Source organism: Aquila chrysaetos, chromosome 21 (assembly GCF_900496995.4).
Source record: "Aquila chrysaetos chrysaetos chromosome 21, bAquChr1.4, whole genome shotgun sequence".
NCBI classification, from domain to species: domain Eukaryota; kingdom Metazoa; phylum Chordata; class Aves; order Accipitriformes; family Accipitridae; genus Aquila; species Aquila chrysaetos.
In genome coordinates, this window is record NC_044024.1 from 4,276,194 (window position 1) to 4,348,282 (window position 72,089).

At 34.9% G+C, this 72,089-nt stretch overlaps 1 long non-coding RNA gene across 1 annotated transcript; it reads right to left on the reverse strand.

Annotated features, from left to right (window-relative positions):
• Positions 1 to 16,301: 16,301 nt before the first annotated feature.
• LOC115333704 lies at positions 16,302 to 19,636 on the reverse strand. Its single transcript, XR_003920901.1, has 2 exons — positions 19,574 to 19,636; positions 16,302 to 18,790 (listed from the first exon to the last, which is right to left on the reverse strand). It is a non-coding gene; the product is annotated as an uncharacterized LOC115333704 (long non-coding RNA).
• Positions 19,637 to 72,089: the final 52,453 nt, after the last annotated feature.

The following is a 72,089-nucleotide window of genomic DNA, read 5'->3' on the forward strand; positions in this document are numbered from 1 at the left end:
ATCTATTTTTGAAGGTATTGTGAACTGTTGAGAACTCAGCCTTTTTGAAAACTTAACCACTTTCTTCAAGTTCCCAAACAGAAAAGAAGCACTGTTTCAGGAATTAGTCAGATACTTAAAAGAATTGAACATCTGTGAAAACCTAAACGGAAGTTTTGCCGCAATGCAGTCTGTAACATTGGGAGAGCTTGTTCAAGACTGTTTGCTATTACTGACGTATGACTTGATGATAAAGTAGACCTGTCTAATGGTTATCTACCACCGAAAGAGGAGGTTTGGCCTTGTTCTTCAATTCTCTTCCATTGCGTTGGAACTGAAAATTGACTGACTCTGTAGTTAACTAGTTAAAGATGGTAAACTGCAAGAAACTGTTGTTTGTGCCACTAAGGACTTCTGATCCCATGGCTTTATCACAGCACGTCCTGATACAGCCTGCAAAATCTGCATCCAATACCTTGCATATGCAACTGATACCGTTAAGATCCAAGAAGGATTGTTTAGACAGAGGAGCAAAGACACCGGGTACTTCTGGACTCCTTATTAGTTTTCTGAGGTTATACACAAGCTGGAGTGACTAAATTAAGTTTCCAGGAAAATAAACTTTAGGAACTCCCTACAGCTGGTCAAGTAAATTGACATTGTTGTGAGTTCAAATGCTACTAATAGAAACTTGTTTACATTTCTTCCCTACCTTTTGAAAACAATATAGTTTAAAAAAAAAAACCACAAACAAAACCAGAGATTTCTAACCACATGCCAAGCTTTTTATCTATTCACTTTCTGCCCATGGAGACAAAGACAATCTTGTAAATAACTAGGCTACAATCCAAAGCCAGAAATCAAGACTTATTTTAGGAAATATCTTTCCCTCAAAAAATTTGAAAGAATGTTTGTGTCAGTGTGCATCACAGATGAGCATTTCTCAAAAGTGGTTTTTTTTCCCCCTATGGAAAGGGTTTTGCTTTTTCAAACAAGCTCATACCATTAGCCCTGTCTTTAGAAACCTTACATTTTCTTCCACAAGCTTCCACATGCTCTAGCTGGAACTGCTTTTGTGTGTATAATCTTATAAAAACAATGATGGTAACTGTGTATATAATTCAAACAATTAAGCTACTGCAATGGGGGGAGTATAATGTCTCTGTGTGTTAAATCATATTTGCAGTTTGGGTACCGTCCTGCATAATATATTTGAATGGCGCAATGTTTTGTCTGCCATAAATAGCAGCTTTTACTTTCTTTGCGATTCTACTATATCAGCCATGCACTAGGATAAACAACACACCATAAAAGAGCAGAAGGCACAGTTAAGATAGAATCATTATGCAAATAGGTTATGGCATGCTTTATATGAGAACAGCTTCCCTAAAGAGACCTAATGGGATGACTGACCTATAAAGCATTTAATTTGTTGTTAGCATTTCGTTTAATTGTCTTTCAGTTCCTCTAGGAATAAAACTTTTAATTGTAAAAACTTCTAAATGACATAATGGTTGATTTCTCTTTCTGTAACTAACAGGTTCCTCTCATAGTAAAAATAGCTTGCTGTAATTTCCAAGTGTACTTTTAAAATTTTGGTATAATTCTGGTAAAAAAGTGAGGATGTTAGACTTCAGCTGACAAAACTCTATTAAAAGAATGTTATTCTAGAAATGTTAATGAAAGGCACGTTGAAGGAAGACTATATATCTTGATATACAGGTATACAACAGATGATCAATTTTTCTCACTTTTGACCTTTGAGTGGTAGACTCAGGATCCATAGTCCTAGCAGAATTGATTATTATGTGAAGGTTATATACAATAGGGGGTAAATAGAGTATATATATAAATCTTCATTTTCTTGGACCAACTACTAAAGGAGATTTAAAATCACTACAAAAAATCCAATGGCATCTAGTATTAATTATCAAGTCTAAGTAAAGGGACTATATAAATAATGTATTATGAAATGTATTGGTTATTTCAATAAAAGCCTTCAGATGTGTTTACAAAGATAAATTTTTTTTTTTTTTCATAATGAGGCAAATTTTATGTCTCCAAAGGCAGGCCTGAAAGCACCTCTTACAATACAATAAAGTAAGAGGTCATTACTGTTAGGAATCTGGTTTTAAAGTTTGGGCACTTATTTTATTGAACAATGGGATGGCTGACATAATTTGTGTTTAAATTGCTATACTTTTCTGACTGAGTGAAAAATACCAGGACTTCTTTCAGAGAAATGAGGAAGAAACATTTTTTAAGCAACACATCAGTATTTGAGGTATCTAAGTGAAATGGAACCAGCTGCAGTGCCTCCCTGTGCTTCCCAAAGACAATGTGGTTCATTTTTCTGCATGAAGCTCCTCAACATCTCTAGAGGGCTTTCTTTCACATTATGCATTTATCTAAATGTGTTCTGGCACCTGGATATACTATATTCCATGTGATGACCTAACCCTGTATCTTTGAGTATTATTTTTAGGCCAGATGAATATCCATACAAAGTAGAACTGCGTAAGCAGAGGAGACACATCCATCACAGTCAACCAATCCTGGCATGGCTAGGCTTTCTGCTTCTAGCCTATTTAAATATGGCCAAATAATATCAGCTGGCAGATCTGAGAGAACCTCATTGCCCCTATCTGTCTAGAGTTGAAAACTTCTGTGTAAATCTTTATGTCAATAGAGAGACACATATCTCACTGGGAAAAGGTTCTTACAAATCTTGGATAAGTGTTGCAACAAGTGAGATGTAGGTTATACTATTTCTTCCGAGTTTATTGTGAATACTTGGACTAACTTGTATTATTGTAAATCTAAATAGAATCTGAATTTATTTATAGTCTTCATTGTGCTGTTGCCACATCAGAAAACCAACTTTTTTCACACCCAAACCTTCTCCTTTTAGTCCTATGTGTTGGTTATGCACATCCATGTTCCACATGAGGAGGGATGCTGACAGGAGATTCAACTTGAAAAGGAGTTAGCATAGTCTGCATTCACACTTAGATCTAAGACGTATTTATATGTCCAAGAAGAAAGTCCTAGCCAGTGGAATTCCCCAGGCATCAATACTAGATACAATTAGTAGTCAATGTCCTTATGAACGAGCTGTATGATGGGAGCAAATACAATCTCACCAAGGTTGCAGACGATACTACACTGGCAGACAAAAACCTCAACAGACTGGAAGATCAGGCCAGCAAGAATTGCATGAGATTCAATAAAGATAAAAGTAAAGTCCTACACCTGGGATGGAATAATCCCAAATAACAGTACAGGCTGAGGAGTCGCCCTGCTGAAAATGACCTGGGAGTCCTGGTGAACAGCAAGCTGAGCGTGAGCCAGAAATATGTCCTGGCAGCCAAGACCGTCAACAGCATCTTGGGCTACATCAGCAAGAGAACAGCCACAAAGATCAGGGGATGTGATCATCCCACCCCATTTAACACTTGTCAGGCCACACCTGGAATACTTCATCCAGTTTTGATCCATCAGTTTCAAAGAGACAATAAAAATTGGAAAAGGTACAGCAGAGAGCCACCAAGATAATCAGATAGTGGGAGAGCTTGGCATGTGAAGGAAGGATGGAAGAATTTGTTTTGTTCATCCAAGAGAAGAGAAGACCAGGGAAAAACCAATCACAAACTTCCAGTACCCAAAAGGTAATTATTGAAATGATGAAGGTACTCTCTACACAAGGATGCATTCTAAGAGGACAAGAAGCAAGGGGTTTAAGTTGCTTCAGGGGAAATACTGGTCTGGAAATAAGAAAACAACTCATTGCAAGAAAAAAACAACGTTGGAATAAGTTACGGAGAAGTGGTGGAATCTGTCTTGCTGAAAATATTCTAGCCTTAGCTTGACAGGGTTAACCTTTCAGCAGAAGGTTGGACCAGATGGTCTCCAGAGATGCTTCCCAACCTAAATTTTTCTATGATTCTAAAAAAGTCTGGTATGGAGCTATGACATTTCTTCTTACCTAGCCTTTTTTAAAACTGAAAATCTGAAATTTATACTTCATTTCAATACCATTTATTATGTTAATACTTTTGTTATGAAAAGAAACCTCCTTTCTACAAATTGAACAAATGAAAATACTTCAGTCATTAGTAAAACACGTTTATAGGCTAAGTCTGCTGATAAGATATGACAAAGACAAGAACTGCTAAACAGCTATGGATTTGTGATGGATATGTTGTAGTCCTTGCTCCAGAGAATATTAAACCTAAACATAAACATAAACAGAGAACAACATACTTTAAAAGGTCAGAGCAAAAGATTCCAATTCTAATCTGAAGCAAGAAAAGAAAAAAAAAAAAAATCAAGATTTTTGTAAAGGCTCTTCCTAATTCTAAAGTATTGAAATAAAATTGAAAGACATATTTTTAGTGGGGATAGAAATACACATGATCCTTCCAGAAAGAAAGCTTATAGTATTCTATTGGCATTCTTCTCCAGGAAGCCACAGAACTCATGCATTTTCATTTAGATTCTCCCATCTTAACCTTTCTTCATGTCATTGCACCCTTAAGCAAAAGTGTATAATTTATATTATTTTATCCATCAATCTCCCATTTCTAATGTTACTATACCTCAAACTTATTCACTGTGGATAATTCTGAAATATTTTGTCCAGTGTAATACCATGTTCAACAAGCAATTCAAAGCAATCAAACAAAAAATGAAAAAGTCTAAGCCCCAGAAATATCTCAGCTTTATCATCCCACTATTTTCTAAATACATGCATAATTTAAAAAAACAAAACAAAACACTACACGTTTTTTAATTCTACAAACCCTATCCACATTCTGGAATTAATATACATTTCGAAAGCAAGATAAAAACACACACATTGCAATTTATATACTAATTTACCAGACTAGTTTAAGAAAGATAGGCTAACTTCAATTAAAAGGAAGAGACATTGAACTGATGATGCTGAGAAATTTAGAGTTCCCAACAATGGGTGAAAAGGACAGTAAAATTGCTTGGAAATTTTACCAAAAGCAGTAACAGGCCTCAAAGTATAACAGATGCAACTGCAAATTCTTGTAACACTCCTGGATTCTAAGTGTTGAGGACAGAGTGATTCCTGTAGTTGTTTGGCTGGAAGTAATTAATTGGAAAAGGAATCAGAGTGAAAAAGGCAACAGGTAGGATTTCTAAACGTGGCTGAAGAGCGAGAGAATAAAAATGCATTGTTTCTTTTTTTTACAACACTTCCCAAAAGCAACACTTGAGATAGTTTTACCTACAATTTTATGAAACGTGGTGTTTAGGACAGTTAATGTCTAATTGCAAACCTGCCAAATTTCACTTGTGGCACTGTGACCACAATGGCTTAGTAAGCATTGAAATGTAATCATTACTGATGTCAATCGTCACATTAAAATGATCTATTTCTGTTTTTACATTCACAGAAAGGGAAAAGATTAGCTGACTAAGCAAATAATGGAGAAAGTGGAAGAGATGTTTACAAAAATGCACTTGTATCCAGTAGGAATGCGCTAAATCAATGCTATCCACACACAGATTTAATGTTACCAAAGATAGCTTGCTCCCTAAACTGTTTATATTATAAAACCTTATGCAATTCACAGTGGGATGAGTGGAAAATCACACTTGTTTAACTCCTCTAATTCAGAAGTTTTTCTTCAGAAAAAACTAAACTCAGCTCTGCACAGATTAATGCTCCTAACCTGATTTATATTCAAGTCCCTTAGTAAAGCATCTGTTAAGCTTCTCCATATGATATGCGTGTTAGGCAGAGAGCCTTAGGGTTTTTAACTATAATAAATCCAAAGTTGATTTTCCAAACCTATTGCTACTAAGGCAGTTTTCCATTTCACAACAACTTCCCCTTAGATTTATGTCCTTTAAAATGTATTTGCCCTCTACTAATCAAGGATGTTTGGAAATCTCTCTGATTGCTTTCCCCATGATCATAATCTCTACTATCCCCTCAGATAACACTGTTTATTTCAACTATCTCAGATTTCTATAATGTTGCAGAAAAAAATATGGCCCAGTTTTGCCAGAAAAATTTAGCGCAATTGTAATTTCACTTTCACAGCTTTATATAAGTGATAGTTTTCAAGTTAGTATCACTTTTGTTTGAGCAAAGGAAAGGACAGGGAGACTGAGAACTAAGCCTCTTTCCAGGTCACTGTCTGAATTAGCTTAATTTATTTCTTGCTACTCAGGATTATCCACTGAATTATTTCCATAGCTTGATATTTTATTCTGTGTATTATTTGTTAAAAGTTAACCAGAATGAATATTTTATAACACAACAGGACCTTGCTCTGTGTTTGTCAACAAATAGCATCCAAACTACATGGCATTTGTTTTCATTTGTGAAGAAACAGATCCCTTGTGTAGTAACTGTAAAAGCTCCTTCATCAAGGCATCTGTCTTAAAGGCTGATTTAAGACAGTGTAATGAACTCATGAGGAACTCCAGATCATATAAAATCAAACCCAGCCTACAAATGTAAACCACATTTCTTTGGGATTTGTACTCCAAGATCAACACACAACTTTCCTGTTGAAAAGAAGAAAATACACTAAGTGACGAAACTCACTCACTATTCCTAACAGATAACTAGACTAGACTACTAAATATTAGGATGAACAGTGTGGAACAAAAACAAAATAAAAATTATGTCATGTTTGAATTTCCAAGAATAAATTTCAAATTTTTTTTCTTATGAATGTTCTACAAATATTCAGTCACTGCTAATTGTTTCAAAAAATGTAAGTGAAGTAACACTACAGTCAAAACACAGATGGGTCATGTTTCACCATACTACATTGGGTTTAAAATTTCAGCTCTTAAAAGTTTATACATAAACTGCATGCAACCATCAGTCCATTGGATAATTTTTTACATCTTCCTCTAGGTGGTGCTCTCTCATAAACAACTTGGCAACCTGCCATACATCCACAGTATTTTTTACATAATTACAGGAGCACAGTTTCGGTCATAATCTAGAAACATGTGGAAAGTAAGAATTTGCAAAGGGAAAGAATTGCAGCACCAGTCCTGCAGGTCTTAAATTTGCAGGCTTCAGCAGATGTTTAGGCTGCAGCCTTTCAGAAATATATAGTTAGTGTCTTATGAAAGAATTATTCTGTGATCAAGCAAAGACTTCTTGAGACATGAATATGAGAAGAGCTATCAATATCACAAAAATCTATAAATTACTTACCATGAAGTGCTGTCGTTATTGCAATAGATTCTTCCTTCTTTGTTACTGTTATTACTGATTATTCTATTTTGAAGTGAATGGACAGATGTTCTCCATAGTCTGAGTATTCCACTTGCAAGAGAATGCAGACACTTTGTGAAAACATATCTGTGTCTTATTTAAACCATGCAGGGGATGGATAGAGACAACATTAATGGCAAACAAAAAGTTTAGACTAACATGGTCAGAATAACTGGTTAAAATAAAAAAGTCAAATGACTTGGCAGGAATTTGCATTTAATTTTGCTGGCAAGGCATTGTATGAAATTAAGATGAAAACTCAGGCTTTAGAATGAATATTGTTAGAATCTGCTCATAATGGGTTAAATTCTAAGGTTAAAGTTCTGTGATTCTAAAGAAAATTCGGCTCTGACTCTGAGCTGTAGCCAACATGCGTAGCACTATTAAGGGCCCATAAAATGAATCACAAAATTTATTTTCTTTATTAAAAGAATGTAAAATGAAATGTTAACTTTCAGCCTTTTTCATATTAACTCAGTGTATGGAAGAATAATCAAAAAGCACATAAGAACTGGAACTTCCTTGCCATATTTTGCTTTAAGAAAGGAGAAATAATAATAAAGGGGAAAATGTTAAAAAACAAATACTACTATAATAGGCTGAAGATGAAAGGTTTAATAGATTTCCCTGTTTTTCCAAGTGTGGTTTAGCATTTAGAGGAGAGTAACAAATTTTTTATAACTCAGGCTGAAATTTTGTACCCTATGGATGCAGTTAACAATATAAATTAATAACCTGAAATACAAGCCAAACATTTTGAAATCCAGTCATGTCTGAGCTGCAAATGAATTCACAAGACTAACTTTTGGGTATCATTTTTAAGTATTCCCACATTTCAATGAACAAAAAAAGAGCACACCCCTTTTAGCATGTTTTGCAAAGGCTGTATTTCTAAATATGGTGGGGTTTTCATACATGTTCACTGTACAGATTGATCATATTTCATCACTGCAGTACCATAAATTTCTATTACATCTGACTTTTGACATCTTCATACTTGGCAAGACAATACAGGAAAAGCTGTACAGACAGTCAGCTCCCTCTCCCCTCATTCAGTGTGAGATCTAAACCTGAATGCAGAGTAAAGCTCTTTTAAATCGTTGCCACCGATGGCAACTCTGCAGTAGGAGGTGAACTGTGATTGTACTTATGTCGTTTAACCAGAAGTCACCAACCAACTGCAGTAACCTGTAAGACACACTGTGATGGACGATATACCAATTTTGCATGAAGGGCTGTGCTCCATCTCCAGGAATTAGCACTTCTTGTCCCACTCTTAGTAACATGGAGTTTAATGTGGTAAAGCTACGCAGAAAAGCAGAAGGGTACTTGACAGATAGAAGAAAAACAAGGAAGAATGCTAGAAGTTAAAGCACACTTCTAGATGTGACCTCTTCTGCCCTTTCTGTGGGATTGGATGTTCTGATTACTTACATGCCACTACCTAAAAATGTAAAAGCTATATTGGGATGAGGCTAGAAGGGTGAAATATTAGCTGAGAAAATGACAATGTTCTTTGTTGGTGATTTATTCTAGCTTCAGTTAATGTGTTTTCTTAAGCTTTTGGATAGTGTCATCTTCATTCTAAATTGTTAAGTTTCAGACATGCAGCTATATTATTAAAAATTCCTTTTGATAGAATTAGACTATCATTACCAGGTAATGAGAAGAACATTACTGACTTTGTGAGGAATTATGTCTTCCAGGATTTTCATCTAAATTAAACTTTGGTCTGACTTAAAAGAATAAATTGTCTCTGAAGCCTACCGTTTCCTTGGTGATATTTTTTATTCTTGTGTCATAATGCAAGTGGAAGAAACATTTGAAACTTTTGTAAGATTACTTTCCAATACTGCAAAATACGAAGAGCACACAAAAATTGAATGATGCCAAATGAATGGAGTAGTGAGCATGCAATTATGACTAAAGTGGGATTAAATAAGTAAAGGTTAAGTGCAAGCATGACATGATAGAGCAGGGAAAAAAGGAAAGGAAAAATTTCACTGTGCTTCTTTTCATAACTCATACATACAAGTTCTGTAAGTCTTAGATAATTTATACAGATCATATATAAGTGTTGTGCAATACAGAATGCTATGAAGTTGCACAGGGAATCAATTGACTGTGTTTTAAATGACGGAATTTACTAGTAAATAAACACACTTGGAAGGAAGGTAGAAATATTTTTTAAAATTAGATGTTAAAGTTATTTCTGCTTACCAGTCCAGCTTCCTTGGAGTCCATATACCTTCTCAGAGATTCATATTCTCTTTCTCTCTCTTTCCATACTGTGTACAATATTTTAAAATCTATATATATGTATACACACACGAGCAGAACGGCAAATGGAAACATATAGTATGAGTTTGGGGAGTCCAACACAGATATGTACTAATTTGACTTTTTTCTTCAAAGAAAACTACTTTCGTTACTTGGAATTTGTAATAAATAAAACAACTACAGAATCACTACCTTGTAGAAAAGCCATACACCAAAGGACTACATGAAGAACAGAATAAATTATTTCACAGTAAGAAATCCAATCCAAAGAACTTCTTCAAGTACCTAGTGCCCGTTCAAAGTGGATAAAAATTATATGAAAATCTAATAATTTTCCAGAGAGACATGAGGGAAAAATGAAATCAAGCATTTTGTCCAAAACATATTTTGTTATATAAAAAACCTGATGTGAGTAGAGCAGTGGGGACCTTTCAAAGCAGTTCAATCTGAAAAGCACCAATATCTTTAAAGAAAGACCTTCATTTCAATATTCATATTGACTAATATCAATGACAACAGAATCAATCACTTTGAAAAGAAGCTCCTGGTTTACCTTTGAGAATGCTCATCACTGTGCGTGCTTGCCTCCTTTGTATCTCAAGAAATTTCCAGAAGCAGAACTCTTGAAAGCACATATTTATTCTAGGGCAGTGTATTGCAGTTTTTTCAAGACACTTTGTCAGGTTTGTCACCCTTTTGTAACTAAAGAGTCATTATGATCAGAGCCAGCTAACTCTTTAAGGATCCATCTGTAGAATCACTCTTCATGGGGCAGATGATTTTCTATCACATTGACATTATTTTATGATGATGTGTTACAATTTCAATCAGAAAAGGTCAGAGCTGGCACTAAAAAGAACAGTGATTTATTATTCAGAGGAAGATTGCATTGCAACCCATAAAGCATTCAGTACTACCATTAAGACAAAAACTACAGTCAGAATAGTAGCAATACTACAGTCCAAGGGTATTTAACTGCTGCCCCAGCAGGAAGTATAAGAATAATCCCATTTATTTAGCAATTTAAAAACTAAAGTTCTGTGCCTTTTTATTCTCTCCTAGTTCAAGTCATAAGTAACAATTTGATTAATAATGGCCAAAGCCACTGTCCAATCTTGATTTTTTTTTTCCTACAGACCAGTACTCTTTCAAATAGTAATGAAATATTAACTAAAGTTTTTTTGTTAGAACAGGACAGGAGATAGAAAATTAGCTAAACATATGTGACTGTTATACTGCAAACATGATCAAGAACATCTTATTTTCTAAATTTTATGTGGACATTTTAAGAAATCTGAAACAACAGATAAGCCTTGATAAACCAATCTTTTACAGAAGAATAGCTCAATTAATATTCTAAGATATGTATTCACTGGTCTGGAAACATATACACTTAATTAGGAATCTAATTTTGGATCAAATCCTGTGAAACTCTGTGGACATCCACAGTAGTGGAATAGCCAAGAACCAAGGTGTAGTCACAGTGACTAAAATAGCAGTAGGAGATGATGTACCTCATCACTCCCTGTTAACGAGGAAAGTCCATTTGGAGACAGTGGGCTGTTGGCTTGTGTGAGGACTCAAGGTCATTATCCAGACAGAACATTAATTTCTTTTGGAAGAATTCTTACATTACAAGTTGAACTGAGAAAAATAAAAAACTCGTAATTGTTAGGATCTATGCCTAATTTGTCCACAGTTGAATGTTTACTTGGGTTTTGCATTCATCACAGCAGGGAAAATGGTTGCAGCTGGACTAAAACGTGCACATTGCCTTGCTTCTTGAATGGATCTACAGAACATTCTTTTCAAATGTAGCTTGAAGAATAATAGGAAATAGTAGTGAAAAAGACTACTGCTAATATAGATGGAAGTTCTTTGGTTGTCTTTACGTCATCACCCCAAAGCACCTCCCAAAATTTCAGGGACTGTTTACTAATTTTCAGCTTATTTTGACCAATGCAATTAATACTTCATTTAAATGGTATTGATTTTGCTGAATACTTTGCTGAGTTCTAACCAGTGGTTTCCCACTCAGAAACAGTACATTAATACTTTTTATTCCTGTGTATAAACTACTTTAAAACACTTTTACAGTAGAAATGGAATTTTCCTTCTAATCTCTTGAAAGTCTTCAGTTAATGTAACCTATTATTTCATAGCATGCATTAAAATACTAACTTCTAATTCTTATCAGCATCATTAGGGAATTTCTTAAATTCACATGTCCATCTTCAGTAACAGTATTATCATAAGTGGCTAGCAGAAATATCTTTAAAAAAAGAAGCCAATCCTAAATGAGAAAATCAAGCATGAGAATATTTAAATTTCTTCAAAATTGCATTTGGGGACCAAAAAGCCAGAGTTATTTTATTTTATTTATTCTTGAGGAGTGGAAAAGCAAACAAGCAAGGCAGGATTTCTCTGCAGTTATCTGGAGCCTGGAAAACTTGAGACCATGGAAGAAGTCAAGATACAGTCTCAGGCTTTAAAGGACTAGGAGATTTCTGTGGAGCACAGAGATCTGAATATAGATGAGGCAGCTTGAAGTAAACCAAGCCTCTATGGAGTTAATACATTGTTACAAGGTTTCAGTATCAGAAACTAATTTAATCATCATTTCCACTGAGGAAAACTGAGTTACTGGTGCCACTTGTACTTCAGAATTATTATTTTTTTAAACGATAAATAATAGCTTCTGAATAGTTTGGACCATATTAATCTTGTGGAAAATCATCACAGGTTAAGGCACAAGAAGATAATAAGTACTGCCTGAACATGCTAATAAGCACCTTTGTTAAGTAAGGTCAGAAAGTACTTCTGTGCCAGAATCAGGAATGGAATAGTTATGTGCCAATCTAAATTGTAAGATCATGGTCTTCTTTTCTCATGCTGGAGACTTCTTTTTTTTATTTAACCAAATTACAGTTTCTGCAATCAATCACTGTTTTTTTTCTGTTTTTAAATGGAAATTTTGAAGTTTCTTTGAAAGCAATAAAGGCTTTTGGTGAGCTCTGAACGCTGAGGTGAAGCAGCCAAGTTCAGGATGTTGTAGAGCAAGAAGGGGTTTGCTCTGTTGAATACAGTTTGCAAGCAGAAGCTATACTATTTGGGAACTCGATAGCAGTGAAAGAAAATGCATGAATGTAATAAATTTGAGTGCTTTAAATAATGTGTGACCTAATATACTGCTTTAAAATATTAACATTTCAAATTATGAAAGATTCCTCTTATACCTGATATATGAGGATGTTTCAGCAATTTCCCTTATATCTATAATGATAGCTGTTTCGGAACTGCTGATCCTGACAATTTTACTGAATTGATTGTAAATCTGAGAAAATGTACCCCAAAAAACAGCTGGCTACATAAGGGAAAAGCCACAAAATTATTGAAAGATACTAAAATAGATGCTGAAAGCTTACTTTTATGATTAAGATATGTATGCCAAAATATATATTACTCATTACATGTTGTAAAGACAAGGTAAGTAGGTTCTGAATTCACATCTTACATTACAATACAGTATTTATGGTTAAGCTGCCGTATTTCTAGCATGGTAACTTCAAAATCCATCAAGCTTTATATTTATGCCCAAAGCATAGAGATCAGAGAAAAAAAAAACCCAAACTGTGTTCCATATTTAAGAAATAAGACCCTCTAAAAGCAATACTTGTTAAACTATGTGTATTTAAATCAAAAAAATATAAATGTTAGAGTGGTAAAGACAACTTATTCATCTAATCATCAGAATGTATGAAGCACATCACAAATCTCTCCAACAGCTGTTCTTTTACTGTAAAAATAATCTGTAAAAATGTCTGAATTTGTTTTGACTGCTTTGACTACCAAGGAGTTTATTTTTGTGACTGTTACAGCTATAAATTTATGGGAGAGTAGAAAGACAGACTTAACAGGCTGTTCTGAGACTAAAAAGGCATGGATCACTCAGACCTGCTATTAACCTGCCTGTCCTTGGATAACCTCATTACTCTCATTGAAATTAGGCTCAAAACATAACTGATCTGAAGGATGTATTTGGAAAGTCTTGGTTATGAATACGTAAGTCTGCTTCGTCAAACTAAGTACTAATTTCTTTTCTTGTGCTTTTTATTTTTATGGCTAATATCCACTAGCCAAAATGTTCTTTGTAAGGCGTAATTTGGCCTGATTTGAGGGCAGCACTATTATCCCTATACCATTCTACCTGCAAGAAAGAGCGCTCTGAAAATTAATTCTATCTTACCTTTTTGATGTCAGGTAACTTCTAGATAATTTGGTTTTTAAACAAATATTGAAGAGACGTTTCCATTTTCCGTAAATTGCTGCCTCCTTGTTTGTATTGCAGTTCAGATAGATTTTGAAGCTTGACTTCAGATTCCAAAGCTCCTTCACATTAAGTCCCTTGGCATTCAATCTTGTTGACTTCACTAATTAGTTTCTGTAATTTCTCAGTCTGCTCTTTTGGAATTAGAAACCTTAGTAACCAACCTGTTTTTGTTTATCCTTCTATTTAATTGAAAATATATCAATTCATGCTCATTTATTCCAAGGTTATTCTCTTTGACCAGCTAATATACCCTCTTGTTGGTTCACTGACTATCCAGAGTGAAGGAATCTAACGACTAATGCATCTGACAGTACAAAGTTTCTATCATTATTGGCAGCACTTGCTCCAGTCAATGTGTGCAAATGTAATGTCTACCGTAATGACACAGATCTTGGTAGAATTCCTCTCTCCATAACATTAACAATCTCTGCATCTATTTAAATCTGTCTGTGGAAACTGGAGCAGAACAAAACACTGACTTAGAGAATGTTTTTTCACCATCTTTCCCAAAGTGATTTTCTGATTCTTATCTCTGTTGTACTGTTTCTTCTAAACCATGCTACACCAGTGTGCCATTGCCTCTTTTTCTTTGTTTCAGACCCAACTTTTTGAAAAGCAAGTCCTCTTAAATTTCTCTGTTCTAGTCATGATGGCTCTTAAACCCTATTTCTATTATTTCCCAATTTATTTTTTTAAACCAAGATGACTTGACATTAAAAAAAAAAAAAAAAAAACAACCAACACCTACCCAGACCTGTTTGATTCAAATATTTCTGCACAGGAATATGAACACATACTCTGGAATCTTATTCAGTGAAACTGAAATCTGAACTGGCTGTATCTATAGCATTTAGTATAACATTCATACTGTGTTATTGCATGAGTGTTTGATATCAGTAAAAATATTGCCAAAAAATGTTTAAATTGGAACCCACATTCAAAGCACTTGTACAAGTGTCCTGTCATGATTCAAACAGGGCAAATGCTTTACGGAGTAGGGGATGTCTCTGCACATTCTACCACATCATTTTCAGGTGCTCCATAGATATATTTGAGGTACTTTCTTTATATATGTATATGTATGAGAAACTTGAAAAAGTATAATTTCAATGCATTTATCTCTGTTTTGTATGGTTCATTAACAAAAAGCAAAACCAACCCTCCAAACTGCCAAACCACTGAGTGTATTTTTTAAAGCCTCATTTTAACTGTAATATTGATTATCTATGTTTCAAAACTCCATCCTCTGCTCCACCTATTTTATTTCTTTAAAGTTTCTGCTTTGAAAAGTAAAAATCAACTTGTTTATTCAATCTGGTGTTCTGCTTTAATATGTAACAGAATAAGTCTTTGTTACTTCTCACATCATTTTCTTATCATTTGTATTCAATATACATTTGTCCTACTTTTCTAGTCTTTTATTTGATTGAAAAACACATTAATTCTTCCTTCTAATTAAAACCTCATCTTTAATTTTATACATAGATGGCCTGTAAGAAAGTTGTTTTGTTGATGTTATTTAAAACACATTAATGGGGTAATATATTACCATAATCTGTTACATTTGTTTCCTGTTGGAGTTTTGAATCTAGATAGCAACTGACAAAATATTGAAAAAACATTTTGCAAAGAATTATTTACTGGCATTCTGTTTTAGTTCTGTACCAAGATTTTTCTATCTTGGATCTCAGTGTTGGGTCCAGGATAGGTTACTGTACATACGAGATAAACTGTTTGCATCAATAGATTTCAGTATGCATATCGCAGTTTAAAATATATGTTTTAGCCTATTTTATCCTTTTGCATGTACTTCATGTAATTGATCTATATGTATCTTAGAATGAAACAGTCAATTCAACTGGAATCAGTTTAAGATTTTCATTTTAACAAATTAAAAAAAAAACAACAAAACCACACCGCACAACCTCTTTAACCTATAAATCTTTCCCATATTCTTAATTTGAGTAGCTGTTTCTTTTTTTTTAATCCGAAATAAAGCCTTTTGTAAATCCACAGTTTGGCAGCAGAACCTGGTAGTGAAACTGCCTTCATTAATTCTAGTATACAACTACATTGATTCTGAAACAGGGTAAAGGACTGAGTGCAGAGCACCAAGGGGGCATTTCTGAGGAGCTGAAGAAAACCATAAAGATATAAAGAATGGACTCTTCAGGGTGATCATTATGGGAAGATAGGAGTAGTTGTTGAGAAGAATTAGAACCAAATATAATGTAAGAATTGTTGTCGCAGCCTTGGAAGAAGACAGAGTTGGAAACCATAGAAAAAGAGTTATTGTTGTAATGAGCTTTGGTCAAAATGGGTAAGTACTTACTAGGGATTATGACTGCACAAAGACACTGGGGAGCTGGACTTGACATTGATTGCTCAGTTTCTTTTCAGCTTGAAATGAATTCTCAAACACTTGCTGAGATTCAGTTCCTATCCAGTGGCAAGCATGTCACTGCAATTAATTTCATTTTAATGGCTGTTTCAAACAAACAAACCAAAAAAAATATCACTTTTTCAAAATCAAACACAGCCCTTTTAAGCAGCACTCCAGAAGATCAGCTGGTTGTTAATTTACTGTATCAGAAGATCTATTCAGCCCTTCACAAAACTGAAAACATATCTTCCATTATCAAAGCCATTTCATTTTCAATCCTCAACTTCAAGGACATGTCATCCCACATGACAGCAGCAGAAATTTTCATTAATCTCTCCATGTTTTGAATTGTGGATTCTACTTAATTACAGTCTACAGCACATAACAAATAAGTAAATTAATGTTTAAAACATGCCATGAGCAGCAAAAGTAGTCAGAGAAATAGAATTTAATAACTCTAAGTTAACTTTTTATCTTCAGCTAAGTTAACTTCAGTGGCTTTATCACAGACAAAATCTGTTACAGTCCAATCAATCACATGTTTGAACTCAATAAGCAAGCGGTAAACATATAAAGTTCACTCTACCTGGGTAAATTCACGGCAGTACACATCCAAAATCTGCCTTGTATTATGCTGAAAACACACATATTTGCACAATGAAAATAAAAATTTTTGGAAGCCAAGTATTTGTCACTGTGACAGAACTGTGTTCAAATCCTAAAGATATCAGATGGCTTACAGAGAAGTTTTTTAAAGACTTTTTTTTTTTTTTTTAGTATGAAAAATGACACAGAAGAGATGAGGAACAAGGTTATTAAAATTTTTCTAGTTTACTTCCACAAGTTGCTTGATTTATAGATCGGCAGAATAATCACCCATAGCTACCTTCAACTTCAAAAATACAGGAGCCCAGATCTTACCTGAAAAGCTGATGAAACCAATCATTTCAAAGTAGAATGTTAATTTGCCATTAAGTTATGCAACAGCAGTGTGTTGTCTATTACTACTTTTATTTAAATCTTCCAGAGTTTCAGCACCTTAAGACCAGAGCTTTGCAGAAGACTGCTGTCTCCGCAACTTTTCACCCCAAAATATCACTGTCCAGAAACAAAGCATGATGTGTCCCCATAGTCATTCCAAATATCACATGGAAAAACAAAGCCTGTTCCATACGTCTGATAAACTATCTGTATGCTGGGACTGCCCTTCCTGTTTTCAATCATGTTCTCCAGCTTCCAGTCTGCTACTTCTGCCTTCTATTTTCTCCTTTTTCCCCTTTTAACTTAACAACTTTAGCAGTGTTTCAACTCAGTTGTTCACACTAATTCAGTCCCAGCTTATTATTATATTAAAAAAAAATAAAAAATTTATATGTGAAGGAAAAAGAGCGATAAAAGAGTTGCAGGGAATTTGAGAAAACTACATCATTGATACATTTGATTTTACAAGCTTAAATGCCTCCAGCATTCTGTAACATGCTTGTGCACAGCCTCTATGAAAAAAAGAAAATGAAAATAGTATGGATACTTTCATAGAACATTTATAACAGAAAACAAGTCTAAAGACACAAACCTTTGCTAGAAGCAAAAAAGCCAACGTGGATTACCTTTGACTTCTCTTTCACTTCATTGGCAATACATGATAACACACGGGTTTGACACGAAAATAAAAGGAATTAACAAAACGGTAACTGAAGACGTGTTCCAACTTTAGATCCCAATTATAGCCCACATTGCTTAAAGCTAGGAAATGTGCAAACATCTAACACAAATGAAGAAGAGAGATCTAATGAAAAAGACAACATGACATGAGAAAACCGAAGCAGAAGCAGCTAATTAAGCCTATGCAACTGTAATGCAGATGAATTATTAAGAGAGGCAGAAGTTAGTGATAAACTCTTAGCTCTCTTATGCTGAAAGAAGATTTAAAATTAAACAACCTGCAAAACTCAAGATATATGTAGGGTTGGGGGATTTGAGTAGCTAGCGTTGCTTTTTTTTCCCTCAGCTGTGACCTACTATGCCATCCAATCTACATACCAAAGATTCTACTGGACAGGTTTGCCTCTTTGCTGCAGGGTTTTGATAAAAAGCTGTGTAGTGCACATTGTGAAATGCTTTCTTCTTTCCATCCACCATCATTATTAACAACAACCAAGCAGAAGTATATTTAAAAGGTAATGTTCATTTCACTTATTATGAAGGCTCATTCTGTAATTAAAATAATCTGCAAAACTTCCTACTTGACAGTAAGGTATCTACTAATGATCTACAACCTAGCTATAGAATAAAGCAGCCTGTACAGCAGAATGAACTTGAAACTAGGAAATTAGGGACTTGGCATGGATCATTAATACTGTTAATTTTTGGCACGTGGAGTGCAACCACAATGAAGTAACATGGCAATAAGACTCATTCAATTTCCACAGGTAGCATGCACTAGAAAAGGGCAACCAAAGGGCAATGCTCAGGTCCCTCTGAACGGGAGGATCCCCATCTCCATGCGGAACGGGAACACAGGCTCCGGATCTGGCACGGACACCTATGCAGGACAAAAAGAAGCTCTCACTTCTGCACACACTACTGGACAATGTTACAGGAACGGAAATCTGTGGAGGGAGACTGAGTTAACGCATCACCATGTCACCCCAGATGCTCTAGGAGTCCTATCTTTTCATGAGTGATTCTTTATCGTGTACATCTACTTGTTCCCTCTCCCTCATTTTTTAAAATCTATACCGAAAATCTTCTAGATTCGTGATGCTTGAGATGTTTTTACAGACTTCTGTTAACTTTTTGAAAATTTGCTACAAAGTGGAAGAAAAACAATAAAGAGTTGCACTAGTAGCTTATTGCTTGGAAGGACATTCTTTATATGGAAGATTTTCTGCAAGTTGCTAAGGTTTTTAAAATAGTCTGTAACATGCTCTCCTTTCGGCATTTCCACAACAGTTACTTAACAAGCTGATAATGTAATCATGTTAATGATTACACAACTCCACTGAAATCAGACTTAATCATAGAATCATAGAAATTTTTAGTTTGGAAAAGACCTTTAAGATCATGGAGTCCAACCATCAACCATGCCCACTAAACCATGTCCTGAAGTGCCTTGTCTACGTGGTTTTTGAATGCCTCCAGGGATGGTGACACCACCACTTCCCTGGAATCAGAACAACTTTGTGTATTCAACACAAATGATAAACCCCTATAACCCAAGCCTTTGATATACTCTGTACCTCCTTTCCCACCATTACAGGCAAATATTTTTATGTGAAGAAATATTTTTAATAAACTATTCTTTAGCTGGAGTGAAAATCCTTACTTGACTTGCAGGCTTCGCTGGCTAGGCGGATATGACCTTCTCCCCTTCTTCCTTCCAAAGTTAAGTATTTCTCTATTTGGTGAAACAAAAGATTGAGGAGAATAAGAAACTAGTCTCCTCTGTAATTCATTGTTGTGCAACTCGTTGAACTGTAAATCCCATCATGGATTAAACTCCCCCCACCCCCAGATGACAACATGTCTGTATTTACAATGTAGATTTAACTCCTAAAATATCATTAAGTCTTCTGTAAATCTTCTTTTCTTCAAACACTGATTTCCTTCAAGAGAGATTTAGAGTTCACACTGAAAAATGCTATGAGAAGTCTTAGAATATCTTGAAACACTTTTTTGCAAATCTATAAACCAATCATCTACACTATATAGGTATTTTAAAGGATAATTTTGGCAAAATCCTGTATCTCGGTGTAATTAAAATACAGTCAGTCTTTCAGAGCTATTTTATTGTAGGCCGTTTAAACACATCACCAGCTTCTTTGGCTTTGAAGAACAGAACATTTCTTAATATTAGACCCTACCATTGGCAAATCATCTATCTTACACAGTTATTACCTTTCTGAAATAAAGTAAATCCCAGGTCTCATTTCACAATATGAAATAGAAGAATTCATTCTAAAAAAAAAAAATAAAAAAAAAATCCATTTTAAGAGTGCACCAATCACAATATGTGTGTTTGCACAGCAGGTTGTTAAGATTTAATATACAGAATACAGAATTTCATAGTTTAAAAAAGTCTTACATTTGTAAAAACAATTGAAACTAAAGGTAGTTTTTCAAGTTACTTATTAATTTATAAGCAGTCAAATTCCACACTGGCATAAGAGAAAAAAAAAACCCACCAGATTTTGACTTAATAATTTAAAATTTTTAAGACACTTTTTAGCAAATGTAAGCGTAATGAGTAAAATTTCTTGCTTTTTTCTGAAAACTCTTTCATGCTTTTTTGACAATTTAATGTCATCAACAGTGTCTTGTTTTTAAAACTTCCTATAGAGAAAGCTTTACCAATGAAAAACAATGAACTACTTTTTTTCCCCAATATCAATGAGTTTCTCATAACAAAACTAAGTTGTTCCTCCTAGTCTGAATTATTATACGCTATTTTTATAAGAACAGATGCTACAGTTGTTTCCCAGTGATCACTTTCTCTGACCTAAATTACTTAGTTCTTTGCTACTGATCATGGTTACTACAGATTTTGTCAAGTATTTTTCATTTAAAGTATCTGAAAATGTCACAATAGTCCTTAAAGCATTCCCCATATCCTTGAAATAGTCATATGTGTGAGAGATTACCTCAGTTTTTTTATCACAGGTTTGTTCCTATGCTAACTGTGCACTGCATTTGGTTTGCCCAGTATCCCTGAGCATCTGCATGCTCTAAACACAAAAGAGAAGTTCATTTCCAAAACTGATAGAGCAGGAACGAAACTCAAATATCTGTGAAGTGCATTTTTAACTGCAGAAAACAATTTGGTTTTATATTACCAGTGTATTTTAACTGAAATTCATAAGTAGCACTTTTAAAAGTACAAATTGCTAATTTATGAGAAAGTATGTGGACCCACAGTAGTTTCCAGCGGTATATATACATTAGGATTTCATGTATTCATGTAGCAAAAGTAATCTCAGAAATTGAAATAGGCCGCAGTCCTGTTATCCATGTCCTGCAATAAATTAATTAAATGCAACCATCCTTTTGTTTTCCCATTCTCTTATACAGTAGCAAGATTGGTAATGTCATTAATACAACCTCTTCCTGATGACGGAATGTGTTTAGACAATGTGTTTATCATAGCTTCTTTCATCCAAAGTACTTTCATGTCCGCCGAGACAGGAAATTTCTTATCAAGCTAACTTTGTCATCAATCCCTTACTTCTAGTAATTTTCCTGTACATCTCTAGAGTTTATATGTAAATATGAAAGTTAAAATCCTATCAGTCCTAAAAATAGTGCTAGTCTATTTTTATTGATGAGACTGATTTAAAAAGAAAGTGATAAAATAAGGGTAACATTTTCCAAAGTTCATAGGCAGCCAACTGAAATCCAACACTCAAGGGCCACAATCATAATTTCCCTGGAGAGACATGGTCAAAATGTTCAAACCAAGGTGCTTAAGACACACAGATTGACACACAGAACAAAATGCTGCCTTATTTATAGGAGTTATTTGTGCAATAACTCCTTATATTACTTCACAGCAATGCTCGGTATGCTTCCCTTTGTTTAAAACATGCTACCAAAGATAGGAAAATGTAATAATAGCTATTATCTTCCAGGTTAAATAATTCTATCAAGCAATCTGACATGGTCAACTTCCCCACCTTTAAAAAAAATCAAAATAAGATACAAATAAAACTACTCCCTAGTTTTGTTTCCAGAATTTAAAACTGTAAAATGTTTTTTGTACACTAAGAAAATCATAGTTATTAACAATGTGGCCTGGCATAATTTCCAATGAATGACAAACACCTGTTTTAACTATACAGCCATTTCGCACTTCAGCTTGTGAAGCAATAGTTTTTGTTTCCTGGATTTCAAGGCTTCTACAACACATTTTCCTTCTCTAACATGTTAACTTGCAGAATGTAATGAAATGTGGGATTACAAATACCAATGCTTTCTCACACATGGGAAGAAGAGAATCAAGTCCTATAAAATTGATTTCATAATAACCGAGTTTTATTTGCCAAATACCTCAAAAACTTAGATGGGTAAAGAAAACATAACAGAGAAGCATTTTTAAGTAAGTTGGTTCTTAAATTTACTAGGAAACAAATTTTTCCTTTTTAGTGGCATGTTTTATTCTAAATTGGAAAGTTATAAATTATGTAACAAAACCGAAATAAAGCAGGTCAGGTATACCTCTTATTCTTGGTGGATGGTCTAGCTGGATTGCTACATGAATCTTCTAATCCTTGCACCACATATTGCCTAGAAACTACTCAGAAAATGAAACTACATTAAAGTTTTTGTTAAATTTTAAGTAACTAAATTTAAAGCCAAAATCAAAAGCTGAAATATTAGGTATGAGTTGAAATCGGTTATCACCCTCAGTAAAAACAGGGGTCTTGTGATTTCCTGGTCAATATGAAATTTCCAGAATGGAGTCATTAGTATTAGAGAAATGGAAGATACCGATGTCTTTCATAAATACAAGTTAATTTTGTCATTTATTAATTTCTAATTTATATTTTTTTAAAAAAAAAAAACATTCCTGATGGATGAAATAAAATTCTCTTATTTCCATACTTCAGTAGAGACAATATGGAATTATTATCAAAACAGCTTAGCAAAAATTCTAAAAATATAAAGATCCTCTCTCTGGATTTGCTTGTCCAATAGAAGCTTATTAGACCTTACTGAAAGCTTATTGGTGAATAAGTAGTAGAGTTTAAAAAATCGTAGTGCATGGCAGTGACAGTTGGCAGAATAGCAGTGCGCTTAATCAGAATATGGGGTCCTTTGTTCATTTTGATTGACCACCTCTATATTAGACTGCTTTCCAAATACAAGTTATCCCTATCTGCCATTCAGATGTGGTAGTTATTTTAAAATCTTCTGTCATTGTGTGTTTATAGTTGAAAAATAATTCAACTCAAGGATTTGCCAGAAAATGGCCTACTAGTACCTTAGGCAAGTATCAACAAGTATCAAAACTCCTGTTTGTTCACGGAATTAATATTGATACTGATGGTCTATGAATCTGAAGGCTGGAGTTCACGGTTCCAATTAGCTTTTCAAAATAATTTAGAAGAAACAAGCATCTTAGGATGGGGGTTTTGACATAAACAATACTGAGATATAGAAATATATCAGACATTCAGCAACATCTGCAGTTTGTTTGTGCCTTTTTAGATAATAGCCTCAGACCTTTGACATATTAGATAGGTTTGAAAATAAAAGCAAATGTTCAGATAAGACAAAGAATAACACTGACAACCCAAACAGCATGAATCAAACATGAGACTGATATTCTTGACTTGAACAGAGAAGGGTACGTCACAGAAAGAGACAGGCACCTTATTTTTCTTTTATCCATTACTTTTAACAGTTGATTCCTTTGTCTGACTTTGTAACTCTGTATGGTGGCACCTGTAAATGAGAAAAATCATAGAGCTCAAAGGGACTTTCAAAGGTCCTCTCGTCCCTTCCCTGTAGATCAACTCTGTTACAAATGTTTGCCTAACCTTTTCCTAAAAGTTGCCAGAAATGGTCAGCAGACTATACCAATGCTTCATCAGCTTTACCACTAACAAACATTTCTTCATATCAAATCGGAATGTCTCTTACTGCAATTAAGCCCTATTATTATTTATCTGTGCAGGATAAACATGGGAAACAACTTCTTTTCTCTTAGAAAAAACCATCCAACTTTATTTTTTCCATTTGAAGACTCTTATCACATTCCTGCTGCTTCTTATCCTCTTTAGCCTGAATAATCACAGCTCCTTTAATCTTTCCTTCTGTTGTGTCTCTTACCATCCTTCTATTTTCGTATGACTCACCCACATGACTCTTGGAGTGTCAAATCTGGACAAAGACCTCCAGCTGAGCCCCTGTGACAGCTGAGTGCACCACATGCACTTCATGCATCCAGTAAAACACAAATTTGTATTCTTATGTGTCACAGTACAGGTTGCCTTGCTGGTAATAATGTGCCATAATTGATTGTGTTTAGCTTGCAAGTCATAAGCAGTCCTCAGACTCTCCCACCCAAAGAACTGCCATCTAAACAACTATTCTTGACCTACCCCTTTTAACAGATTACAGCAAGTGCATTTTGAATTACAACCCTGACTTGTGGTTTCTTCCAGCATTATGTCATGCACAAAATGAGTATGTCTACTCCCTTCTCTATCTTCCAATCATGTATGATGATATCGAATAACAGGGCTCAAGGTAACTCCATTTAGTTTACACTTCCATTTTGACAGTTGGTAACTGGCAACTCCTCTCTAAATGGAGTTTCCTCTTCAGTTTAAACTTTATTGTTTACAAGACTTTGATTAATCTCACAGAATCACTTTTCAGCCAGTACTGTGTGCAAAATGTCATCTAGCATATTATAAAGCAGAAAAAATCAGTACCTTTAAATTGTATTATTATAACTCTGAAAAAAAAAAAAAAAAGATGAAAATTGTTTAACCTTATGTTAGTCTCTATTGGAGTGCTGCCCGCAGTTGTGGGCTCCCCAGTCAGAGAGAGAGGCAGACATACTGGAGAGAGTCCATCATAGGGCCATGAAGTGATTAAGGGACTGGAGAGATGGAGCATCTCTGATACAAGGAGAGGTTAAGAGAGCTGGAACTGTTCAGCCTCAAGGAGCCAAGGCCCTGGGGGATCATACAAACGTGTATAAACACCTGATGAGGGTGGTAAAGACAACGGAGCCAGACCCTTCCCAGTGGTATCCAGTGACACGACAAGAGGCAATGGGCACAAACTGAAACATAGGAAATTGCACATAAGAAAAAGCTTTTTTTTTTTTTTTTTTCCAGTGAGGGTGGTCAAACATGGCAACAGGTTGCCCAGAGAGCTTGTGGAGTGGCCATCCCTGAAGATATACAACCTGCTCTAGGTGATTGCTTTTCGAGCAGGGGTGTTGGACTAGATGATCTCCAGAGGTCATCTAGTATTCAACTACTCTGTATTTCTTTTTCTGAGTTCTTAACTGGTTGATCATTTTTATTGTGAAATTGTGGCGCTCTTTTCACAAATTAATGTATTATGAGTATTTTTAATTAACAATAAAATTTTTATCAGGACCAATTTTGTTTAACCTGAGTGTAGGCAAAGATATTGCAATTAAAGACAACTGCAAAATTGTCACTTGTCTGATAATCAGTAATATTTATAATTAATGTTCTATTCAGATATTAAGTATGACCCAGATACAAACCCAAAACAAAGCCAAACCAAAACCCCTTTGTAACTAGCTGAGCAATATGAAATTAACTTGTATTATTAAGCAGCTTCTTGTTAATTTTGCTGAATTAAAAAAAGCAAAACCTTTTATATTCATTTACATCTACCTAATCTTATTGCCAGTTGGAGTTGTTGAAATTTATTCTTCAATAAGATATACTTACTTACCTTTTTAATGTGTTTGACTAAAGACTGAAGAAAAACTTTCAGTACCTGAAACATAAACAATTAACTGTTACAATGACCACATTTCACTGAAGTTTGAGCAACAGCCTTTAGATTAATGAAAAGGTATAAACTAAGTTAATATTTGAGAAGACTGACTGGCACTACCATACTCTAGCTGGCAAGTCGGGGGAAGCAAATGCCGCCCAGTATTCAGCGTGTCCTGTTCTGGGCCCCCAGTCCAAAAGAGATGGTCCAAACTGAAGAGTCCAGCAAAGTGCCGTGGAAGGGGTTCAGCTCAGGGACCTGTGGTGAGGTGAGCCCGAGGGCTTTAATTGGCCTCGTTTATTCCAGGATGAGAAGGCTAAGCCAGGGAGATCCACCAGCAATCGGCCACCGAATAAAGAGCCTTAGAGAAGGCAGAAGGAGACACCGGCCAGAGACACACAATGCAAACCAAGAGGTGACAATCACAGGTCTCTACAACGGACATTTGGGCTGGATACAAGGGAAAAGGGAAGCATCAGACCACTGGCCTTGAGAGTCTGTGGGCGTTATCAGTTCTTTTTCAAAACTTGCCTGGAGAAGGGCATGAGCAACCTGACTTTACTTGTAAAATTATATTAATAAAAATTGAATGGGCATACCTTTATTTAAATTGATCTTGGTATTTAACACTGGGTTGAGAAGGAGGCTGAAATGAGGGACCTCTACAGGTCATCCCAACCTAATTTTTTCTCCATGTCCAGCTACATCACGCTATTTAATCAGACATTTCTAAAATATGGAAGTCTGTACTGTATTTGAGATTCCTCTTTGAATCTTAGTGATTTTATCATTCACTTCCTATTTCGAAGCATTTACATTAGAATTAATACACATCTTGCATTCTTTCTAAGATACGTTCTTCCATACCACATCTCACCAGGGCCATTATAATTATATATAGTATATTATTTTTATTTCAAAACTTTTTAAAAAAATCGTGCACACTTCTTTAAGATTTCTTCTCCTCTATTCATTTATTCTTGATGAAATGAGCAAGAATCATAATTTCAGGTCCTTTTATTTTACTTTTCAAGGTATAATGCATCATTTAAAAAGGAAATATAGCTCTAAAAGTTGCTGTTAAGGACCATAAAGCAGAGAAATAATATGTAGTTCCTTTGCAAGGTTTTTATCTTAACAGCATTACTAACTGTGACATTTATCCTGCTTAACCTCACCAAATGTACCCTAGGGAAATGTCAACAGAGTCTTATGTTTTTAATACAAATGAATTATCAAAGAGTTTGAATAATGTAATCATCTTAATGTATTCAGTTTTTATAATGAACATCTGTTATGGGGATAGAAAAGCAAAGTGACTGCTTAATGTAATAATTAAATAAACAATTAAATGTAAAAAGTAATAAAACTGATTTTACAATTTTAACTATTTAGAGTAACAACCTGAAGTAACTGTCATTGAAATATTCCTGATATGCCTTATTTCTGTTGGATACAATTTTTCTTTGACGGAATTCTTATATGCTTTCTAGATGCTTGTTATGGGTATAATCCTGTTTACAAAGACAGCTTGTTCCCTGGATAGAAATCTTCTCCCTTGAGTGATGCATATTTGTGTTCTTAAAGTTCCTGCCAAATCTCTTACTTTACATGCCTTTGCCAATAATCCTTTTGCAGTGTATTTTCTGTCAACTCCATTTATTAAGAGGGTTGTTTTCAAACATCCTGCTAGCATACATTACAGTAATTCTACTCTCATGGGAATACATTCTCTAATTATCGAGAAGGTCTAACAAACATCTCTGATATTTACTGCTATTATATTTTATTCTGTCATTGTACTTTATGACCTGAATATAAATTTTGGAAAATTTACGTGAATGATACATAATTTTGCAGTCTATACTCTTTTACACTACTTTTTATGAGTAATTCCAAGAAATCATGCCATCATTTATGATTCAGAAAATAAATAACCTCAGTTTTATCCGAGTTCATGAATGACATTTCACTCAATCTCCATACTCTGAACCTTGTTCATACACTGTAACCAGTTTGTTCTTTTGCTCCTGAAATGCAGAAATTTGAATATACTTCAGGCACTTTTGTCAGCTTTTCATCACACATCCATATAGACAGGACATTTTAGGTCCTGAGTATGCAAATCTGGTATATTGAAATTATACTCTCAGACATCTCTTGCCAGGTTGGTTCAAGGCTTGATTCATGTGCTTTTGTCTGATGCCGTTTGCTTGACAGCTACTGTTTGCTATTCACAATTTGTTAGTGAAAATGCAAGCTGCATTCAGAGTAAAATTACAATGAAAGTGAAAGTTATTACACAATTAAAGGTCTTCATTACTCTTAGGTTAACCGCAGAATCACGGTGACAGAGAGAAGTCTTGACTTCGACCACAACTTAACTGGAATTTAACATATGGTATTTTTTACTGCTATCATAACACTTAGCTTTTACATTTCTCACTGAAATCCGCATCCTCAATGTAAATGACTGTATTTGGTATGTCATGTCTAGAGGGGTTATATACCTCAGAATGGTATTCACAGCTTCTGGTGTATTGACTAGGAAAAAAACAAATGGTGAACTTTAAAGGAAAGCAGATCTGTACTCTTGAGGCTTACACACTAAGCTCAGGTCTTCAAGGAGTTCTCTGCCTCCTGTCAGAATTTATAACCAGCACTAGAGTAATTGCTTATCTCTTTATTTAGAAAGAATGCGTATGGTAATATACCTTAAAAATCTAGATATGATAATGGTATTTTCTCTTTCTATATAGAAGTGTTGTAGTCAAAACACATTAGATACAGTAGGCAGGTTCAAATCTGATTTAAATAATTTCTAGCTGTTCTAGAGAGTACTTTATACTATCCTAAAAATCTTCCTATTGAAATTATGACACAAGAAAGTGAAGATTTCAGAAATCACAGTTAGGCAGCGTATGATAATTATTTCTGATAATCAGTGGAGAAGGCCCTTCGGAAGTGAGGAATCCTGGCTCTACTGGTTGCTCACCCTTCAATAGCCCAGGGAATAACTGTGTGTCATACATGACAACTCTGAAACCCGGGCACATAGGCAAGTTTTCTCACAGGGAAAATCAGTCATTTCAGTCAAGAGCTAATGTAGAAGTTGCTGCTGTCAAAATCACAAGAACATATGCATAATTTTCATTCTTGTATTCACATTCATCATTACTAAGAAGCATGTAGAGCAACCAAAACAGATGTCTGTGACTCTGAACATTAACTTACTCGGTTTACTGTCTGTTGGGTTTGATTACTTAGTTGAGGATGCCCTCACCTGTCTGGCTGATTATGGTTTTCCTTTCACTTCACTGTCTGGTTACCACAACCAACCCAATCAATTTTACTGTACTCCATGCCCCTTTACTTATCCTACTATTTGGGCTCAATCCTTTTGAAACCACTGAATCATCTGAACCCTTTCAGCCTGACCAGTTTCCCTAGGGAAAAATAACAACATGCTTTTCTCAGGATCTTCTATGCAATTTTCTGCCTATAATCTTTCTTCTCCCTATACCCAGAGTATGTTGAATTCTTTTAGGAATTGTGACACTATGGTCATCCAGAGATCTGTATTTCATGCGATGCAGGGGACAAGGGACTCTGGGTAGCAGGTATGGTCTGAGCATAGCTGGTCATTCCTTTCGGACAGTAGGGACCTGGAATAACTAGGCAGAAGATCTCACCTAGGGCAAGATGTGAAATAGAGGCTAAGCTGTGACACAGTAGTAGCAATCTTGTGTGTGAAAAGAGACCAGAATTTAGATCAATCTTCCTGGAGCACTTGGAAGCACTAGCTGATTGTTGTCTCTTCACATTCAGGCAGAAATCGGAAGGATTACACTTCTTGACATAAAATGCCTATATTCTGCCCCAATTGTACTTTAAATGCCTTTTGTGAACTAAGCCTTGGTCTTTTAAAATTAATTATCTTTAATTACCAGGTTCACTCTTCTGTCCTCTGAAAATTGTCACTTCATTTGCTTTGTTCTAATATTTGCTTACCTTCCCAGTTAAACATGACTTTTCATAAAGAAATTCTCAGTTGTACAGCAGAGTATTTCCAGCTAATTTCCTTAATACCCAAAGGATGCACATAATCTGGAATTTGAGAAATGAGTATTAATTTTTTTTCTGTATTAGTCCCTCCTTTGATCTTAGTTATTTTTACAAGGTCAGTTCTAAGCATAACTTCGTAGATTTTCAGATACCTCTTCTAATTTCATTTTCTGTGTCCTTCAGCACTAGCAGTCAGAGGTAAATGATAACCCAGCTTTTTTCCCATGCATTATTTTCCACTTCCCGAAGATTTCACTGCTATGTTCCCTGGAGTTTCATTTTGCATGCAAGAAACCAAGACTCCTTTGACATAAAACTACCTCTCCAAATCTCACCTTTGCATGGCTCCTTGAGTTACTCCTTTTCATTTTCATTAATATTCCATCTATATGAACCAGCACATTAAATTTCAGTAATGCATAGAAAATCACAATTGGTGTCACCCACTTTGCTTCTGCAGTCTATTTCTGTTTGTTTCTTCTCTTTCCGTACATCCATTTTAATACATTAACATAGAGTCTCCATTTTTCTTCCAATATGATTTTTGTCTCGGATAATACATTTCTGAGTAAACTGAAATCACCTGGCCTGTTTTAGCTCAGGCACCACTCGAACTGTGCTCCCCTTCATCATCCCCTCTCCCCCAAAACAGGTCTTGAAAGCATTACAGTTCATGCAGACCATGAAATAGACTGCTATTCAGAAAAGATTCGTTGCTAAAAGTGATAACTAGTTGTCCAGGTAATTTTTGTGTGCCTTTGTGCTTTGCTTTTCAGGGAGCGCTTCAAAGGCAGAGGGGAAAGGATCTCCAAGATTTTGACAATTACAAGTATATCCATTAAAGATGAATTAAATTATTTTAATGCTTGAAAATAATAAAAAAAATCAAATATTTTAGGTTATATTAAAAATAATATCTTGGTGGTAATATTTGGGATAATGGATTATAAGATATATATTGAATAATGGCAGAAAATCCAAGAAGTCTATGTGATAAAGAATCTGTAACTTTAACTGACATTCAGATCTTGTTTAAACATTGGCCCATTGAACTGTAAGTCTCTCTATTTAATTGAGTTTAATGCTAAAATAGAAAAGATATTTTAATTTTAGATGTGGCCACTAAAAAACCCTAAATTAAAGTGGTAAGATCTGAAATCTCAGGGAATTTAGAACCAAGTTTTTCTTAACTCAGTAAAACTGATTTTACAGGGCCTTGTCTTTTTGAGGACCTGATTACCTAGATATGATTTTCACTATTGTATTTTTCATATTTGCATATTTTTTACTATATTTTTTCCTCTTTCCTTTCCCGAAAGCAGAGTTGAATTTACTTCTAAAAATCACGTAAAAGGTTGACATGATTTCTCAAAAACATTACGAAGCAAGTAATTTGCTGTAGTGCTGCCAAGGCTAAGAAAGGAGGGAAAGTTTGAGCACAGACTTTTCACCCTTCTTCCAAAGTAGAGCTAATAATGAAGATTTGGCAGGCGAGAAACAACTTTATCTTTACAAAAAGTTTCCCTTACAAACCTATATTTTTTATTTACAGAGTCATCCAAAGTTCATCCCTTAATATTTTTAAGAAGTCTTTCCTATAAAAATATTCACCATTCTCCCATTATTCAGTTTAATACAAAGACACTTATATTCCTGGATTCTATACACACTCTTCCTCACAAGTAAGGTGTCTTATATAAAGCAGATATATACATACTCTGTAAATATACAGAGCATCACAGAATGCATGAATCACTGTCCAATAAATTCTTTGGAAAATGTTTTTCGAAATATTCTACAACTTTTGTTAGTGTTAGATAAAAGAAGCTAAAACATTTAACAAAACTATGTTCTATGAAATTGTGAAATTGTTTCATTTTCATATTAGAAAATTAATGTCACTAAAGGTTCTATGGACATCTAAATTTTGACCAACACAGCTTTTAAGAATATATGTATTCTACTCTGTCTTCCACAGAAAGTTGGACTTAATTCCAAGTCCTCTTTGTTTTGTCTTAGTATTTTCTAATATACATGTGAAACAGTATAGAAATTTGTCTTACAGCTGAAATTGCTCTGTCCCCCACTTATATCTTATATACCTTATATATACCTTATATCTTATATATCTTACATACCCCTCCCTGGTACACCTCACAATCCTTTTAGTCATAGCAGTAGGTTTGGATGCAGAATGACAGGCTCTGCTTGGTCTAGCAAGTTGTTTGGGTTTTTTTAGTTCTTCTCCACAGACTTTTGTTTTAAAAAAATTACCCAGCACATTTGTTCATAGGTGGGTAATTCTACTTAGTCATTCCATTTACCAAAGTTATTGTGCGCCAGTTTGAGTCCTGAATTCTCATACACTTGCCTTACAGCTGGAAAGGTTAAAACAGAGATTAGCTTTGGGTTCTGTTTTCTCTTTTAAAATGGGAATCTGTCAGATAGAACTGATATGATTTTTCGGATTTGGTACTTCAGAGATTTGTAACTGACTTGTATGAAATTCAGTCACTTAACTCTTCAATGACTTGCTTTTAGTGGGAAAATTTACTAAAAACTGGGGGGATAGAGCACTCCAACTCTCCACTAAAATTGGAAAATATTGCAAAGGATTTTTGTATTTTTGTGCACACAGTGCCTATCACACACACTAAAAAAAAAAAAACCAACCAAACCCCACACCTCTTGAATTCAGCAACACTGTGACTGTAAGTAGCCCATCAGAAGGATCAAGTAAAGCCCTTCGTGCTAACACCAAGAGGACTGGCTTGCTAAAAAAAGAATTAGTCATAGCTTCTATCAAGAAATTGATTTATGATACAGAAACAAACACATAAAACTTCCATGCATTTCAAAACCTACTATTTAAAAGGAAAGTGAACACTTTGAAAGCAGTCTCAAATCAAACTATTTTCTGACTATTATTAAAATAAGGCAAAATTAAATGTTAATATATATTAGATTAGAGAATATATAATTAATACATTCCATTCTCAATACCAGATGTTCCTTTGCCGAGAGCCTAAAATTTGTGAGCAAAGAGAAAAAAAATTCTCAATCGCTGATAAACAGATAATTAGAAGGAAACTAGGCTTGAAATTAGATTATATACTTTTACAAGAGGCTGTATACCTAAAGAATTATAAACTAATTGCAGGGGAAAAAAGGTAAGCTTTAATTTGTTGAAGCACAGGATGAGGCAAACTTTCAGAGACTAAGCTTGAATTGAGAGCCTTTTGTAGTACAAAAACATGATGAGACAGCCTTTCATAGCATTTCAAGCTTTTCCATAATGTATTGTCATTGTAGCCAAAGAACCCGTCATATATGATAATTTTCACACAGTTTTGAATAAGAACCTCAAACAGATCAAAACAAACTTTCAAGTTGCTTTGTGGTTTGTAAATATATTTAGAAATTACTTTGTATCATAAACAATAGCACTCTAAGCACTTCAAAAAGAAAGCTGTTAGTTACGTTACCTAACGAAAGTAATGTTATTTACTGAGAATAGTTTACAACACTTACAGTGGATAGAAACATTTATGTAAACAGCAAAATACTGGAGTGACTTTGTAAAGCATACTTGTACAACAACAACCACATTGATTAAAGTTACTGCTGAATTTTTTATTTCATTGCTTTTAGTTCTCTTAATATACTGAAAAAAATGATTGAGTTGTCTCAGCCCAGAGAACATGTGACTTGTTAAATATTTGAAATTATATAAGTATTAGAGTGCACAAACGTAATAATATCCTCTGATGAATAACCTAAGGAAAAAAAAACCCAAATCTTCCTGATGGTGTTACTCGTTATCCTCAGAATAGTCACCATTTAAAAGTTGCACGTTGCAGTTAAATGTATGGGCAAATGTTGGCAATGAAATATATTACTAAAACATGTTGTATACGGAACATCAAATGAACAGTTTATTGCAGAAATCGCATCTAAGGAAGACAAAGCCAAGGATGACACCAAGGGAGGTAGTACCAAATACAAACATTACATATTCCCAAGATTTTTCAGATTAAGAAAGTCATTTAAGTTATGTGTCTACCTGATCAATAAAGAATAGTGGATTTTCCATTGTTTATTTCATTTTCCGTACAGTCTAGTTGCTGCCTTAACAAACCACTGCTTGGCCAGTCTGTTCTCGTGGCTTTGATTTAGTTGACAGGAGACTAATCTCCAAAGATGCTACAACCTAAAACTGTCACTAATTGGTAGAGTAATTTAGAGCTAAACTGAACAAGTGGGGCTTTTTCTGTGACATTTGGAAAATGAAAACGAGAAGTATTTTTTCACTGAAATATTTTCATTTTCTTAGGACAAATGCGAGCATGTCATGTTGACAGAAACAACCAGTGTAACTCATTTAGGGTACGTGCAAGAGTGCAAAGTGCTTTTCTTTATTAAAAATTTTATAGAAGCTGATTTTTTTCCATTACGACCAGATCCAAATCCTTATTTCATTTCATGTCAAATGGTGGAGGAATTTGCACTCTTAGATTCCCCTAAATGCTGTATGTTGAAAGATACTGTGCTAGCCGTATAATCTTTATCACTGCTATACAGGGAGGTTTTATTCATTTTAAATCATACAGATCCCAAAACAATAATCCAAAAGGCAGACTTAACTGAGTTCCCTTGGAAGCACACCACTCAGATTATTTTCTCTAAATCTCTAAGGCCATTAGCAGAAACCTGATAAATGAGAAAGAGTACTGAATAAAAAGAATGTTACTGCAAGGCTATAAATTCATTTTATAGAATTTTTCTAATATTTTAAGTTTTTAATAGCGCCAAGATTAACTGAGTCATACTTCATTATACTACATTGCTTCAAATATTTGACCTCTTTTGATTTCATTAGTGGAAAGAATTCTTCTCTTCTGTGAACATTATTATCATTGTTATTTCATAATACTTTTCCTAGCTTTTATAGTTCAACAATGTGTACATAAACTATCCAAATAATTACCAGTTTTACTTTTGTAATTCTGGATACTGGCAGATATTTCTGGACATTCCCAAAATAACATTTACAAATCAGTAATGACATTTATAGTAGAAGTATACATTCATCAAAGAAAAATCACATATTCTCCATTATTCTTGGTTCAGCAGTTCTGTGTGTATGCACACAGACAACAAATATGTCAAACTAATGAAAAACAAATCTAGATAAACACCTCCTTTCAAGTTCTTGCATAATCCTTCCTGTGCAAAACAAATACCTACCAGCAGCAGCTCCAAAAATCTCCCATTAATTTCCTTTATCAGCATAATTCCATTTTGAATATTCATTTGTAAGGCATGCTTCTCTTTGTAAGCAATACTCCCTATTCCTAGCGGGTATCAAACTACATAACAGGGTTCCTGCTATCATCTAGTAATTCTTGTCTTTTACCAGGTGGCACGGGGACAAGTGTTTTCTCTGATTTCCTCTTCCACCTCAGACAAAAAATGATGGCAGATAACTATTTCTAACTAGGTTAGAACTAGGTTTGCAAGGATGGAGGTGGCTGCTGAACCTGGTCTGTGTCCAGCTAATAGAAATCAGACAGTTTACACCAACAAGCCCATTAATGACTGCAGAAAAATTTCCAGTGTTTTCAATGGAGGCCACTATCTGCCCAAAGGTTTCAGATTTTTGCTCTCTACTCAACATTTTAACCCAGTCTCATTTAATTTGAATTTCACCTTTGAAAGAGGGATTTCCATCCTTTTCTATTTGAAGAGCTTTTTATTAGAAAAATACATAATTTTGCCATCTCACATATTAATAGATTTATTTTTCCTAAAATTTGCTCTGTTTTTAAGGTCTTCCTAATAGTAAAAACAAAAGATAAACATGTCTTATCTTCAAAATAAAATTGCTTGGTCAAATACGGATTTACAAAATACTTGTACATTCCTTTTCTACCACAGCCCTAGTAATTAAGAGTTGGACAGCATTTAATTAGCTTGTCAAGTCTAACTACAAGCTCTTACATACATTTTTTTTTTCTTCAGAACTGTATCAAAATTTTATAATCTGCCTCTTCACAGACTGAACCTACCTACTGAAAACAAATGATTTTATTCCTTCTGGAAACGTGAATCATGTCCTAAATCCCATGCCATATAAATAATACCTCCTGGACACAGACAGATCAAACATAAAAAGTCTAAGCCTTAATCCTCATCCCCAGACAATGCAAGCAACTTTAGAAAGCAAATATATCATGTGTCTGAAAAAGGCTGGTTTTGCTCCAAAGTCAGCAATACACAAACATCATAGAATACTATTGTTGCTTCCATACCAGTTTACCTTTCATTTTACAAAAGGGTACTTGTGGTGTCCGACAATGGTGTGTTTTTAACAGCACTACAAGTTATTGATAAAGATAATTACCTTTAAGCTGCTGAACTAAACTGAGAATATGCTATTTTTGCATTCTTCTTCATTTATTACTTGAGGATGCACACAAATGCATGCACATACACACTTTTCACATGATCTACCACCTTTTTTGAAGTCAAAGGGGCTGCATATATTTTGAGCAGCAAAAAGCTAAACTTTCAGGTAATTTTAGCAGCTTAAAAGCTTTATTAAAACGTCATTAAGAAAGTAGCAACAATTCCTGACTAACATCATACTGCAAATGAAGAATATTACTGTTCAGAGGTAGGTTAATCATGTGCAGGGCCTTTAGAAATGTTTAATGCGGTTGGGTTTTGCTTGAGAATCATTCTTGGCATGCCAGTGCTGTGCTCCATATCACATTTTCAGTAAGACAATGAATAATCCTTACCTAAAGAGCAATTACAGATCCCCGATTTCAACTCTTTCATTTCCCTTAATTAGAGAAAGTACCAAGGGCAGAAAATGTAGGCAAGCCCCGACTGCCATTAACAGTAAATGAGATTTGTATAAATAACTTATTTGAAACTTAAATCTCTCCACCTGCACTGCGTATGTCTGCTACATAATTAGTTTATATGTTTTTACAGATGCCACATATACCCCTATGTCTCCATACGTGAAATATCTTTCCCTCTTTCAGGACCACAAAGAAAGTTGACAAACACCCATCAAGCAGTTCCTGTGTTTCTACTTTCCTAAGAAGAAAAGCTGATCCAAACACCATGTTTTGAAAGCTGCTGTGCAGATTGCAGGACCTATTGCACGCTGTGTCCAGCTCTGTCCCTGTTACACACCCTGATTTTCTCCCGGAGGAAACGCACACATTGGCACGCTCTGAAACTACGTCAGGAAAATGTAGGATGTACTCCCAGGTCCTCGGTTCAGCCATATTCTTTGTAAACCATACAATCCCTTTTTACCTTGCTAGCAAGTTTGATTTTGCTTATAAAGAATTTTTATATGCTAGTTTTATACATAATAGTTTTCAGAATACAATATGACATATGGGAACAGCAGCTTAACAAGTTTCATAAATGTAAATGTTTATCACAAACAATGTCACAGAGCTTTGAATCTTATAACTTTGTCTTCTCTGTTGTTAGCTGGTAATGTGCCTGTGAATGCATAAATTCTAAATTGTAAAGTTTAAATTTTTATATTTTCTTTATTAAAGATTATTAACAGTATGTGACCTCATATGGTAATATAACATGATCCAGTACTTCCTTTAAAGTGTTTTGTTGGATAGACTAAAGAAAAGCTACTTATTAGCAAAAAATTGTCTTTTTTTCCCAGATCTTTTAAAAGGCTTTGTAATTTTCAGAGAAAACTACTCTTATCCTTTAAATTTTCTTATTGTAGAACCTGAAAAGATGGGAAGATAAATTTTCAAAAGATTTTTTTCTTGTGGTAATTTCTTACCATACACTGTAGGTGATAATTCAGAGTATTTAGACTAAAAAGGAGATGTTATCTCAGGAACTCTAATAAAAACTATCTGTACAAGCTTGTCTGTGCTTCAAAATACTTTTTAAAAGGTAGAAATTAATTCTTAATATGCTGTCATCTTTAACTCTCTTACATTTCTTTGGAGCAATTATGGACACACTTTCTCTAGCACAAAGAACTGTTGCCTGTCCCCCACCTACCTCCTCTCCATTTAAGGAAATTATAAAAAGACTGGGTATTAAAAAGTCAAATTCTGCCATTGGGCAAAAGACTTGTAAAATATGAATTCATTAATCTTGCCTAGAATTCACAGGTATGAAAAGTACGAACTTTTCAGACGACCTCAAAAAGATGAATCCTTCTCCTGGGGTTAGATGATAATCTTTTAAGTTGTTTATTCTCCTCATTATTATTAATACATCTTAGTATGTAAAAGTTAAATGACCTCTGGATGCTCTGCAGATGTCTTTTTGCAGGCACATTTGTTGTCTGTTTGAACTGTGTATGTTATTTGTCCATTTTTTGCATACATCTTTCCCCTGGCATCTTAAGCATTAAAGCAGGTTACATATCAGAACAGGTGATCACCATCTTAGCTCAGAGATGTGAGCTAGTAGAACACAACATGAGTGTTGGGGTTTTGGGGGGGGAACTGAAACATATGAACACTGCAAATTGTCAGCAATTTATTTTAATGAGTATGTAAAGATCCAACTAGAATATAAAAGGTAAAAAACTAAAGGCAAACAAAAATATTAGCCAATCATCTGCCACAAAAATCTTCCTACACTTACTTTTATAAAATTTAATATAAAGAAAATTTTGTAACCACGTAAAACAGTGCTTTGGATTTTTTCATAGCCTGTTTTTTAGCACTGTTTTTCTGGTATCTAATTTCTCTACCTGTCATGTTATAAATCTGTCAGTCATGATAGAGGGGAAAAATGAACAAACAAACAAAAAACCCCCTGATAATATCATAACATAATTGCTAACTCAGAAAATAAGATCTGATTTTGGTGGAAGCTCTGAATATTAAACTGCTCTGAGAGCTCTACCTTTGGACTACCGTTACAACCACCAATGCAAACTGCAAACATGAAATAAATTCATCAGCACAGCTTCTCATAGGCTACACCTATTTTACTGCAGTGGGTTAAATTACAGTTACTCCTATTTCATAAAAATAAAATTTGAAATTTCTACCAAAATGTGTCAATTTTACAAAAAAAAATTTGCTACCTCCTTCAGATGGTATTTGTTTTCACTCTCCTTTTATATAGAAAAATAGTAATGCCACTGACTTCTTACAAGCACGTGTCTCTAAAAACGTATGATAATATTTACAAAATCAGCAATTTTTAATACAGTTTGGTAGATGAGATATCGTTTTGTATTTCCTAAGGTCTCATTTTGTGTTATGATAGGCAATTAAACAGCTGGCGTATTTCAAACAAAGTCATGGTTGATGAGGTTTCTGTGTAGTGTTGTCACAATATTAAACTATGCAAACAAGCACACAGCAATGGCAACAATCTTCTAAATTTAGCTCTCTGTTAGATTTATAATGTATCCCACAGAATTTCATTTCCTTAAGATTCACTACAATATTTGGATTTCTTACCTGTACTAAATTAAACAGTGGCCTCTTGTCTTAAAGAGGCTATCACATACATCCTTTCCTATACACTCAGAATTTCCTCCTCAAAACAATACCTACCTGATAGGTAGCAGGAATGAATTTGAAAAGCAAGCTTAAGCAGCAATTGAAAACACCAGCTCAATCTACATATATAAAATATTTGTAGTGCACAACTTTTCCTAACAGATATAAGAAAATATACTTTTTAATTAAATGACGCTGTCAAGCTGAAACATAAATCCACATCATACCTACTGTACTATTGTTTCTGTGCACTTCATAAAGGACATCCTCTCCATCGGCCTTGCATGGTAATCAAAAAAACTAAAACCTGAATATTTCTTTCACTGCAAAGTTTAAAGTCAATAAACTGCAAAATAACTGCTCATGTACATTATGTACATGTACATTGTTTGTGTAGATATTTTTATTTTTAATTTATCTTTGTTATATATATTATTTAAGCAAATATATTCTTAGAACAAGTAAGATATTGGATATCATCTTGCATGCAATATATATGGAAAATGTTACGTGTTTACTCCACATAAGCGTCAGTCACATTGCTGGACACAAGTACTCCAGAAGCAACTTTTACACACAGCTCCGTGGAATACATGGCTCCTTTGTTTTCTGTGGTTACAAGCACCACATTTCCTGAGCAGACCCGAATGAGTCTGTGCTTATGGTCTCACTTAAGTTGAGAGCTGGCTATTTACTCCAGCCTTCTTCTAGCCAGTTATCTATGGCAGGACATTCTCTTGTATTTCATTGGGGTTTTTTGGTTTCCTTAAAGCCTTTTGCAATGGATTTTGTCAAAAGCCTTTTGGAAATGGTAGCAATTTAGAGAAAACAGATCACCTTTATCTGTGTGCTTTCTGACACCTTCAAAGAACTCCAAGCAGCTGCCAAGACAGAACCTCACTTTTATAAAAGCCATGTAGCCATGTTACTCTTCCCACGTAAACTGTGCATGTTCAGGTATTAAGTGATTCCATCCTTTATGATATTCTCTAAATATATGCTTACATAGTTGTAGTTGTCTAGACTCTTCCTCTACTTCTTTGTAAAGATTGGTTGTTTGGGGGTTTTTGTTGTTGTTGGTTTTGTTTTTTTTCTTCCCCACAAATGTGCAACCCTCCAGACTTTCAGGTGCTAAGGAAGCAGGGGTATACACTCAGCTCCCCAGACTCTTCTACAGTGAACACCAGCACAAATAATTAATTTATCTGCTCTGCAGTTTTAACTTATGTTAAACTTAGTTATGGCTCTTATGAGATAAATTTCTAAATAGAAATTCCCATTCACTACCACAAGTTTTTCAATACTTAGGAGGTACAGTTTGAAATACATGAAAATTAATTCCATTTAATTTAATCTATTCTAATGGATTTACATCTGTATGGATGGTAGAATGATCAGGTTTTAGTCACGTACTACTTGCCTTCCCTTCATTCACCAATGTGCAGAATTTGTTTCCTATGAAAACAGTATTTGTTATCACTCAGCTTATTTTATCAGTAAAAGCAGCATTACTGATATGTTCCAAGTTAAATTTTTAAGAGAAAGGTTAAATTCAAATAGACAGTTACACAACCACTCAAAATACAATTCTGCTAAGCCACTTGAATTCGAGATATTCTATTCTATTAATTTCTCTCCATTGTTGCTCGCAGGTTGATTTACAAGAACCAAAAAACAAAGCCTCTGAACTATATTGTGAAAAATGCCTGTAACTTTGATCGCATATCACAGTGACAGTCTTGAGAGTTAGCTCTTAAGAAAGCCAGGCAAATTTATGTCAAAAAAAAGGATACCAGGATGGAGAAATTTCTCTAAGGGTTTTGGGGGGGTTTTGTGTTTGGTTTTTTTTTTTTTTTAATTTACAATTTACAACAGTTCAATTTCTAATCACATGGAGAGGAGGAAATTGTGAGCTTGAGTTCTTAGTATAGTTTGAAAAGGTATGAAAATCAATTTCTGCTTCCAAAAAATCAAGGTCAATCATGTGCAGAAATGTTCTTCCTACTTCTTTGATGCTTCCTATGTCTCCTTCTCCATTAAAAAAGCATTACTAGAGGGAGTCTCATCACTACTGTTCATATCTACCTGTATAATCCTCTCATTAAAGGGTTACTAAGGTTTAGACTGTATGGAATAAATTTTCAAACCTACTTCTGTTAAATAATGAACAGGTTCCATGGCAAAATAGATCAGAGTTTTTTGCTCTTTCGATCCCCAACCCTGAGATGTAGCTAATTTTGAAGCTTCTTCATCTCTCCTGAGGCAAAATTATGCAGCAGGATTACACTGGTAGGCTTGGTGTACAGTTCAGCATATGACAGATAATATTCTTTTTGTGACTACAATGTTCTCATAAAGCACAGGAGTCACATATTATCTAGTGATCTGCTTTGGTTTTCTGTGGTAATATTTTATAACTGAAGCAGCATTTAATTTCAAGGTAACTAGTTAACAGTAGCACAACTTCTACAGAATGTTTCATTTTTTCTGAATAATGCCCACTACAACAGCTATCCTCAAATTATAAATAAACAAAACAACCTTTATAATTACATCAGCAAGATACAAATATTAATTCCACTACCCTGTGGAATTTTTATTAATCTTTTATATAAAAACCCCTCTTGTATATTCAATTAATTCTGTTAAAGAATAAAACAACTATGAAACAAATATAACTCATCCAAGTTAAAAGTCTCTCACATGAATATTATTTGCCTAAAGAATGAGATTAAAGCAAGTTGGGATGCTGAAAGCTGATAGTTAAGATATGCGTGAACAGTGGTCAGTATTCCACACTACATGTTCATTTTGCAGAAAAAGACTCAATGTCCCGAGCTTAATTTATTATGACTGTACTGTCCTGTTCATATATAGATTCTTACCTCAGTAAGATAAAGGAGAAAAAAGTTTCAATTTCTATGATTTGTTTGTTAAACTTTACTTTAGGCTATGAGGTATTTCAGCAACTGTTGTATATTTTATTTTTATGCTGGTTTTATTCATAACTTTAAATAGAATGTGAGACAACCCTTCTATCTTTCAAACTTTTACAGCTATACCATCAGTCTCCAAAACCTTTTCAGCTACTATAACAAATAGGAGCAGAAGTTGTTTTTTGTCCAAACTAAATCAGCTTATTTTATGATTATTTACACAGTCAAAGTTCCCAAGAGTGTTTCAGTAATTAATTAGCAGGAAACATGCTGAAAAGGGTAATAGATATGGGATATTCATCCTTTTTCTTCTAAGATACCTGCCCAATTTTATTTGTTATTAAAGATGAGAGAAAGGTGCTTTGGTTTTGTTTCTTCCCTGGTGTCAGATAAAAAATGTTAATTGCATGTCTGGTCTCAGTCCATTTCTTTCCTGACCATTAATACAGAAATTGGTTTAAATGCCTTTCTAAAAGAAAGCACCAAACAAACAAAAAACATTTCAGACACATACCCAGCATTTATTCTGCAAAATATGCAGGACAGTATAGATCCTGAAGACTCTGTGGAATTAGTTATTTGAAACTGGTGTTAATGTCAGAAAACACCTCTGTTGGCCTATGCTAACCACTATTAAGGCACTGAAAGAAGATGACCTGTACCATATTCTTTGAGTATGAGCAACTGTTTGACACCAGTTTGTATCAGAAGTAAACGAACCAGAAAAGACTCTGAGTGGAATTATTGAACAGGTAAAAGGCCCGCTAAAGATAAAGCTCTCCAGAATGTGAACAAGAAGTTACGAGTGAGTTAAGAATTTTTAAAAGCACTTACCCTACAAAATGTCAGTACCAGCAAAGAGGTAGTTGAAGTTTTGACAGTAGTTACTTTGAAGGGACATGATGCTTTGATGGTTATGAATATAGAATAAATATCTGGGAAAAAAAAAAGGAATGCAAAATATTCAATGAACATAACACACATATTTTGATTAGAGAATTGTAAGAAACAGAAGATGTTAATCACAAAATTACCAGACTTGAATTTTAAGGTAGCCTCTGGAGGAGTATTTGCAGAAGGTGAACAGTTGGTGTGATGCACACCGATAGATGCTTCGCCGAGAGGTTTGTCAGCAGGACTTCCACAAGACCACTGTGCCAAGACAGCAGACACGCACAGACTGAGTGGCAGGACTCACCGGCGTGAGTTAGTAACCCCAGCTGGTTTTGAATTAAATCTGGTACAACTCCTAACCTCTGTCAGCATAGGTCAAGTTATACTGTCACCTCTTCTGATGTCTGTGAACTTTCCAAAGGTGATTTCGCAGAAAGCAAACAAAAACCAAGTTGTTGATAGCTCTGATATCTTGGCAGTGACCTACCTGTCCGTGGTTCAGAACAAGGCGCTCCAGCAAGCGCGTAGGTCTGTATCCCTCCACGGGCCAGGCACCCTCCAGAAGCAGGTCAGTGAGGCTCCGTCTACGTAAATCAGTTTTGCAAAGGGCCATTTTACACAAGGTTGAAATCGTTTTGAAATCAAAGACTGACTGAAACAGGTTTTCTGTCAGATTTCTGTCTCAGAACAAGTGCATCATGAAAGCTTCCCTCACTTTTCACAGATTAAAATGAGACTGAGCCCACAGACTAAGATCACAAACCAGCTGCCATCCCTACTCTGAGTGCAAGACATAGCTATGCTTTCATACGTGTAGTAATGCGCTCGCTGAAGTCATGGCAGCACAGGAAAAAGGTATCATTCATATACAGAGAAATCAAAGTGAAAAACCAGTGTCCTTTTTAATAAACAGTATAGGAAGTGGAATATAGTGTCACTGCACTGGGACAGTAATTACAAGGCATGGTGATTCTGTAGTATATTCAGATTTGTCTGTATTTTCACAGAAAATGCAGCAGGATTACACTGATAGGCTTGGTGTACAGTTCAGCATATGACAGATAATATTCTTTTCGCCTACCTCTCATTTTTGAATTTTCTGCCTCCTTGTCCAGCTATCTTGCTATAATTGCTCTTGCTTTTCTCTCCTCGGAGTACGTACTATTATTTACTTATTGGTTTCCTGAATGTAAACCTTAATAAATGTGAAAGTAACGCAAAGCAAAACCAGAGGTGAATAAGTAATGAAATATGTTATCTTTTATTTCTCTTAACATCTCTCAATTAGGTCACTACCTCCTCTGTTTTAATGTCACTGCTTCTGAGATCTCTTTAAAACCGCAAGTACAGACCCAGAGAAGAAATATACAATGTAGAAAACAGAAACATGACTCCCTCAGGCACAATATTAAATATTTCTTTTCCTTTTTTGAGAAATATCATTTATTCATAGACAAAGCCACTTAAATAGGTGTTTCTTAACAGAAGCTTTTCTTTCCCTTCCTTGAGAATGAAAGCCATGTACTCTGTTTGCAAAGCTGTCATATAATGTTTCAGTTAAGCCAAAGGAAATTTGGGTATTTAAGATCTTTCAGGCAGGGAGTATGAGGCCCTAAGACTGAGAGTTACTAAGCGGCTCCTGTTTGGGTGACAAGCTTCTCATGATAAACCACCCTGGAGGACAACTTGGAGATTCAAAGAGAATTCACAGAATCTCGCTGACAAAAGGCTGCTGAGTGGAGGGGTGGAGGACAAGATAAACCTTCCTTCTGCTCCCCAACGGGGAAAAAGTCCTCAGATGAGCAAAGCTTCTAACACAGCGGTTTGACTACTGGTTTTGGCCAGATTAACAGTACAAAGAACAGCAGCACAACATATATTAATAAAGAAAGTACAACACTTTTTGGTGCAGGCAAACCTAACAAAATTAGAAACCACGGAGTGTAGACAGTCTTGGTGGAATCTACAGGAAGGATCCAGTTCTTGACCTTCTTTCTTTTACATGTGCCATGGAAGTTGACTGATCCTCCTGTAATAATGTATTTGGGGATTACCTGTGCAGCTGAGGGTTCTGGCACTGCAGCAGGGGATGAAAAGCCATTTTAACATCGACGGTTGAACATGAAATAGTAGGCAGGGTGGGGAGGCTGGGAGAAAGCCAGACAGAATGGGGGAGTCTGGCCTCTGAAACATTCAGGATGGAGTCATCAGACACTAGCTAGTAAGAAGTCAAGCCTTTAGGAAGACAGAAGCAGGAAAGAGAAACATTCAGGAAGACAGAGAAAAAAAAAAAAAAATGCAGAACTATTGTGGCTTTTGTATTCATCATCTTACATTGCAAAATATTCAGAAACATTTTAAAGCAAGGAATTCATAAATTAAAGTGCCGGTGTCATCTTTAACAGAAATAAATTGTGGGTAATTATTTAAACTTGGCAAATAAAAGCTGAGTGCCTAATTATCAACTCATTTCAAAATGTGTGCTTTTGCAATAAAAGTCAGCCAGGGATCAGTTTGCATCCCTTGAAGAACTGCCTTGAATCAGTAGTCTGAGATGTGAATAAACCATTATTCTGTCAACTTTCAGACCTTCAACATGTCTAAGAGAGAGGCAGTGCAGAGTTTGGAAGGCTTCCCAGAAGGTTTCTAAAATTAACTATCAATGCAGTTAAATGTAGTAAAATTTGAATTAAAAAGAAACTGGGGGGTTGCAGATTCAACAGAAGAGGCTGCTCCAAATGTGCACATTTACGTGTGATCAAATTGGTCCACTTTTCTAAAAGATGAGAGTGAGAGGTCTATGTTTAGTAGGAAAGGAGTGAGATTCTTATAAATAGAAACCAAATAAATTTGTTTATCCCTTTTCAGTTCACATACTGAAATTATGTGAAGAAAACTGACTTTTATATATTCCTGTGAATTTATCCCACAAGATCCCCAAATCTTGTTAGTAAACAAGATTTGGAAGACCAGAAGGGAAGATTATATTTGCAAGATTTTCTATCGGAATCAGGAGAAAATGGTATGCCTTGATAAAAAAAGTAAGAAACAATGTATCAGCAAATATTGCCATTTACATGAGCACATGTTCTCTTCCATAATCTGAGGTCAAAGTATTTTACTGTCTTCAAGGAATTTCACAGTATCATTCAGTAACTAATTACACTTTTCTAAGGATTTCAGTGATTCTAATTCTGCTTTGTAAGAAATAAAATTTTAGATGCCTATTACGTTTTAATATATATTTTCATATCAACACTACTCATTGCTGCTTGGAATTGGTTTTAAATGTAAACTTCGCTGAATTTCCAAGAATCATATTGTTTAGTCACAGAGTACTTATAAACCTCAAATCTCTCATTAGGTTTGTTTTTTAACCTATAATTAAGATTTATTGTTGCTGTTTTAAAACTTTTCATGTATTGCTTCCTTTAAGTTACACTATGCTTTCTTTTTAATAATATGAATTTAATAACTAAACCTAGAATAGGACATGATACTGTAGTGAAACTGAAAGTTAGGGAAAGAAAACAAATTCAAATTTTAAAAAGATTAACTATGAAATTTATATAAGTTGATATGCATAACTAAGTTTGTAAAGTAAAAGGAACATATTACTATTAGCATGGTAATTCCTGGTTTTCTGTAAGTTTGGTAGCCCTAGTCAGCAACCTGGACTGAAATGAATGCAAGATACATATATTCTTTTTGAAAACGCAAGGACTAAAGAAGAGTCTCTGATTCCTAGTATTTTTACTCACTCCGTTTGTCTGACAGGCTTCCTTAAAGGAATAGGCCATTCTTAATATCAAAGTTAATCAATTTCTTCTCACCATTGTACAGTTCTTTTGAAGTATTGTGTCTGTCATCTTTATGTTAGGGTCAGGATCAAGAAAACTGAAACATCAGTGAGTGTTCCTGTATTAGGACCTCCTGAGACCTCAAGATAATAAAGACAAGTTTTGCAGTTTTACTTTTCTGTGAAATTCAGACTAGCCTACTAGAAAACTTCAAGAAATAGTAGAATGCTGTTTTAAGAGTTTACTGTGTCCCTGTGAGATAGAGATGTTTCTGAAAGAATTAAGAAGCATGAACTGCACACTTAAAAAAAAGTTCATAAAATAAAAAAACCCCAACCTCTCCCATCAAAGAATAGGTATTTACTGAAATCCTAATCATCACAGATAACTGAAATAGAGCATTCTTTGATTTATGATGAATTCATGGAATTTGGAAACTGCTTAGAAAGTAATGACTTCTGATGTTAAAGCCTGTTAAAGTAACCTCTGAGCTGAGGTTGTTCAGGGTTTCTGATATACATTTATCTTTGACAGATATAATCTCCAGATTTTATTATCATCTTAGAGTTCCTTAAAGTTCTTGAAAAGAAGTCAGAAAGGTAAGCTTTCATGAAGGGACTAAATCCATTTGGGGAGTTTCTTGACTCTGAATCTGTTAAGATCAAAGTTTCTTCCATTCAGTTTTCATTCCTAGTCAGCTACAATGCTTAGACTGAAAGATGACACACCATTGAATTAATATGTCCCTTCGTGAGTGTAACTGAAATCATGTCATTTAAACTTTTAAATAGGGAGATAACCTAAAATTATTATCTAATGCACATCAATTTTGAATTAAAAGGAGTCTATTCTACTACCCTTAAAATTTATACGCAACGAACGAGCTAATTTCATCTTATTTGTAGCTCAAGATTCTGTATTTATCTGTGTTCGTTTGGTGGGTTTGGTTTTGCCCATCCCAGCCGGAATATCCACAGCCCTGGCAGGATCACAAAACCCAAAAGCATAAGACTGCATGCTTTCATACAGTGTGCTGCTGAGATGCAAGTTTTTCAAAAGTCAGAATAACTGCCTCTAGCTTTCCAACCTCAAAACCCAGACAGAGCTTTATTAACGATTCATCCTATTTTTGAAACATTTAACATAGCATTCAGGTTCTTACAACCTTAATTGATAATAACATTTTTACATCATATGATCTTTGCTTCATCTCAAGAAAACAATTTTTTTAAATCATGAATTAAGATGTTAAAAAGAAAAGTTGCTGTCATTTTGTCTATTAAAGTCAAATGAAATTAAGTATACTGACAGGTTTCGTAGGATATGACAGAGACTGAAGGAAACCTTTAACCAGGAACAGAAATGAAGCCCTGAAGCTTCCTGATGCATATAATTACATTCATTATTTTTATTGGAAATAGTAGTGAATGGGTAAACTAGGTGCTTGAAAGCCTCTGTAAAGATTTGTTCATTAAACATATATTTATGTTGTATTCTGTTTGTTTCTGCATAATTCAAAATCACTCTTCCACATCCTAATATTCATATTACAAGGATCTCAGGATAAGAATGTCTTCCAGCATGAGGTCTTGTTTGTACAGCATGCATGGCTCTGTTGCATATACACATAGCACAAGACCACAGGAAGCAAACTGTTTTGTGTTATCTGCTTGCTTGCGTAAAAACGGTAAGATTAAGGTAGTGGTAGGTATCAGCTAACCAGGTAACAACCACCAGGTGACACTCCACCAGCCCAGCCAAGATAGCTTGGCACCCAAGAGGTTAACACCTCTCTGGATAAGCCACAGAAGACTGGTCTGCAAAGAGGAAATGTAATCCATTGGTCCAGAGTGGTCTTAATCCACAGAAAAAAATTATATAGAAACACTAATGATGCACAGTGAAGCTTGGGAGAGAGCAAAGACATCACTTCAGTTGTGGCTTCCCCTGCAGAAGAGCTCTCAAGCCTGGTCTCTGCCACCTCCACCTCCAACATGAAGGACCACCAGTGACTATAGCCAACAAGACAGCATCATATGTGTGCGGTACTTTAAATCTAATGCTCAATTACTGTATTTGATTAATGCTTGAATCTTGATTGTTAACAGATGCTCAAATTTCAGGCAATCCATAAAGGGTCATCTGAAGCTTTGAGATTTGCCTGATGTCTCAGTCTCTCAAAATATTTCCATCATAGTGGTACCAGCTTTCCTGCAAACCAGTGTTTGCCCTGCTCTACAATTTTTTTTACTTTATTTTTTTCTTTTTTTGAAAGTACTACCTTGTTCATTCAATAGCAGCTTTACATACTGTGGGGTTTTAGATATATATTGCAGGATGTAAACCTACCATTCAGTCCATTAAAGAGAATAAGATAAATTTGATAAGATAGAAGATCTGAAGTCCAAAAGAAGGCATTTAGGTTTTAATCCACTGTTGCATCCGTAGATATTATACACTCTACAGAGCAACAATTCCTTTTAAAGGATTATTTCCAATGCTGCAATAGCACCCAAATTCCCGTCAAGATTAGTGTTCCATCACATTAGAGGATATGCAGGCACAAAATCAGATACTATTTATGCCATAACCTGAAAAAAAACCCTTACAATTTAATTCCTAGAAAGTTAATTTGACCTCAACATATTCCGAAATAATAGTTGCATTTCACCTATTAATAATAAGCTATGCAATTTTATTAAATCTTTGTCGAAAGATGACAGCTTTTAACCAGATCCTATAAGGAAAGTGTTTAAGTTTTCCTTTTTTCACTAACTATTAATATTTCAATTTTGTTAAGGACAGAGACCAAACGTTCCTTTAAACCATTCCTGTTGTCAAGTGTGGCTAAGAGTTGGAACAGTTTATGCACTGTTGGCGTGTTCCCATCTCTCCTGAGACGCACAGTAAAGCAACATTACAACATTTGTTTCACTGATGAGAACACATTTTCCTCTTTATCTTTGCCATCTACTGCATTACTCCTAAGTGAAATAAGCAATAGAAGAGATCAGTCAAAAGTTAGACACCTCAATTTTTGAATGCGTTTGAATTTACACGTGTAAAAGGACATCAGTAATTTTCTCACATTTTCCTAATCTTCCCTGATGGATTCAGGCCATGCTTTTCATTTACTCCAGATGCGATAACCAAACTGTCAGCTATGTTTCAGCTTTTCCTTTAATCTTTCCCTGGAGCCAATAATAAAAGATTAGTAATTGACAGTGGTTGCTAGGCTAAGGGTAATGCTTATTTTAAACACAGGAAGCAAGAGCTGTATTCTTTGAAGGGATAATTTGTGGGAGGCCAGAAAATTGGATTACTTTGTTATCTGTTGTGTAAATGACAAAGATATTCAGTGTCCTTAAAATGTCAAGGCAAGCTTAATTAAAAATTTACTACCTAATTTGAAGGTGGGAGAAGAGAAGGAAAGAGAGGAAATGGAGTAATGTTTACAGGTAATTTAGAAACTTTACCAGGAAGCATATAATGTTAACAAAAGTTGTAAAAAAAGATAAAAAGGACACTGCTCTTCTTATGTATAAACCTATGGTCAATTTTTGAACCATAGGGGCTTTTTTGAAAAGCAAGAAGTATCCATTCTCATCAGAAGCTAAACATATGCAACACATCATGGACTAGACGTTAATGACGTTATTACCTATGTTTTAAAAGTCCAGAGCTGGGAATAAAAGCAGGTTTCAAGAAAACATTTAGAAAAGTAAGCTTCCTTAGAAAGAAGTTCTTCAACCACATTCACACTTCACTAAAGTTGTCTGCACAGGGATGAATTTCACTTTAGCTGTGAAGTCACTTAATTACACAGCATATTACTGCATCAAGTAACATAGCACTTTTCCTAGATGATATGCAGAGCACATTTTTGTTTCCCTTGTAAAGTGAGGGAAATTGCGTGGGGAACGTTAATACTTTGGACAGATTCTGTTTCAAGCAGCACAGCTGAGCTCAACTCCACTGCTGCATGTAGACATTCATTAGCTAATCAAATTAGATATAGGAAATTTGAATTGAAATACTAGTGCAATTGGTGTGGCTCTTACTGAGAAAAGTTGTGGCTAAAATGTTGTCATTGACAGCAAACAACATAACAGATTTTGCTGAAATAAGGGACACAATTTGAGTAAGGTCAACAACTTTTTGGAAGTAAAAGTACGTTACAATTTTATTTTTTAAACAAAAGTTGACAGGTCTCACTAAATAAATTCTCTGTCTTTAAGCTGCTATTATACAACTCAACTTTTTTTTTTTTCCTGTGTAGTAATCTGGCTTCTTTCAGTTACGCAGAGCTTCCTTACAAATCAGATATACGCATAGATAACTGTGGAGAGATATCTAAGGTACAAGCTACCCGTACAGCTGATGCTCATCCTTACTGACAGCAGGAGCAGAAATAACGCTGCGATCCTCACCCACGCCACCGGTGGGTGCAACAGCAGTGTGGCATAGGTGCAATACCACGTCTTGCCACCTGGGGGCATATCAGTAATCGAAGCACTTTCCTTCTCACTACCCTCTTGAGAAAACTTTGGATCTGTAAATAATTTATCTGCTAGCACCTTATCTTGGACACATAGTGTTTTTCTTATAAGTAATGAAGTTTTTACTGCAAAATACATTAAGAAAGCAGAATACAATCCAATACTGAGATCTTACATAGATAGGATAGATGACAAGCACCATGGTAAAAATCAAACTGAACAAGAAAACTAGAAAAGCAAAAAAAGATCAAGATGGCTTTGTATTTTACAACCCATTTAATTCATAAATATTATAACTTTCATGGAAATGTGCTACAGTGCCATTGAGCTGATTGAATACCAAGGAACTTTATCTAAATCATCACAATTTGCCTTATGCCTTTTCTGTAAATGTAAAAAGACTTACAGAGTTTACCAATTAGCTTCAAACACACTTTGCTCATGAAATATTATACTGCTATTAGCTTACAACATATTGTGCTATATGACTGACTTAAAGCCATGCACCTAAGGGAGATGACTGAGCACGTTACAGAAAAAAAATCTCTGGCTATATTAGTTTATTCTTTCAAGCTTTACAATCATTTCTGATTTCATTCTTAAGAACTGAAAGCCCAGTTCTCCACAGAATAAATCATTGGTCAATGAGGAATTTGAGTAGCATTTGAAATAGTCTCAATATGGAGTAGTATTTGTAGAAACATGTATTTCAGTTAAATGGATATGTGTGTTCTGCAAGTCTTTCACAGAGGTCACTTTCACTATTAACAGGCAGAACTGTGGTTTCACTAAAAATGTGTGAAGGGAAATGGACTGTTAGAATTTAGGACAAAGATGGAAAACATTACACTTCAGCATATGTCTATAAGCACACTCTCACATTCAAAAATATATTTGGCATTTGAATTATAAAAGCTCCCTTAGTTTTTTATCTAATTTAGAATAACATTTTCTGTAATCAAATGTCCAGATAAATGGATAGAAAATGGGATGGTATCTTCCTATAAATATTTTATTTATGCAGTTAAGCACAGATTCTTTCTGAAAATTTACATTGTTAAATCAATAACAGCACCAGGTTCAATCAACATTAAGACTGGAGTTCAAGAATACATACAGACTGATGAGCTAGATTTGACTAAAAGCCTGATTTAAATAACTACCTCCATCACTATTTGTGAAAGAATCTAAAGGTCACATAACTCAATATTGGGATAAATTTTCCCAGGGCAGGTAAGTAAAACAATAAAATGCTTCTTATAGTTACAAATTAGCAGATAATTTGAATATCTAAACCCTTAAGAGTGGATAAAATGGCACAGAAGGATGATTTATAAGATTGATTTTTTAAAATAGAGAAGGAAACACAGGAACATTTTCATAGTGACTCAGAGTCTATAAACTGATGAATTCTATTCATAATCAATATCCTACATCAGAAAAATAAAGAGGTAGAATCCTTGTAACCAGGTATATTAATCCCTAAATTGAATGGAAAATACCGACAATGTAAGTCTCTAAAGAACTGAATTTTCCCATTGGAGTTTAGTTATTTGTTTATACAACTTTTTATCAAGTATTATCTCAAGAATCTGGGATATTTTCTGACTTCATCAATGGTCGAGAAAAGAGAGGAAAAATATGTTAGAATAGAATGATTTAAAAAACATCTATGAAAAAAGTTAAGTGGGGGGGTTTTGCCTCTATTTTATTCTTTTTGTATGTAGAGATATTACTACTATTTCACAAAAAATATTTTTAGTTTCCTAAAAAAGGTCTCTGGCTTAAGCTAGAGATGAACAATCTTTTATGATGCTTTTTCCAAAAAGGAAGAGAATATGGAGAGTGCCTGAATCACAGGCGCCTCCATAATATAGTGATGTACATTTATTAATCCATCCTGGATGAAATACACTTGTGGGAAGGGAGTTGATCACAGAGAGAGATTGCATGAAATTTTTGTTTTATGATGACTTCTTCAGAAGTGGCACCTAAACCACTTTACTTTTATACATTAAAATGACAAAAGGTGCAGAAGACATAAAAAAGAAAAAGGGATCCTTGATAGGGTACACTTGAGAAAGGCTATTCTGTATTTGAGGTTGACTTGAAAACATTACTTCTCTAACAGGAGAGAAGGGCTGCCGCCTATTTTTACCGCACAGAGTTGGCAACAAGATAAAGCTTTTAAGGCAAAATATTACTTTCTCTGTTATGACAAAATGTCACAGCTGGGATTTCTTTATGAGATAAATGTCACTTAGGAGCATTGAAAGGGGATTCCCAAACTCATTTGCTTTGTCCATAACTTCATATATCTCTTACTCCTTGTATGAGGCTCTGGGTCTGGACCGCCCTTGAAGTGCTGCGGCCGCCGCAGCGTGCCCGCCCCTGTGGGCACACGCAGGGCAAGAGTCTGACTCTAACAGGCCAAAATATTTTAAGGAGCAGAGGATGATACCGGTCACAGATATGGGTTTCAGTGAGTGACTTTGTGATTGACAAAGAATTCATGTGTCTCACAGCAAAATCTCAGACTTGACAGGGCCAAGGGACGCTAAGAAGGTTTCCCTGCGGTATGAAACCACATCAAAAGGAAGAGGATGCTCCCAAGGTAACGAGAGACACACAGAAGACAAAGTGAGAGACTCTTTCTCTTGTAAGCTTCTGGCCCAAACTCTTTTCCCTGAAAGTACTAAAAAGTGAAACAGCAGCAGCCCTGACAAGCCCGTGGGCCAACAGGAATGGACAAAGCAGAGCTCATCTACTTTATACTTGAGGAAAAAAAAAAAAAATTCTACACCCAAATTAAATGTTACAAAGAAAAAGTAATGAGATTATTATGTTTTCATTGAAATTTATAACGAGAAGTTATTTCAAAACACTCAGTAGAAGTCTGTTAAAACTCCATTCACACTTCAGGCTAAAATTCAGATATCTAGTGAAAGCAACAGTAAATCTGGACTGCAGAAAGTACAATTCCACTTCGCCATGACAGGGAGAAAAGCAGTCTATGTGCTAAGATCCGTTAAATACCAGAGTAATTTTAACTCTCCAGCAAATGACTCACTGAAAAAGGTGGTAAATAATAAAATTAAGTCTTGGCAGACTGAATTAATTCATATACTTTTCCTTTTCAAATACCTATGGAAAACGTTATTTTCCTTCTCTAAAAATAAAGAACTGCAATAGCTATCAACAACTAAAATAGTGTATAGAATAGCCCTTGACAGTTTATTTTTTTTAAGAGTAAATTCTACTTCAGAAAATATACTGTTCAGACACTAACCCGAAGAAATGCCAAAAAAAAAAAAAAAAAAATCTTTAGCAGTATAGTTCATAATTACAGAAGTACGTTTACAAAACTGTTTGACTCTTACTTTTCTAGTTCCCTTTTATACAAGAAACATGATATCAGTTGAAAACAATCCAATCAATACAGGAATCTTCATCAAAACCATCCTGTACTTTGTCATAAAAAAGTTAGAAACAGAAAGCAGAATTTTTGCAATGAGATATGAAAGAACAATTTAAGTCTAAGAGCACTTGGAAGTAAATGACAACAGCATTGTACAAAAAAGATATATGCATATTTAACAAGCTCTTTGTAATGGAGAGACCTTATGAATTGCTCTCTGATGTCATTCCATAGACCTGTAAAACCTATTAAAATGCATTTAGCGCTTTTTTCCAAGAGAAAATATCTATTACCATGCCACTCTTAGACAGGATTTTACTGATTTTATTGCAGTATAATAAACTGGGGAGGTAAGTTTTGCTCTCAAATGCGGTTTATCAGTTACAGGGCTGAGTTCAACTCATGGTGTTGAACTGAAAATTTAAAAACAACCTAGGGGGACTAGTTAGAGAGTAATCTTCTTGAATATTAACTTGGTAAAGCATACACAGATACCGGTTCTTCTTAATTTTCCACCCGTAATTTTAGCCTATAAAGTTGGAGAGTAAGGAATTCACTGCCATTCAAAACTTAGACATTAAAATAGAAAACATGATGCAGATAGAATAATTTATCTCAACAAAATATTTTATACTGGTTAACAAAAATTATGGTGATACTATAAAATTATTTTCTTATGAAGCAGCAGAAATTGTCATTTCTTTATAATGTTGACAGGTCTTTTCTATAAAAAAACTGCTAAGCAATATGGAATAGGAAGGGTTTGGGCAGCTAGCAAACAATCTTCAAATGGTTTCCATTCCTTCCCTGGATATAAAACTTTTCACGTAGCTCTAGTATCGCATGACATCTTTGAGCTAAAAATCTAATGTTTTTGCATGTTAACCCATTCACACCTGGAAGCAGCTCACATTCCAGGGGAGCTCCACATGCAAATAAACTGATTGTGAACCCATACAGACAGTATATGTCAATCCGTATAGGTCTATGCTTGTGTTCATATTGGTACAGAATACATCTGCTAAGACTGATGTTTTTAATTGTTGACTTCTTTATTTTCTCAAAAAATAGACATTTCCTTGATTTTGTCAGGGTAGAAAAGAAGGTTAAAGATGCACTTCTGGTATTGAGGAGAGGCTGCTGCAACTGCAATTTGTTTGTTCTAACAAGCACAAGGAACAAAGTACAGTGTTTTGTAAATTGTACTGAAAATATCATCAGAGTTCAGGTTTAGATCGACATATGTTGAGCATTCATGCATGAAACAATCCAAATAAATAATGAGGAGCGTCTAAGTGAGTTAGTTTTACAGTGATTTTTTTTTAATTTATGGGTGAGAAAACTGAGCTGATCAATTCTGTTAGAATTGATGATGACATTGACAGGCCAATATTTGGTAGTAATCTAGAGCATTGAGCCTTCTAGACAAGTGAAGAAAATATGATATAGCTATTTCCTTCAAGTTATACAAATAGTGAGATCCAAAGATTATCCCTTCTTCCCAATAAATGTTACTATATGTTTATAAGCACAAGAGGCAGAGAAGATTAATGGAAAAAACAGAAAAAATATTTCTGCTGAGGTAGGAAATGCTTCACAGCTCATATACTGGATTTCCTGTGCTGCACACATTGGTACATTAATATAATAAACATAACAGTAAGTGATTCTTGAAAACTCTTGTTGTTCAGGTTTTGCATAATAATAGTAATCCAGTAACACTTAATTTCATTGGTCCTCTAATGAATCAAGTTTCCAGACTTTCCAAATACCCTAGATAATCTATCTTATAGGCATATTAACCTAGACAAAGGCATCAGATTAAGTTTGATTAAATATGTTTCTACAGGTACTAATGTATCTCTAAATTTATGTAAGGGAAAATTAAGAATACAGAGCTTTGTGTTTTTCAACTACCACAAACGAGGAACATGTGCATGTGCATATATCTATTACACCTGTTGTTACAGCTGAACAATTCTGTTTTCGATGAAACTAAGAGAATGGTAAATCATAGATTGTCCTCTGAGATACTAAACACTGGCTTTTCTCATAAAGCTCATCTTACTGCAATACCAGTTAACATATTTCTTCAGTAGAACTGAATAGTGCCCTAACAGTCATAGCACTGTATAATATTGCATCTATTCTAAAATTATGTATTATTATAGGGTATAATTTTTAAACAAAGAAAGATAGGTTTGAAAAATGTCAATGGTTTGATATGAAGCAATTGAGTTTTGAAACCTGTACTTTTACTGTCTTTTCCCTCCCCCCTTCAAGTCTAAATATCACATATATAGGAGCCTAAAGAGCTGTTTGATTTTCATGCTGGCTCAGGGGTAGCTCTTTAGGCAAGCAGTAAAAGGCTAAATTATAAGGAATGGTTGGTTTGAATCAAATACAAATATTGAAAAAAGATAATTATTTTTAAGGACCAAGTTTGGTGAGACATTCAATAGTTTAAAAGACTGTGCATGACACATGGCATAACTACAGAAGGCATAGATCTTCAAATCATATCTAAATGTTTTGTGCCATATGCCAAACTGTTACTGTAATTTTTTCAATTCCATGCATATAAAGATCACTGGTAATAGCAATGTATACGATCAGTACATATGCCACTGCATTTGTTTTTGATTCACCAGCTATGAATAGTATTTACAAGTACAGAACTAATATTCAAAGCAGTAATATTCAATACAAAGATTTGTATTAATACTAATCCACCTGCTAGGTCTAACTGCTTCTGCTGCATCTCACCTTTCAAATTCCTTTGGTAAAAAATTATCCAGGATCACATTCTTTAAAATCAGCTTAAAGCTGATGACTACTTTACTTAAGTTATTACTTAAAGTAATGACTACTTTAAACTGGTACTGTTTATCAGAAGGTGTTTTTATTTACAGCAGCAATTCACTTGGCATGTAGCAAGGGCAGACTAAAAGGAATGGAGTACATTGTAGAACTTTCCAACTGAAGAATTTACATAGTAGTATTGGCCTTTTCCACTTCCATCCACTGCTCCCTAATGACATCCTGAATTTGGGGGTGCTGGTAAGGGATCTTTTAAAAGCACTTTTTTAAGGTTACACCATAAAACAAGCTAATATTATGGGACATAAGAATATAAAGTGAAGGTAGGAGAAATTATTACTTTAGAGACTACTCAATCAGTATTCAACTTCCCTTGATGGAGCACAAGGAAGTGTTTGTGGTTTATATTTCAGAATATGCAGATGAAAGTATCTGCAGTCGCAGTTTGATTACAAACACATAAAAACAAGTTGCTTCTTTCTTGAAAGGATTCTCACTGTGAGAGTTTATACAGAATTTGCATCTTGACTGTAATTAAGATGAGCATAAAAAAGGTGTCTTTCAAGAGGGCATGATGACAAGACAGTCAAGAGGATAATGATAACAAATGTTGGCATCTTTCACTTTGATAGAAGGCATATTATTTCTGTTCAAAGACAGTACCTTCATAGTCATGATGATAAAATGCAGGTAAAAGCTATAGATAAACTTAACAATGGCCAAACATCTCAAGAAACCAGCTGTGGGAGATTAAGAACTAAATAGCTGGTAACTGTATATATGCCATTGACCCTACTGATATTCTCCAGTAAAGTTGATTTTTATTATCATTATCTGTTACTGTATTTATTTCATCTTGAAGTTTATTTTTCTCTTACCAAAGTAATCTTATCTTGAATCAATTTTTTGTTTTCACTTCTGTCTTATCAAACTTTCGCAATAACTTTAAACATGAATATGCATGTGTGTTATTTATCTACATCAAATGTTTTAAACATGCTTTCATCAGAAATTCTTGCGACTTTTTCAAGGTTCTTTGTCAGAATGGTAACTCTTTTATACAGCAAATTCTTTACAAAGTTAATGTCTTTAGAGTAATGAAGTTTTGAGGATGAAAGATTAAATCCCTGAAGGTTTACAAACTTGAAAGTGTTTTTCACAGAAATATTCCTCTTTTCTTCATTGTGATTATTAGGACTACATACCTGTCAAAAAAATGCTCTGCTAAACTTTCTAACCAGACGTAATACTCATCTGATTTCACAATATATTCCTATTCTACTATTATTTAAGAAAGAGTTTTGTTTTCTTTTATGGACTAAAAGGTTAAATTGAATCACTTCACTCACGTTGCACCCAAATGTGCATTTACCCTTGAATGAATTACCCTACGGCCTATAAATCACTTATGAGATACAAAATTGATACGTAAAAGATACAAACTAGAAAGAAAAAGAGAGTCCCTGGTTAAACCAAGGAAATTTAACTCACTTGAGTGAGATATGAGTAAACTGTATATTGATTAACATTACTAATTCATGGAAACTTCAATGTGGGACACATGGGGAGAAGAGGGAATACTCTAAAATGCATTGGTAGAACCAAAACTCACTGCTGTGCTGGGATTTGGCCATGATTACAAAGTTATAAGAGGACAAAACAAACACCTCTTTCCCTACCCATGTAGAAATTTATAGGGGGGGGATTGCAGGGGCCAAATAGAAACCCTTCCCGAGGTACAACTCTTAAATCGACACAATTTTATATAGAAATTTGGTGGCTCCATTTTTACCTTTTTGCCTTGGGGCCATTTCTATCATGCTTATTATTAACGCATGCTATATAAAGCAAGATGAGCTTCAGCTGATTTCACTATTGCCAATTACCTGTGTTTTCCAGCAGTAACTTTTCCACTACATCCTGGGGAATTTACTGAGTCTCACAAACACAATCCTAATAATTATCCCAGTGAGACAGAAAATATTAATCCCCTTTTGACAAGACTGGTCAGACCTTATGATTATGGTCACTAATTGTCAAAATAAAGTGATTTTTAACCACAGCAGATAATTGCATATATTTTATATCTTCGATGAAATTTTTAAGAAGTTCATCTTCCCTAAATAAAGGCTGGAAACTGAATATATTGACTTTTCCTTTAGCTTAACTTCAACTAAATGAAAAAAGACAGACTCGTGCAAAAACTGGCTGTTTGTTAATGGAAATTGGTAAACAGTTCCAAGCAGTAAGGATTTTAAGAATGTTAACAGCTTCATAACACAAGTAGCAATGGTAAAAACAACAGCCAAAAACTTGAAAACAAGCACAATTTATGAATGTATTTCTATGACCTGGTTGCCTCCAATTGCAGGGGACTGAGCTCTACGACCCAGCAACTCCCATTGCACCCTCTGTCCTTTATTAACCTGTATTTATTCAGATATACCCTTTTAAAAGAAGCTGAGCATCAACAAACTGAAAGTGGAGTAGTACAAAAGACCCAAAGGAAGGTTAAAAAAAAGTAATGAAAATCTACGTAGTTTATGGGTGTCTAGGGAAATCACAGCTCTAGCTCTCTGTAAGTTAAAAATATAACAATTTCATTTTAAATAGCTTTTGTGCAATTCCAGACAGCTTCAGGTGGTACAAAAAAAGCAAATTTTACATTTTTCTATGATTCAGTCTCACAAATTATGCCTCCTGATGCAGTAGGGATAGGATATTTATATAGAACATACATGTGCAAAGGGTAATTCTGAGGTCTTTAATAAGTAGCTAACCTTTCCAGAAGAATTAGCAAACTAAGTTTGCACTGGATCCTTACTGAAATTGCTACAGATAAACCTAAAGGAACATATATGTAACACATCGATGTGCAGGCTGATTTTATATGTTGATGAAATCTACACCATGATGAATTTAAGGCCTCTACATAAATTTCTGATGTGTTTCAATCCAATCAGCTCCTCTCACAGATGAGAAATGTCTAAAGTACTGTCCTGGGATGGTATTTTACTGCAGAATCTCAGCACACGACTTTATCTTTCCCCTTTATGTAGCAGCATGTTAAAGCTGTCGTGATTCTGCTATATGTTTTAGCAATAGCCAACTACCATCCAACTTGTTAGCCTATATACTGATTACTAGGTGAGTATATGTATAAAGATACATATATACACAGACACACATATAGTAGGCTAGTATACTAATCTATAGTACAGATTAGGGATTGTTAACTGTACCCGTGCTCAGCCACCACAAACTTTGACAGTATGTCATGGGCATCAACTTTGTGGTCATAGTCATTGTGCAGGTATTAACCCAGATCCCTTTTCTGCTTCTTGCTTGTCCAGTCAATATCATATAAACCCACCTTCCCAAAATCTCTGTTATTGTTTGCACTGTCCCATTCAGCATGTCTCAAGAAGTAAACGAACAACATAGAAGGTATGGAAAGAATGTGAAGAGATTAATGTAACAGAAACAGTTAATGAACCATATCAACATTTTGAGCTTGAAAAGGTCCTCAAAACCCCCACTAAACAAAACCAATCTCTTCCATTCCCTCAGATGCTCTGCAGTGCCTTGTGGTTGTTTGAGCAATAAACAGATCTAGGGCTGGGAGAAGCAATAGTGACTAACAATTAATTTTAAGGCAGTGGTCAGAATTGTCACTGAATAGATTCACTTATATTTTAGTTTATTTAGCTTGGCATTGCAGAGTTCCTACTCTACTGTATTTTCATTGTGGTTTACTTTTAAAAAACTTGAAACCAGTATCAGGAAGTTATCCTCCCTGTAAGAGTCAGCTTATTATTCTTGAGATACTTATTTCTTAAATAAATATTTCTTGGATTAATAAAAAAAAATGTTTTATTCACAGCAGATTTTAAATGGAAATTCCATAGGTATAGAATATCCAAAGCCCCACAAGCCACAGAGACTTTAACTAAACTGATTACAATTGGAAAAAGGAAAAAAAAAAAAAAAAGTAGATAAAACCTTTGACCTAAACCAAAGCTCTGCAGGAGCAAATCACGTGCAGGAGACAAGTGTACCTAAGATGGTGTCACAAGTTCACAATCATTCCCTCAATAATATTACCTGGTATAATATAGCAAGTTATGGTATTCTTTTCATGGAGATTGGAACTGACAGGCTTGACCTGAAGGACCCAACATTTTTCTGTGCCCTGTGAAACATAATGTATATGCTCAGGAGATGTTCCCTTCATGCATGCACATTCTTTTCCCAGTCTTAAAGCAGTTAATATCTTTTGCAAAGCCATTATTTCTTTTTTTTTTTTCTTTTTTTTTTAAACACCACACTCAAAAGCACCAGTGAACACCGTACAGTGTTTCATAAGCATAAGAAATGGAGAAACAGGAATAAGATTTTGACCAGCTGACAGCTAACGCAGGGAGAAAGAGGTGGTGACAGCTCCAGCTGTTCATATCTTAAGTGCCACTTATTTCTTAAATGATTGTCAATTCACAATGAAAAAATGTAGAAGTGAAGTCATTCTACAGCTATACCATTAACTAAAATTATGACTTTGGTATTTTACATTACTGGATTTATCCTAATTGAGAAAGTAAAGAATTAATTACACTGTTTCAGCTTTTGGTTAATGCTTTTATTTTCCATCCTCCCTTTAATTTTCCTGTCCTGTAAATTAAAAATTGAAGACAGTGAATAACATAATAGTAACTAAATAACCTTTTCTCTAGAAAGAAATATTTTAAATAAGGAAAAGTACAATCTCAATTTCTTAAGTTTCTTCAGTATGCGACTAAAATTCTGAAGGCCCTGGATTTTCAGGCTTCTCTCTTTGGGCTTGAAAGGAGTGTCCAAAAACTAACTGAAGTGCCTCTCTTCTGCACACTATTAAGATAACCCATCAATGGACATTTTTCTTAATTTAGATGTTCTGTTGCAATCTCTTTCCCACAGTTTCCAGCCCATGCATCCCTTTCACTGGGCTGCCTTACAAGTTAGCTTGCAATTTAACCCACATCTCTACCTTATTCTAAGGTGTAGTGACTTTCCCTTAATTGGATCCAAATATTTAATGTGTTGAGACTGTAATTCCAGAAAATACAGGCTGTCACCAAATCTTTAGTCTTAAAGACAGACAGAAGACTTCATGTTTATAGACTTTGCAAATGAAGAAGCTAACTAGTCTTGAATGACATTGTTTTCTATATCCTTTGCCTTTTGAAACTACAGTCTGGACACCTGCCCAAGTGGTCAAAAATTTTGCTGCTCTAAATTGCTCATGTTGTGTATTTTTCAGTGGACTATACCTAAATAAGTTATATCAGGAAAGTGTTACCTTTTATTTCATATTCATTCTTAATTTTATGCTGAGAATCTGATGAGATATAGATCTGTATTCAGAATTTCTACAATATGACCTTTCATGAATTTGATTTATTAAAGCCTCAGATGCGATAGTTCCCATTTGCACGCTTTGTTTTATATGGATGACATTTTCCCTCAAACATGAACCTGCCATTTTATTGTCTCCCAGATACCTTCAATATGTTTCATAGACAGAACAATTTTGACTTGTCACAAAATCAAAATTGGCCCACAAAAATTTAGCCTTGGTAAAGAAAACACATTTTGGGGTTTTTGCCTTTGTGAGAACAGAATTTTATATTAAGCCTCCTGTCATTTTTTTTTGTAGAACATATAGATTGCTTTTCTCCTAGGCCGTGTATTTTACATGAGTTTGAAGTGCCTTTCATGTGGTACTGCATGTTATCTGTAGCCATTAAGGTATTATTTATAGAACTATATCTAAAAAAAACCCCATGAAAATTCTTTTACGTTATTCCATTGACTAAAAACCATGAACCAGTTAAGAATCTGAGCTCTATGAAATCACTGACATGTTTTGCTTTGTGGTTGTCCAATATGGTTATTGCCATATATTTTGAATGTTTATCTGATCTACATGACCCACACCAAGAATTAAGGATTTACTAAGACAAAACACACGAAAATATTGCAGGGAGGGTGAATTGTTTCACATTCCTTCTTACAGCATAAAGTTTTTACTTGTCCAGGAGAATCACTGCAAAAACAAAGGTTATATCAGAGACAGTAATTCCCTTCTTATCATCACTAACAAGAATGCTGAGCCATTGCAGAACAAAAATGATGGCTAGCAGGTCATCCAACAGTTCTTAGTGCAGTTCTTATGTCTCAGAAGACCAAGTGCTGCAAACTTGTACCCAGCCGCTGTCTTGCCCTTAGTGGACAGGAAGTATAAGATCAACAGGCAACTCTCAGGCGTTAGTACTAAGGCATTTATCAATGGGAATAAGCCAGTCTTCTAGCACCATGAACTTCTGATTTCTAGCCTTTTGATTCTATTCATATATCTTAGATAGGTGCAAGCCTCTTTTTCAGTATTTGATTCCTTCAGTGAATCAGTAATATCTGCTGTGGGTTGTGCTGCTTCATCATTCCACAAAATGTAGGCAAAAATATACAATTATTTTTCTCCAGAAATAAAAATAATCTGAATGTTACTAAAACACATATTAGCAGCACCTATTAAGAAACACAAGTTATTATTTTGGTTTAATAGTCATCTTCTTTAAAATAAGGGTGCACAATGTTACAAAAACATGTAAAAATGACTTGAAATTCATGAGAACACCTTTCACAGTATAATTAAAAAAAATTTGTGAAAAATATAGTGAGAATTTTTATTAAGCTACTGTTAGTGCACCACCAACCTTGAAAACTAAAATACTGAACATCCTAAGACATCTTGACTCCTCTGCTCTGAAAACCAGTACAAAACATGCACTTCCCTGCACACTGACATACTTTGCTGAATGATTCCCTACAGCTCAGCATTCTTTCTGTTAACTCTGTTGTCAAACTTTTATAAAAAGTTATTATAAAAAGGCCAGAGGAAAAAAAAGTCCCAAACTATGGCTTATCCATATCGCATAATATCATATATCATGGAAAATAATTATGATTAATAGACATAATTCTTATTCTAATAATATTGGAGTTACAGAGAAAGCAACAGGTTAATGAGAAGATATACTATCCTTACAATAGAAGAAAATTAATTCCTTAAAAAGTAAGACAAATCATATCTATGTATAGTCTAAAGAATCCAGATCTTGCAATCCAGACCCTTATTTTCCATGAAAAAAAGTGAAGCATAGATGAGAAAAAGTAGTTTTAAAGTTCTCCTGAGATATCTCCAGATTACTACTTCGGAGAGATGGGACAAAACTTAATTTCATTTGGAGGCAGAGGAAGGGATCTTCCCCGGCATATTCTGGTCTCAGATTGCTGTATTGCCCAGATGAACTGCAAGTTCTCCTGAACCTTTCCCGATGAGTCTGAAGTTCTTACTGCTGATTCACTGACAACACACTTCTCAGAGAAGTTATTTTGTCACATTTATTAAAAACATTAATAATAGCAGTGAACTATGTCATCTCAGAAAGCTCTATAGTGCAAAGTTTTACTTCTTAAGGACTCTGAGGCAGTTGATATTCTGCCTAATAATGAAATACATGAAGAAATATTTGTATGCATTGAAAATATAGGGCTTCACTACAATATTTTATTATTTTTTTTAAAGATCAGCTTTAATGTCCTAGAAGTACAATATATTAAAATAAGAAAAGGCACTCTTACTTATCCACTTGCATAGAGAAAAAATTTTGGCACGGGAAGCCCCTTCCTCTCCCTGACCCTACTATTCATCAACCAGAAAAAACCCTCTAAGAACAAAAAAAGGGATATGATGGAGACAGGCAGTTGAATTCATTGCCTAAACAACAGCAGAGGATGCTACGCTTTTTTTGTTGTATTTAAAAAGTTTGTCCTTTCATGCGGGTGACAAACCCCTTTCCTGCTGGACTTATATCTTGGTGCCCTCATGTCTTGATCATCAGTTTCAAAAGCAAGTGCTACTTTTTCATCCGTGTGAAACACCTAGCTGTTGTACAAAGACAGTTGCTTTTCAAATCCACAGAGAAACAGATTCTGAGCTCAAGATCATGAAGGTAGGAAACAAAAGGACTATAAAAAAAATAAATAACAAATGAGATAAATCTCTACTTTCCTGCCCAAAATAATACAATACCAATGCTGGTAACCACTTTACAGAAAAATATTTACACTACACTATTCTCCCTAAACATTCATCATGCCACCAGCCACAATGATGTGCCAGGTCTATCAGCACTCCTGCTTGCCACCACCTGCCAGCAGAGAACTAAATTTTAAATATACATTTGCTTAGCATAGATGCTGGTACTATACATGAATTTGCATTCAGCTCCACAGAAATGTCAGCCTAGGGAAGAGGGTGGACACTTAGAAGTGTCAGAGTATCTATCAAAACAAGGCAGTGTGATGGCAGCTATCTAAACAAAACAAAACCAAAAAAACCCCAACCAAAACCAATGCAACATTCACGGTAAAAATGACAAGATTAAATAAGAAGAGAGTGTGTTCAGATCAGTTGGCTTAAACAGAGAGACACTGAAAAGAGTAAGAAGGAAATAACTTAGAAAATGGAAAGAATTCTGGCTCATTCTCAAGAAGTGAATGTCAGGTGTTTTATACCTGGAAAAAAAATATATACATTTAAGGTTGCGAAAGGCCATATGTACATAAAGACGAAAACAGAACACTGCAAAACATGTAAAAAATGACTGATACTGACATTTGCAGTTATATCAGCATTCCTTTAGACATTATGGTTCAAAAATGTGGCTTTGTTTTTTCTGATTTTTTTTGGAGGGAGGGGAGTTAGGTTTGCGGTTTTGTTTGGATTTATTTTTCTTGGGGGGGGTGGTAGTGGTGTTTGGGGTTTTTTTTGTTTGTTTTGGTTTTTTAAATGTATGCTTTACAGAACTTTTTTCCTGACAAAGACAGATCTAGTTCACGACAATGAGTTGTAACATCACCCAGGAAAGGTTCGGGCAGGGCTGAGCAGCAGCACTGTATGATTTAGAGCATTTCATCCAGCTAATAAAGCGTTGCCTGTGAGTAGCAGCAAACTTCCCAGGGAAATACCAACCTAACATCAACCTCGGCGAAGTTCGGCACTGTACGCACTCCTGACCTCAAACCGAATGTGGCCTGGGGACGAGCCACCTCAATGTCATCCCCTCGCAGACAGAGGGCTGCGGCCAACGCTCAGCTGCTCCTCAGCACCCACTCCCCCAGCCCAGCGCGTGGGGCCATCTGACAGCAGAGCATCTGGCTGTGTTTCTGGACTCTTCAGTTTAAATAAATCCCTCTTGTCAATACCAATCACTATAAAGGCACCCTTTCATGTCTTCGGGAACATGAAAGGCACATGGGACTGTGAGTAGAAATCTTTGCCATCAGGGCTGTTTTCAAACCAGAAAGTGTACGATTTTTCCCATTTCCCTCTTTGCTTTTTGAACCAGTGCCTTTGATCAGGGTGACCAGTTGCTGCAGGCACACTTGCTGTTTTGTGGGTCTTTTTTATTTCCCAGATGGCATAGTACTGCTCATGTGGCTTTGCAAAATTACAGTATACATTTGTTTGCTCCCCCAAAGCCCCAGAAACGGACTTGTAAAAAACAAAGTTCAGATTTTCTGAGGATGAATTTTCACTACCCGAACGCCTTTCACTCTTCACACACACTATCCATGAGCCCTTCCCTGTGACAGCCCCTGATCCCTCAGCCTTCCCCACCCTTTCCCACCTCTTATGGTCCCCAGGACCAGCAGCAATACCACCCTTGCCCTCTGTGATCATGAAACAGTTTCAGACTGTCCACTAGTGTTTAGTGTTGAAACACGACAGAAAAGGTGCCGCTTGTTCAAAAGGTCATGCAAGTAATGTAAAGACATTTGGAAGATTTCATATTCTGGGGAGGAGTGGGAAGACTGTTAGAATTGCTTGATCAGCAACACTTTAATTTCCCTACAATAGCTGATACAGCTGAATTAGGGAAATTATCCTTATTCAAAGATCATTCTAGCAACTTACAAAGTGATTACACCACTGCTTGCTCATTTATTATTTCTGTATTCCCATTTATTTTTACTGAAATCTTAAAAAAAAATTACTGCCAAAAATATAGCTGTTTTATTTCTCATAATAATCTAGATTGATTTTACCACCATAATACTTAAACACATTTTATTTCCTAAGGCACTAAACATAGTTTACAGTTAGCTGCAATAAGAGTGCCTAGCATCAAAAATGTTGGGCAGTTAGCTGAGACAAAAGGATTGTGGCTTTTTTGTATAATTACTTATTTTATATTTGCCCCCCTTACCACTCTAATTCAGCTTATATATGTGTAGGAAATGCAATGATAACCAAAAGGATATAATTTTAATCGATTTAATTTTATGCATTTATGTCTAGAATTCAGTAAAAATGTAATGATACTGATCTACTTCCATAGAGATTTGGATTTAGAATAGGGCAGTTCGTTAAATCTCCCCTGGAGAAGAAGTCATATCAGCCAGTTGAGTTATTTGGGTTTTATACAGTCTGCCACAGTGATACCAGAGCTTTACAACTGCTTAGAAATGTGGTTTTGGCAGAGATGAATACACACACACTATTACAACCTACACTGCAATAGGCAGAGACCTTTATTAAGGTATAAGTGATCTAGAGAGACAATAGCTGGGCAACTCGCCATAAAGTCTCACCACCATCTCAAAGTCATTCTGGGTCAGGATTGTGCTAACAAATAGTGCAACATATCATACTTGCATGTCTGATGGGATATGTAGGGTCTAAGTAGCTAAATGCTGAACTGGGATTCAGGGAGGGAGGTTCTGCTTATTATATCTGTGATTTGGAGCGATATTCTCCATTATTACACTTCGCACTCACAACAGGTACAAAAGAGAATGAGATTAATTGTTGTGAATTCTGAAACCAAAATCCAAAGAGTTATTCTCAAACTTTATTCCAAATTCTGAACATGAATGCTGCTTGGTTTACAAGAATAGACATGTTAGTTTTGTTGAAGGACTCCCCACCAGATACAGAAAACTAATAAGAGACATTTCCATGTTATTTCCTAATAATTACACAATAGCTGGGTTCCTTATAGTCAGACAAATTGTTCACATGAATTTTAAAATTTATAGCTTTTGGGCTTCATGTCTACAGTAATAAAGATGTCAATGTAATAACTATTACACTGAGGTTATCTACATAGAGCTTTTAACATGACCTATGCTCTGAAACACCTTCTAGAGGTGCCGTAGTTCCTTAAAAGGAATGAAATCAGCAGAATAGTAGTATTTTTTTTGCTTTGAAAAAGAATTTTCAGAATTTTTATTAAGAAGTTCCTGAGTAATTACCATACATTAAAGATGTATAAGTGTCCAGGGGACACTGTCACCTGGATTTAATAAGCTTTTTTCTCCTCTGCTATTAATTTTTTTTCTAATGGACTATGAAGTATCCAACAAAGATTTCATTACATCTGCAATACAACACAGAAGGTCAAGCATTTAAACATAATCCTTTACAACGAATTATTTAAAACTTTTTTTTGAAGTCTACATAAACATAAGGGTAATATTAATTAGGAAGTTTAAACCATACTATATTAAAATCAATGACAATCAGATTTAACTTTGCAGAGAAGCTGGAAGAAGGTAGGCCATCAGAAAAGAAGAAAAAAATATATATTTTTGTCTTACCCATAACTGCTTAGAAAAACAAACAAAATTTCTTTTCTCACAGATACTTATAAAGCATTTTTAAAGGCATTCAAAAGCCAGACTGCTATTCCTCCTTCAATGATATTGATAGGGCAGTATTAATACTAAGTTTGTTATTCCAGTGTACAATCAGATTTATCTTAGGGATCAAAGACATTCTTGCAGTTTTAGCTGAAGTAGTATCTATCTGTCATGCATGGTCTTCAAGATTTTGGCATTCTACTGATAGACATTAACAACCCTTTGGTCACTCCCGCAATCTTCTGTTCTTATAACAAAAAAAATTCAGCTATTTTAAATACTTTTGTTTAGTTTTAGCAATTCTTATGTTTTTCATCAAACTTTTAAACAAACTGTATCTGTAGAATAAAAATTGAAGAAATCCTAACGAGTCTGTAATCACAAAAATACTAAATGATTTTTAAGATTCTTTTACAAACACCAGAGGTAGATATTGTTCTTTAAATGACCTACTAAAGTTTGTAAAGCTAAATCATTTATAAACTAATACAGCTAAATCCAACTTATATTCACCTTTGAAGTTTGCTTCCTTTTTTCAAGATCTGAAGGAAGACTTCACCTGAAGCCTTGTTCTATTTTCTACCTGAAAGCCTTTGTTCTCTTTTCCAAATAAAATTGTTTATAAGGAAAGATTAGCCAAACAAAAGAAAGAATACCCTCTGCCCAGAAATCTTATCTTGAAATAGAAAGATTTTAGGCTCTGAAAGATTTTTCTGTTAATGTAACAGCCATGAAATTATGATCTATGGAATCCAGTGTAAGAACATAGGAATAGCCTTCCTGGACCAGACCAAGGCTTTGTGTCATTCTGCCTCTAGCAGGCAGCCATCGATGGACATTTAGGAAAGGCAAAGAACATACCAAACATGTATGACTGACCCTTCCTTGGATTGAATGGATTTGACTATTTAATACCCTCCAGTGGATCTTTTTTTAAAGAACTTGTTCAGTAGCTGCCGTCTTGCATATTATTTGACCAAATTTAATATCTGACCTGACCCCCTCAATGCCCCCACCCCAAAAAGCAGCAGCCAGGCAGCTGTCATTACAACAGCTATAAGAGCTGTATGTATTACTTACAGTCTGTCAGAATAAAGAGCAGTGGAGAAGACGAGTGAGGACTTTGGCAGAAGTACTAACTTCATTCCTGCATTTTATGTTGACCAAAGGCCAGGGCTTAAAAACAACTCTTTATACAGTGTCTGGCCTTTAACTTCTGTATGCTGAAGAGCCAATGAATTTCACTTGTAAAAGCTTTAGCTATAGAAAGACGTAAGGAGTAAAGTCATAGGAAATACATTATGGAGTATTAATGGCTAGTCCACATTTCAAAATCTAGGGTATGTAAAGGTGACCCTAAATACATACTCGTTTTTCTATCCCTATTATTTCTTCTCATTCTCTCCTTATTGCAAAGCAATTTTTTCATGGCTATTTGTTTCAGTTAAACGGCAGTTTTTCCAAATGCCGATACTGAGTTAATTTGCTTATGAATTTTGGCAGAACTGGCTGTTGTACAAGACATTTCCAGGAGTGGTAATCAATTGAGGAATAGATATAAATAACTAGCTCAATGGGGAGAGCAATTTTGTGCTCATACTATAGGTGTAGCAACTATTTGCCTAATGAGAGTGATTTCTAGACTATAGGTATTTACATCTCAGGGGAGGAAAAATGAAAAGCATAAAATAAAAAAGTCAACAGAAGACCAACAGCAAGAGCCCCTGAATACTGCAATTTGATGTGGATTGCGCTGTAATTACAAGTTTGGTAATTGCATATTTTTTTTTCCACAGAAAATAGCAATGTTTTCTTAGTTATCACAGACTATAGACACTGATTATAACGTCAGCTTATGTAAATTCCTATGAACTATATATATTAAGAGATGGAATAATGAATATTCCAGGTGTTCACAGAATACCTGCAACTGTGCTAACAGTCTTTGATAACAAAATTTTAAGTACTGCTGTTAATACTACTAGTAAATAGTAGGCATTCATTATATAAAACACCATGTTCCAGAAGACATTTTACTGAATAGTTATGTAATCTGTACAAAAAATAAACTGTGGGAAATCCTTTTCAATTACCATACTAGTAATATTTCTTATTGCTTTTCAAAAGACAACAACATTTTCCCCATTTTTGGGTTGTCACATAACCAGCATAAGTTGTTACTACTCCGTTTAAGTGAAAGGTGAATTAGTAAAGGGAAATGACACATCCACGGACTACAGTTGTGAGCTTTGCCTTACTCCCACTCATTCTATTCAGTCCCTTTGTGACTGATATTGCTAGTAGACCTTCAAACAGATACATGTGCAAAACCAAAACAGGTATGGATTCAGGTTTAAAATGTGGAAATGAATTTTGTATCTTATAGCCATTTTCTTAATCTAAAGGAGATCATAATTTTATATCACTGTAATATCTCAGCACTCTCCTAGAGACAATTCACCAAAAAATTCAAGATCAGACCTGCAAAATTATCCAGATCAACTGAGAACTGGAGAGAGCACTAGAAGGGAAATTTCCTGGACAGAAAAGAAAAGAAAAAAGCTTCTCTGGAAGAAAGGGCCAAGTGTAGTAAAAGAAACTTTTTCCTTCTGTGCTTTGCTGAGGTTTTATAAAATTTTCATACTTGT